We start from the raw sequence: 70,682 nt of genomic DNA, 5'->3' as shown, positions 1-70,682 counted from the left end.
CAAATGATCAGTTTTTTAATTCTTATAGAAATAAAAATTATCTTCCCATATTCATACTGAGTTTATTCCAAACATTTCTTCCACACTGACTCCTCAGAGTTCTCTTGGTGAATTTATCACTTGAATCCAGGTGTGACCTTGAACCGAGTCAGTACAGACTGTCAGGTAGTAAATCAATCCTTAGTGATTTACAAACATCTTACAAAGTCTGATTGTTAAAAGGAGAAGCTGAACTCTGTTGGATGTTTCCAAAAGATCCAGGTTCCCTCCTCCTCGCTAGCAGTAATTGAGTTGAGACTGGCATTCAATCAAGAAGAAAAGTATTTTTCAGGTTTGGAAACTAGATCTTTAGAAAAGGTTGGTTTTCATAAGCTTCAGGTGTTACACTAGAGACAACAACTCATTATGTTTCTTGATTGATGATAGTTTAGGAGCAGATTTGAAGGAATGTTTGAAGCAATTAATAAAATACTTATTTTTTACATACTTCCAACCACCAGTTTTTTAAGAAAAGAATATAAACTATAAGATATCAAATGATACAGTGATATCAGATATGTTCCAGTATATCTGGAAAGGTTGAAAAGGGGTACGTATTCTACACATAGGGATTTTTCCAGTTAAATAAAACCTAGCCTTCTGCGTCCCCGACCATCTTGTTGTTTCTGAGATGACTCGCCTGGATCCTTCATGAGGATTAAGCATCTGGAGCTGCTCTGCAGCTGGCCTCTGCTGTCAGCTGTCCCTTCAGTTGTCAGCATACTTCCTGCAGGTCCCTGTGGCCTCTTAAAATCTGTTGCTTTTTGTTCACTAGTATGGGGAACTATATACTGTGTAAAATGACTTTGCTAGAATCATTCAGGAAAGGATGTCTACTTTAAGGACAGTCTTAGTACGTTCAGCCGTGCCTTCTATCAGCATTGACCTTTGGCTGGTGGGGTCTTCATGTTTTCTTCTGGGCTCTTGATAATGTTCTAGGTGATGGAAGTTACCTCTTGAGTCAGGTCTTATCTTAATTTTAAACACTGCATGATGTTAAAGAATGTCCTTTTTCTCCCTTCCCCAAGGCTTTGATGACAGTTGGAAAAGAACCCTTTCCTACCATTTACGTAGATTCACAAAAAGAAAATGAGGTAAGGTAAACCCAAAACTTTATAGAATTTGATTTTGTGAAGAAGTTTTCGTTAGAATACAGAGGTCTGGAAAACACTACCCGTCTGTTTACCTCTCCAGAGGTGGGATGTTATTTCTAAGTCCCAGATGAAGAACATTAGGAAGCTGTGGCACAGAGAGCAGATGAAGAGTGAGTCCCGGGAGAAGAAAGAGGTGAGCAGTGAGTGCTCTGTGAACGTTTTCCAGTTTAGGACACCAGATGCCATGTTAACAGATTGCCCATTTACTAAAACTAGGCCGAAGACAATTTGCGAAGAGAGAAGAACCTGGAAGAAGCAAAGAAGATTACCATTAAAAATGACCCAAGTCTTCCAGAGCCGAAATGTGTGAGTGTGATGCAGGTTGTTTCACATGGTGGGCCCACGGGTCACGCTGTCACTTTCTGTGTCTGAGGAGCGTGCTGCCTCCTCTGGTCTTTGCACTCCTCGTCTTTTCTTTCAGAAGGGAGAGAGAGCGGGTAACGCTGGAGAGTTGTGAGTCTGGTCCTTGCGGGGCTCACTTTTTTGAGTAATCGCCGTGTTGAACACATTCTGTCCCCACTGAAAGCTGGCAGCCCTGGCATCTGGGCCTGGTGGGCTGTGGATCTCAGTCACGTGATTTTACCCTCCCTGGGGGCAGTTCCCTCACCGTAAAAGGAAGAGGTTGAAATCCATGATTCTCATGACCTCTTAAGAGAAAAAGGTTTTTGTGATTTTTTTTAAAAAATTGGATTATATCTATGTTCTTTCTAGAAGAGAATAGTTATTATTGCTGCTGAATTGTCGTGTTTTTCTTGCTTCCTTAGTGAGGGAGCTGTGTGCTTGGCCACACCCGCCAGACCCTTCCTCCCCTCCCCTCTCCCCTCCGTCCCCGGATGAAAAGCCAGCCTTGGTAGCTTCCACCTCCCAGGGTGGCAGGAGGGTCTGGGAGGTCAGGGAAGGGGCTCTGCATGGACTAGGGTTGTTGCTGCCATGAATTTTATTGATCTGTTGACTTTATATAGCAATATCTGAAGTTCTGGGTGTTTCTCACAGCCAGTTTTGCTCTAAGAGAAAGAAGACTTGGATTTTTGTTTTTAACCCCTCTGGTATGGTGAGATTTTCTGGCTCTGACCTGCAGTAGAGTGGCTATCTGCAGTTTTACTTCAGTTGTGGTTTTTTAACACCTTACTGCCACCCATCCGATATTCGTGACAAAGTTGGTATGTGATGAATGACATGCTGGGTCAAACGTTATTTACTTTAACTTGACAGGTGAAGATTCGGGAACTAGAAGGATATAGAGGCCAAAGGGTAAAGGTGTTTGGCTGGGTCCACAGGCTGCGTAGACAAGGTAACTGGCAGAGTTGTACTTTTCTCTCTCTTTAATTTTCAATATCGCTAGTACAATATTGTCAAGTAATTAGCTTCCAATTAAAATAAATAAATTTATATTTTTTAAAAAGGCACACAAAAAAGTTTAAGATTCATTCTTTTCAATATAAATATTTAGACAAATCAAGAAATAAAATGGCATGTACTATAAAAAATTTTTTTTTCAATATCCCTAGTCTTAAATGAAGAACATAAGAAAAAGCATTTACTTGAGGGTATTTTTGTTTGGGAATGCTAGCTCTTTAAAGGAAACAATGATTTATATCCTAAGGTCATTCTTTCAGTACAGCTATTGAAAGTTTAAAAATTTAAATGTTGCTTAACTGTATTGGATACAATCAGTTGTATCCTTTCATCCTGGATACAGTGATCAGGAGGTATCCAGGAAATGTTTGCTGAACTGCACTGAATTATGTAATGGAAAGCAGGGGGTGCGCTACCGAAAGTGCAGAGCCAAACTTCACTGGTGTCGGCTGCTGAGCTTAGGATTAGCATATTTGTACTTGGTCCTGATGTTTTGCTTTCTCTTTTTATTATTATTATGTTTTTGCATGTCGTTTATTGTAAGTGGTTATCAGATCCTTCATAAAAGAAGAAACGGGGCATAAAAAGCCACGAGCGATTCTGTGTGGCAGTGTGTATCACCCTCCAGGGACGCACTGTGCCGGGCGCTGCAGGGGACTCGGGGGTGAAGGAGACGCAGTCCCTCACCTCACATGTTTACGGCCTTGCTTTCCCGTGATGCTGTGGGTCAGGAGGCTTGCGTAGGGTTTGAAAATACAGAAAAGAATGTGAAATACTTTCCAGATTCTGAGTAGTGACACTACTTCAAAGGAACAGGGCCCCATAAGAGGTTTGAATTTTCCACATTTAAACTTGGCAGTTCCTTCATATATGATTAAATTATGAGAAAGTGCTTTCAGGTGCCTCAAGAACAATCTGGCTAAACGTCCTCTTTCTCATTTTTAGGAAAGAATTTAATGTTTCTGGTGTTGCGGGACGGTACGGGTTTTCTGCAGTGTGTCTTGTCAGATGATTTGGTAAACATTTTCTCATATTTACCGTGGCTGAATATTTGATTTTTTCAATAGGTTCCTTTATTATTAGTTTAGGGAATTTGGGCATCTGGAACTGTTATTGTGGGGAATTTCAAACATCTCAAAAATGGAATAGCGGGAGGAAACCTCCCAGGCTTCTCTGTCAGCCCAGTAATGTCTCAGTTGGGCTGCTGCGACTGAGTGCCGTAAACTGGGGGGCGTGGTGACAACAGAAGGTTATTTCTCACGGTTCTCCTGGTTGGAAGTCCAGATCAAGGTGCTGGCGTGGTCAGGTTCTGGTGAGGGCCCTCTTCCGGGTTGCAGACTGCCCACTTCCTGTTTTATCCACATCCTCAACTTGCAGAGAAGGGAAAGCATTAATCCCACTCATGAGGGCCCCACCCTCATGCCCTGATGTAATCCTAACTACCTCGCAAAGGCCCCACCTCCTAACAGCATCACCTGTCAGGAAAGGGTTTCAACATAGGGATTTGGGAGGGATACACATTAAATCTTTAATTTAAATCTTTTCACTAATATATTACCAATTCTGGTTTACTCTCCCCCCCCCACCCTTTTATCTCCCAGACATCATATTTCATGGAAACATACTTGCATATGCTTCCCCAGGAAGAAATATTTTTAATATAATCACACTACCATTATCACACCCCCTCCCCCCAAAAAATATCCAGTTAGAGTCATAATGTCTTTTTACAGTTGGTTACTTTGAATGAGGATCAGAAGAAGAGCTACATGTTGCCTTTAGTTGATGTCTCTGAAATCTCTCTCAATCTATAGCAGTTCTCCCCTTTCATTCTCTTTTCTCCACTGCATTCCCCCATCCAGTTATTGAAAAAAATTGGGTCATTTGTCCTGTAGGACTTGTCACATTCTGGATTTGGGCGATTGCATCATAAGGTGTAAATGTTCCTCTATCCTTTGTGTCTCTTACGAGCTGGAGGTTAGGTCTGATCACATTCAGGTCTTGATATAACTACTTCATGGACACAGCTGTCTTCTTTCAGTTACATCACATCGCAAATCACACAATTCTAGTCGTCCTTATAATTAGTGGATTCAGGTGCTGATGGCCTGATCCCTCCCTTATAAAGTTCTTCACTTTTTTAAAGAGACGTGGACTAGTGTATGTGTGCACACACGTATACACGTACACGTAGGATGTGTGCACATGTATACACGTACACGTAGGATGTGTGCACGCGTATGTGTGTGTCTGTATATAGATAAACGTTTGGTTGAATAGCCGTCCTATTTTACTAGTTTTGGACTAGATAACCTGTTTATAAATAACCCCTTTGCCTTCTGTATGGCAGAATATTTTACTGTGAATGTGAGCAGCTGAATTTGAGCTTGATCTTTTCGTAGTGTCAGTGTTACAGTGGCGCTGTCTTGTCCACTGAGAGCAGTGTCGCAGTGTATGGAGTGCTGAATCTCACCCCGAAGGGCAAGCAGGTGAGTGTGTGGGGTTTCTGGGAGAAAAGTGCTAATCTTGTTGCTTTCCAATGTCTTGTTTTTTTTGGAATTTAGCATTATAAATATAAAGATGTGATGCACTTGCTAACTTTAGAGTGCCTTTTCCTTTTCCAGTGAAATATGTGTGCTATACAGCTTGTATGATGTGACAATCTCAGTGATTTTCAGCCTAAAGAATTACTGAATAATCTTCAAGGGCGAGAATAACTTGCTGTTTATGTGTGAATAATTTTTCAGCTAGGTGAAAATAAAATTTCATCTACGGGAAGTGTTTCAGGAAAGAACAGTAATCTAAATTTGAAACTTTTAAAATAGAATTTGAAAGACTCTTAAAAAAACAAACAAATACAACTCTGACAGTCAGAGAGTTGTTTGTTCCCCAGCCAACACACGTCACCTAGTACCAGCTAAGAGCTGCTGCTGCTGCTAAGTCGCTTCAGTCGTGTCCGACTCTGTGTGACCCCATAGATGGTAGCCCACCAGGCTCCCCCGTCCCTGGGATTCTCTAGGCAAGAACACTGGAGTGGGTTGCCATTTCCTTCTCCAATGCATGAAAGTGAGAAGCGAAAGTGAAGTCGCTCAGTCGTGTCTGACTCTTAGCCACCCCATGGACTGCAGCCTACCAGGTTCCTCTGTCCATGGGATTTTCCAGGCAAGAGTACTGGAGTGGGGTGCCATTACCTTCTCCGAGTTAAGAGCTACTTGTTGGTAATTATTGTTCAAGTAACAACTGTGGTTGGATTTGTCCTTGGGAAAGAAAACAAAGATGACATATTAAGCAGCAGAGGGAGCCCATGGGGTCCTCCCGCGAGACTAGAAACACTGATAAAAGAGACTCCCAGAGTCCATGTAAAGAACCTGTTAGGAGTGAGTATCTGGCTCAGGTTCACTGGATTTTCCTTGTAAGTAATGCGATTGCACAGCGGAGTGGCTGTCTTGGTGTTTCTTGCTGCCAGTGTTGGGCACCAAGATGGCTATATATTCCATACTGTGTGGCTTCTACATACAAGGCTTTCGATGGGAGTATTAGGGAGGATTGGAATTTTTACTATCTATATGTTCCAGAGAGAAGCATCTCTTAGGAAAACCTTGGTATTTAAGGAATTTTTCAATGTGGATGTTATGTTACTTTTGAATTATTGGGCAAAGGCTGGAAAGATACACTAAAATGTTGACAGTAGTTAGTGGTTACTCCAGGTCATGGGATTATAGTTTATTTTCTAGTTTGTGCTTTTCTGTTTTGTAAAAAAAGTGTGTGTGTGTAAGTGATTTATTCTGAAAGAAATATTAAATCTGTCAATATGAAATTTAATTATTGGGTCTTTGGGTTTAGAAGGGTAGGCTGGTAAAGATAGGTTCTTAGAAATACGAGCTTACTGAAGATGTTGCCACGAGTGAGATTCCCTCACCCTGTACACTTTGTCTCCTCCCTCTCTTCCTCCCCGCCCCCGTTTAAAACTGTAGGCTCCGGGGGGCCACGAGCTGAGCTGCGACTTCTGGGAGCTGATTGGGCTGGCCCCCGCGGGAGGCGCTGACAACTTGATCAATGAGGAGTCCGACGTGGACGTCCAGCTCAACAACAGGCACATGATGATCCGGGGCGAGAACATGTCCAAAATCCTGAAGGCGCGCTCCGTGGTCACCAGGTGCTTCAGAGACCACTTCTTCGACAGGGGGTACCACGAAGTAAGTGTGCGCGGGTCGTCCCCTGCAGACGACGCCCTTTCGCGTGTTTGACCTTGAGCCCCGGTGCTCACAAAAGGCCTCTGTTTACCCCTTTCCTGTTGGCATAGATCACTCCTCCAACATTAGTGCAGACACAGGTGGAAGGCGGTGCCACACTCTTCAAGCTCAACTATTTCGGGGAAGAGGCGTATCTGACACAGTCCTCTCAGCTCTACCTGGAGACCTGCATTCCAGCTCTGGGGGACGTCTTTTGCATCGCACAGTCATACAGGGCAGAACAGTCCAGAACACGAAGGCACCTGGCTGAGTATGTGGTTGTCTTTTTGCTTTCGTTTAAAATTTTGTTTTCTGAGAAAACCTGTTCAGAGAAGCAATCTTAGTGGAGGTAAAGTATTAAGAGGTTTTATAAAGGGTACTTGAATGAGTTAATGGAAACTGTCCCAGAAGTTCTACCTCTTAGCTCACAAAGATCTGTTGCTTTGCTCTCTCTCGATCCTTTATGTGTTGTGGAATAAACAAGAAATCACTAAGAAGGGGAAAAGGAAGTTGGGTGGGCTAAAACTAGTTTGCAGAGTTGGGAGTTGGTTAGCACAGTGAGAGTTTTATTTTTCTGGACAGTTTCCCAGCGTTAAGATCCTTGCCTGAGAGAAACTTAGTGGAAAGAAGGGCAGCTCTGAGCTAGTGTCGTGTTCTTCAGATACACTCATGTGGAAGCCGAGTGTCCTTTCCTGACCTTCGAGGAACTCCTGAACCGCCTGGAGGACTTGGTGTGTGATGTGGTTGATAGAGTCCTAAAATCACCCGCAGGAAGCATAGTGCGCGACCTCAACCCGGTAGGTCTGCTGTTGTTTGGAGACATGAAATGAGGGCTCTGTTTCAGCAAGGTCCACATTCTTGATTTTTATAGATTTAGTAGCTTGGTGAGCTTTGAAATAAATGACTGGTTTTTTGAATTATAATTGATATATAACATATTACTTCTAGGTCACACCATAGTGCCATGATATATATATGTATGTATTAGAAAATGGGGCTTCCTGGTGGTCCAGTGGTTGAGGGCCCACCTGCCAGTGCCGGGGATACAGGTTCGATCCCCGGCCTGGGAGGGTTCCATATGCCTCAGGGCTACTGGGCCTGCGCACCACAGCTACTGAAGCCCATGTGTGCTAGGCCTGTGCCCCCCAACGAGAGAGGCCACCACAGTGAGAAGCCTGCACACCGCAACGTAGACCCAGCGCAGCCACAAATGAATAAGATTTTAAAAAATAGAAGATGACCTGCACGCCACACCTAGTTACAGCTTTTTTCTTGTGATGCAACCTTTCAAGAGCCTTTCCTATCAATTTTCAAATTTATAATACAGTGTTATTGATTATAGTCACCATGTCATACATTACATCCTATTGGGACTTAACCTCTTTTATACCTGGAAGTTTGTACTTTTTGATTCCCTTCACCCATTTCAAGACTGATATTTTAAAGACTAAAATTGGATACTAGTCATCGCCAACAATTTCATAGTGTTTTAACTTACATAGAAAGTTGGTATGTGTTTTCCATTTTTAGGGATGTCCAGTTTTGGGGGGGTTTTTGACTGCACTGTGTGGCTTGTGGGATCTTAGTTCCAGCTGGATGCTTGGCAGTGGAAATGCGGAGTCCTAACCACTGTACTGCCAGAGAATTCCCCGAGTTTCTTTTAAGTCTGAAAGAATTTTTTTTAATGTTTAAAAATAGCTTTTATTTCTTAAAAGTTAACATGGCATAATAGGAAACCAAAAAAACTCAGGATGCAGAAAACAAAGTCATTCATCGTCACAAGCAATTTACGTTTGACAAGCCCTTCTAGCTCTTACGTGTGTGTTTTCACAACTAAGCATCCATTTTTATATAATTAAGATCATACTGTTACGTGTCATACTGTTTCACACATCATGAATACTTACCATTTCAAAGTCCCAAAGCTATGAGTATTTTGATAAACAAGAATGCACTACACCAGCTCGATCTGGAAGGAAAAAGAATGTAATCCAGCCTTTCTTGGCGACGAGAATTTCAGAAACGGCAAAAATGGCAATGGGCCTCTAGATAAAGATTCGGCAGAGTTAGGATTAAAATTCCCTTAATGTTCAATTAAAAATGAGACCTAAATCAACAGAGTACACGAAGTATAACGCTTCTAAGAGGATTCATTATCTGATCCAAACTATTAAAAGTATTAGCAAGGAGGTATGTTTCCACTGAATTAATGACTAAATAGTGTGTTGCTGTAGTACCAAGAAATGCACACACATCAGTGGTTATGCTCAAAATACAAACATGAACACATCTTCATACACCCTTCCCTTTATGCTTCTGCTCCCCTGCTGCCAGCATCAATGAACAAGTCCTGACGTTCATGAAGTAATATCTGTTAGTAACGGTAAATAGCATCTCTTGAAGTGTTCGTGTGAATGGTTTCCTTATATACACTGTGTTTTTCCTTTCTACTGTAGAATTTTAAGCCCCCTAAGCGGCCTTTCAAACGGATGAACTATTCAGATGCTATTGTGTGGCTGAAAGAACACAACGTAAAGAAAGAAGATGGAACTTTCTATGAATTTGGAGAGGTATGGATTCCTCTGTAGTCACTGTGTCAAAGGGAGCTTTATACTTAAGTGGATTGCTATTCCGGTCACCAGCAATGTCGGAGGCATCTGCTTGTTGTTAAATACATGACAACCACAGACCCGCCTTCTGGGGCTTGTCTGAGGACCCACGGCTCAGTGGGCATAGAGTGGTCCTTGGGGCAGTGCCTTTTCTGTGGTCGTCAGTGCTTATTGGCCAGTCTGTAGCCTTCACAGCCCATCCTTTGTCTCATTCCTCTTCCGCAAGTCCTTGTTCTTACTAGTTCTAGCTGTAATTCTCTCGTCTGGCAGGACACTTCAGAGCGTTGTGCACTTTGAAGTCACGTGCAGAGTGTTGGCATGTGTGTATGCTCGTTTGGGTTTTCTGGAGAAAGTAACTGACTCTTTCAAAAAGGATAAAAAGAGAAAGTGTTAGTCACTCAGTCGTGTCTGGCTCTGTGCTTCCCCATGGACTGTAGCCCACCAGGCTCCTCTGTCCATGGGATCGCCCAGGCAAGAATACTTCCTTCCTCCAAAACAGTGAGCTAAAACTCCTTCTTATGGAGGAGGTCCAAAGAAGAAAATAGCCACTGGTTAAAGTGTAAAACCAGGAGAGAAGGCTTTGATGGGGAAGGTGGCCCAGCGCCCCAGATACAGTGAGCATGTCTGTCTTGCCTGGGAGCACCCTCCCAGCGCTGTTTGTGGGAATAGGTTATTAACACTATTCCAAACCCGCTTCCTTGTGCATTTAACCACTCCTTACATAGTAGTTGCAAATCTGTTTTACAAATGAAACGTGTGATTTTTGTTTCATTTTTAGAAAGAAATTAGGACAGGGTACTAGGCTTATATAAATTAATTGTTTCATGAATTCGGTTGACCTTGTGTAAAACCAGATTCTGTGCGGAAAACCCGAGCACTGTCACCACCTAGTACAGCAAGCTGGTGGGATTGAGTGGAAAGGACATGAGCCCCACCTCTGTCCTCGTTGCTGAGTAACAGAGGCCAGCGACCCCGCTGTCTGATTCCCCATCTCTGCCTTGGAGGCAACGTCCGCTTGTAAAGTCAGAGGACTTAGTGAGCTCAGTGCCCAGCAGGCAGTTCTCCGAGCCTGTCAGCATTTTCTCTCCCTGTCAGCGTCATCTCACACATAGGAAGGGGCTAGGGTAGAGCAGAGGTCTCCAGGTCCTGGGACAAGGAGTGAGACCCTTTTCCTGCAGTTACGTTGCACTCTCTACTCTAGTGTGTGAAGAGCTCTCCCACTCACCTCTCGTTTCCTCTCTGGACTGTAGAGGGCGCAGGGCTCCAGGGCGAGAGCTTGCAAACCACTGTGCCCGGCGATGGGGAGCCCCCGCAGTTCTTAACCTTAAATCAGTCTTGCCCCATTCTTTCCAATCAGTTTTTACCAGGATGAGTTTTTTCAGTTTGAACTTGAATTTATGTGTGGTCTACTGAAGGATGCGTGAGTGGAAAGCAGATTAACTTGATTCATCATTGTCTTACCTCTCTTGGCTAACTGCTGCAGGTGTGGTTACATTATAAATTCGACACTGGTTATTTGTCTTACAGTCGTGTCTTAGGACTGTTGAAGGCATGCAGATTTATTGTAACAGGAAAGGAGCGGAGATAACGGGAGTTTAAAGATTGGTGTTATTAATAACTTACTGTGTGTGTGTGTAGATCAATGACGTTGTGAAGCATTTGCCGATTATCTTACACCTTATGGGTCCGGGTGGACTGTGTTTGCTTCAGACCCAGATAAAACTGGCCACTGGAAAGGGACAATGGACTGCGTTTGCTTCAGACCCAGATAAAACTGGCCACTGGAAAGGGACGATGGAGCAGTCTGTCACGTGTGTGTGTGTGTGTGTGTGTGTGTGTGTGTTTTCGTTCCTCGTGCGACGTGGCGCAAGTGTAATGTAGGAAGAGGCAGCTCTGCTTGCAGAGGTGGTCGCGTGCACCGGCGTGGTCATGGGTTATGGGTGGATGTGTGTTCTGGGCTCTGTTGGGTGAGTAAGATGGCAGACTGCCGCTGAATCAGAGCTGCTTCTGCCAGGGCGCCTTTCGAGGTCTGGATGTTCATGAAGCCCCTGTCTAACCTCAGGACATCCCGGAAGCTCCAGAGAGACTGATGACGGACACCATCAACGAGCCCATCTTGCTGTGTCGCTTTCCCGTGGAGATCAAGTCTTTCTACATGCAGCGCTGTCCCGAGGACCCCCGCCTCACCGAATCTGTCAGTCTAGGATTCAGACAGTGATTTTGCTTTTGAAGGGTGGGGGGGCGGGGATGTTGCAATAAGACACAGCTCATAGCAAATATTCTATTATGAATCTTCAGCATTTCAGGAAGTGTTTTCTGCCCTCTGATGGTGTTTAACCTGCCTTGTTGAATTATGACATTTGAGTCATATTTGCGTTTGGCACGATCATCAGACGCTTTCAGTGATTTCCATTCAAACTCTAGAGCAGTGCCGTGACTGAAAGCCTGGTCGTAACTGTTTTATTTACTCATTCTGAAAGGTCGACGTGTTGATGCCCAATGTTGGTGAGATCGTGGGCGGCTCCATGCGTATCTGGGATAATGAAGAGATCCTGGCAGGTTACAAAAGAGAAGGGATCGACCCCACTCCCTATTACTGGTACACGGATCAGGTAAAGACTTTTATTAAATAAACCCTTTAACGTTTTTTCAATGTAATAGTTTTGTTTAAATTGAAATCGTCAAAAGGGAAGAATTCAGGGTGGAACCTTAGCATGTGAAGGAGCTGTATTCGGTCTCGTGGTTTTAATAATGTGGCATGTGAATATTGCGGGTTTTGTCTTTGGCCACTAATACGTTAACTTAATTTGAAAACCTGTTAACTGCTGGCCTCGCTCGTTGCTACTGAGTTTTTAAAAATGTGTCATCAGATCTTACTAATATCTAGTTGTTCCTTTTTTTCTGATACACAGACATTAGCTTAATTTGAAGTGTGAAATCTTTTCTTTCTAGGGTGTTAAATGCCTGGTTTATTTTTCATATCCAAGTATTTTTTCCCATGTGGTCCATGAAGGAGTGTAGCTTAAGGGTTGAATTCCTTGTTTATTTTTGGTTGCGCTGGCCATTGTTGCGGGGCACAGGCTTCTCACTGCGGGGGAGCACGGGGTTTAGGGTGTGCATGCCTCAGTAGCTGCGGTGCCCGGGCTTAGCTGCTTCTGAGCACATGGGATCTTCCCAGACCAGGGATTGAACCCGTGTCCCCAGCATTGGCAGGCAGATTCTCAGCCACTGGATCCCCAGGGAAGTCCAAGGGTTGATCCCTTAACCAGAAGAAGCGGAACTCATTTTACAGCAGAAAAATTTCACTATTTTAGATGAAATTGTAAACTAAGCCTTTATTCCTCTGTTTCTCTCTCTAACAGAGAAAATATGGCACGTGTCCACATGGCGGCTATGGCCTGGGCTTGGAACGATTCTTAACCTGGATTCTGGACAGATACCACATCCGAGACGTGTGCTTGTACCCTCGGTTTGTGCAGCGCTGCAAGCCGTGACCGGTCGCCCCCGCCCCCAGAGCGTCAAGGAAAGAACACGGTCCATGGAAGGAACAGACTGCCTCTTAAAAAATCCTCCCCCCGCTTTTTTTTTTTAATTCCACTGGGGTATGTCCATTTCTGTTTTCTCTTTTTTATTCCTTCTACCACAGAAAGCAGTTCAAAACATTTTTAATATCAAGTAACATTGATGTTATCATTTTAAGGAAAAAATACCCATTGAAAAGTTTGGAAGAAACTGTGGCATGTAGCTCTGCAGTTAGGAGTATGTCTCAGCGCTTTATCCCCCTTTAGGTTACAATCTTTATGTCGCATGTACCACATATATCATTAAATAATTTTAAATTATGATCTGAGACATTCCAGTGATTTAATCTCTCTGTTCTTTTAAGTGTAACTGGAATTGTTTTTATTTATATCACTTTATCGTATTAATGAGTTCAACACCTTGGGGAAAAATTGACAATGTGCTGTAAAAATCTACTAGTATTAGAACAGAGCATAAATCAGCAGATAAAGGAATGATATGACTACAGTCTTTTGCATCCATTGTTAATCTTTCCTAAATCTCATAGCTGCTTATAACTCTAAAGCATACAAATTGGTGTGGAGGAATTTGTAAAAATGGAATTGCCTTAAACAGTTCGAAGTGACAGCAGGTTTTTTGGCACATCAGTGAACAGCTTGCTTTCTCACATTAGTTTAAACTAAAGAGGCAAGGTGATCTCTCTCTCCACTGGTAGTTCCACAGTAATTCAGAACAGAGAAGTTCCCAAAGCGTTTGCAGCTGGCATCTTAAGGACAGCCCTCCGTGGTTGTTGGCGTCACCTCACATACTGTGTCTTTATATCTAATCTCTCCTACCTTATTAACTCTCAGGCTTACTGAATGGCTTCCTTTCAGGTTTGGTTAATTTCTCCCCTCAAATGCATGTCAGTGTATTCTCAATAAGCTCTGTTCCCAGCAATCAATAAATGGACACACGTAAAAACTCTTTGCCGACTTAGTTCTTTAAAGCTGAATGTCTCTGTTTCACATTAATTCGTGCCTTTTGTATTTTTAAAATACTTTCCATGATTTGTATACGTGAAATTAGATATTACTGAATTTAGTAGGTATTACTAAATACATGCTATGGAAAAGGAAGGTGTTTTTAAAATTAGATGTGGGTGCTAGTTACCTCACTTTCATAATCTTATTTTGTTTTTCTGGACACATTAAAGTGTATCTTATTTTGCAGTTAAGTGAAATGACAGATGTAAATGGGGGCGTTTGTAGTATATTTGGCCTCTATCTTTAAATAAGAAATACTGGTTAGAATGTGAATGAGCTTTAATTGGATTCAACTAGGCAATTCACTTGATCAGAATTTAGGTGAGGAGATTAGACTCATACATTTTAGTTGCATAAATTGGTCAAGCATCTTAAATGCTGACAGGAAACAGCGGGGCTAGGTGGGGATAAGGGAGTCAAGGTGACGTCAGACCAGGAGTCGAAGCAGCAAACCTTTGGCACCTGGGCTTGCGTTCCCTTCGCTCCGGTTGTCACTGAGACCCGAGCGTCACCCCCCAGCACGTCCCTGCCAAGCGTCCCCCTCTCAGACCCCCGGGCTCTGAGTTCTGCTCTGGCAGAACTCATCTCGTGGCTCTTTCCCGCCCATAACCTCTTCCTTCTGTGTGATTCTCACACCAGCAACCCCTGCACCTTGGGAACTTGTGTAGCTGACCTGTTGAAAGTCTTGGAGACAGGTGGGAGGTTAATCTTAACAGCAATTCAAATGATTTCAGTATTGGGTTGGCCAAAAAGTTTGTTCGGGTTTTTCTGCAGCATCTCGTGGAAAAACCTGAACAAACTTTTCGGCCAACCCGGTACTCACAGCTCTCTGTTTTGGTCATGTCCTGCAGCCGTTTATGGCTACCTGACTCCTCCCATCTGGCTGCCTCTAGCATTTTCTAAAAGTTTCCTGTTTTATTTACGTGGCTGTGGCAGGTGTTAGTGGCACGTGGAATCGTCAACCTTTGTTGTGGCACGCGAACTCTGTTGTGGCATGTGGGATCTGGTTCCCTGACCAGGGGTCGAGCCTGGGCCCCCTGCATTGGGAGCGGGGAGTCAGCCAGTGGACCACCAGGGACAGCCCCAAAATTTCTCATTGAGTGTAGAGTAACATGACTCAGAAGCAACCTTCCTACACATGGAGGTCACTTGGGACTGTAACCGTACTGCTGCTCAGGCCTCGTCCCAGACCAGTAGAATCTGAATTTCAGGGATGGACCCGGGATTTTTTTTTTTTTTAATATTTATTTTTATTTATTTATTTGGCTGTGCTGAGTCTTAGCTGTGGCATATGGGATGTAGTTCCCCAACCAGGAATTGAACTCAGGCCCCCTGCCTTAGGAGCATGGAGTCTTAGCCACTGGACTACCAAGAAAGTCCCAGCCTATTTTTTAAAAGCCCGCGCAGGTGAGGCTGTGGCAGAGTTAGGTTGACTCACCAAGTAGCTACCGCCACTTCTAAAGCCAACCTTAAGCCTCTCATCATCACTGTAGGTCCTCATTATTTCACATTCATCTCTTTTGAGAGTGTTCCCAGCCTCAGGGTTGAAATGGGAACACTGGGGTAAGGCTGAGACTCTTCAATATTGACCAATAGCCACAAAAACACTATACCTCTGTACTTGTTAGCTTTCAAGTCATACTGGGAAATTCGCAAAATAATGGAGTACTGCTTTGTGTCAGCCATGTACCAACACGTGCCGTGATCCCCACAATAGCCTGTGATAAGTTATAGAAATTATTTATTTATACAGTATATAAATTTTATATTTATAGTCCTCTAATAAGCAATAGCACTTATTATTCCTGAGATAATGGCTGAGAAAGCTTAAAAATCATTCCTGAAGATGCATCATTAAAAGTGACAGAATGAAGTTTAAACTTCAAAGCTTGAATGATTTTAAACTTAGGATCATATTATTTCATTCAGTCCTTCTAAGGAAAAAAGATGTTACTAGGTACAAGTGCTGTGATTCACAGTATTTGGTATGCTCTGCTCCAAGCACTCGGTCTTCTGCAATTCTTCGCGACCCCATGGACTGTAGCCTGCCAGGCTCTCCTGCCCATGGGCTTCTCCAGGGCAGAATGCTGGAGTGGGTTACTGTTTCACTCTCCGGTAGCAGTTGGTAATTGCCGGTCAATTAAATGATTCAGTTTCTTATGCTGAAAAGTTTCCTTCTACCTCCTGGATTTTTCCTAATGATTAGGTGAAAAATCTTGGTATACTCTGCAGTTCAGAGATTCTGGTTTCTGGCATCAACATTGAGTTTGTATTTAATCCAGTTTAGTACTCTGGCTCATAGAAATGGATATGTTCAAAAGTTTTAGCTTCTTCAGGCATTTACCTCCATGTTACTGAAAGAACAGGTCTATATTTTTCGGTGTTAGACATTCTCTCTTGCTCCTCTATGAAGATTTTGCTGCTTCCTTTCCCTGTCCACCGTTCATGTGCCCCCTTCTCATCTCTCTGTCCTTCCAGCTTAGCGAAATCCTTACTTTGGTTGACCATGTTGTATATTACTAATGCTTTCCTGGCCAACTTTTCCCCCGTAATGAACAGACGGGCTTTCCTGGTGGCTCAGATGGTAGAGTCTGCCTGCAGTGTGCAAGACCCGGGTTCAATCCCTGGGTTGGGAAGTTACCCCGGAGAAGGAAATGGCAACCCACTCCAGCATTCTTACCTGGAAAATCCCATGGATGGAGGAGCCTGGAGGGCTATACAGTCCATGGGGTCACAAAGAGTTGGACATGACTTTAGTGACTAACATATAATGAACGGTCATCTTACTTTTCATCATGAATTCAGTCCCCAAAGGTACCCAAGACAGGTCAGGTGCTCATTAGAAGCTTCTCTTAGAGCTTGTCTGCTGTAGTCTGAACCAGCCACCCTGGAATCTTGCAACACATTTGTCATCCTGGGATCTTCTTTCTCTGCCACCCAGAGAACCCCCATCATCTTTCTTCTCCATTGGACATCCTGTTTCCTGTGTTTCCCTGTTTCTTGGTTTTTCTTCCTTATTTTGATGGAGCACATCCTCCAGTAATTTCCTGAGAAAGGGTGCATGAAAGGTCAGTTCACTGAGAATTTGTCTATCTAAAAAAAAGTTTTTAACATCTTCACACCTAAACCATGCATGCATGCATGCTATGGGCTTCCCAGGTGGCGCTAGTGGTAAAGAATCTGCCTGCCAATGCAGGAGACAGAGACTCCAGGAGTCTGGAATAGCCTCTGTATAAAATCGTGGATCAGAAAGCATTTTTCCCTCAGGATTTTGCAGCCCTGGCTTTCAGTTTTACCATTCTAGTTTCCGGTGTTGCTGTGTAGAATTCCCAGTCATTCTCATCCTTGGTCTTCTACATAAGACCTGTCTGTTCTAAAAGTTTGTCCCCATGTTCTGAAATACGATATTTCTTGGGACTGTTCTCCCATTCTGTTGGGAAGTCGACAGGCTTTTTCGATTCAGAAAGTCATGGCTTTCCTTTGTGAAAAAGTTTCAATTGTTTTTTAGAAAGTGTTCTCTCTCGGTTTTTTTCCGTAACTGCTGTTATTCAGGTGGTAGACCTCCTTTTAAATCCTTTTATCTTTTTTTTTTCTTTTTGCTTGCTATTTTCTGAACATTAACTTTTTCTCTTCTATTGAGTTTTTCATCTCTGTTAGCATAGTAAAATATTTAAAAAAAAATTTTTTTTTTACCCTGATCTCAGCAAGTTCCATCTTTGTGGTCTTTTATCCAAGTTTTCTTCTTCCTGTATCATGCCCGTTTCCTCCATGTTTTCTTCTGTGTGTTTGGGTCTCTGTCTCTCCTCTTAGAGCAGGGGTCCCCAACCCCTGGGCTGGTACTGGTACTGGTCCGTGGCCTGATAGGAGCCGGGCCACACAGCAGGAGGTGAGTGCCAGGGGACTGAGTGACGCTTCGTCTTTATTTACAGCCGCTCCCCATCGCTGCTTTTGAATCATCCCCAAGCCATCCCCCACGCCCCACCCCAGGTCCGTGGAAAAATTGTTTTCCTCAAAACCAGTTCCTGCTGCCAAAAATGTTGTTTTCCTGGAGACTTTTCTCAGATGTCAAATGATACTTGTTTTTCTACTGCAAATTCCAAATAGGAGGTAAAATGCTTTTAAAGTGTGTTGGGAAAGATTTGAGCCCACCCGTAGGGTGAGCCGCCTCAGCTGTTGGGTGTGAGTCCTTGATGTCAACATTCTTGGATCCCTCCTCTTGTGCTGGTTGGATTGCAGACTCTTCTCATCTCCTGTGGAAGGAAAGGGGTGGAGGGTGAAGAGTCTAGTTCCCTGAGTCTATCTCAGTCTAGCATCTCTCTCTTTCATCCCCATGTCCAGGGGCACCTGCTGCTGCCAACCTGGAACCTCCTAGGGATTCTGCCAGGTATATCTGGATGGCTCTTGTCGTAGGTTGGCCATCTTTAGACTCAGTTTTTTTGAGTTTGCTAAATCATTAACCATTTATCCATCAGCCTTCCAGCTCCCCAAATTTATTGCTGTGGTTCCTTTTTCTTTTCTCCCCAGCCTTTTAGATTTATGCTTGGAAGCAAACAAAAACACACCATCACTACTACCACCAACAGCAAAACCTCCCAACATCTTAGTGGGGTTTTAGGGAAGGAGTGAAATTACATCCATATGTTCCAGCCCCCATCTTTATACCCAGAGGGTTTCACTCTGAAGTTGAAGACAACTCAAAAGGGCATAGGCGAAAGTGAAGAAACTCAATTAATAGCTATTAGGAGATCAGCAAGGAGAGTGACGAATTCACTGTAAATTGTTCGGAAAGAAGAATGAATGGTCAGTTTCAATCCTTTTCTCCATGTGGATGCCCACTGCGACTTTCTGCTGGATGGCTGTACCTGTTTGTCCTTCCTGCAATGTAGAACATACTCAGGCACAGACAGACAATATGAAAAAAACAACAGTAAGAAAGTGTGCTCATCTTTGCCTCAAACCAGCTCCAAAGTGTTTCTCTTTTTCTGCCTCACTGCTGCTGATGCCCTTGAACTACCTGACTCTGCCCTCCCTCTGGTCTCCAGTGCACCATCGATGGCTGTCCTTCTCTGCCCCCGGCCACGCCACTCAGGACGGCTCTTGGAAACCATAGCCGCTGGCTCCTGTTGGCTCTCCCTGCCTCTCTTCTCTTCTCGCCTGGACCCTGCTTGCTCCGTCCTCTTCCTCACAGCACCACGCTGAACAGGCTCCTCTTCTCTGTGACTGTCCTGTCCACCCATGAGCCCGTTCGCCTACCAACAAAGATCCAAGTTCTCACATTCAGACTCAGTCCTCAGCCATCTCTCCCACCCTTATCTGAGTCCTTCCCAGACCCTGTGCAGTGGCCAAGTGAATGCCTTGCCCTTAGTTATCATGTGCCCTGCCTCCAGGGTGTCTCCCCACATTCAGTGTATAACCAGCATAGTCTTCTTGTAAGCTCTGTATCACCTTGATGAAAAAGCACTCTTGTATCCTCATCACTCACTATTTTTCCCTAAATAATTATGTATTTATTTTTGGCTGTGCTGGGTCTTTGTTGCTGTGCGTGGGCTTTAGTTGCGGAGAGCGTGGGCTGCTCTCTATAGAGCAGGACGAGGGCGACGGCTTCTCGTTGCGGAGCACGGACTCGAGGGTGCTCGGGCTTCAGTGGTTGCAGCTCACAGGCTCAGTAGTTGGGGCGTGTGGGTTTAGTTGTCCCATGACATAACGGGATCTTCCTGGACCAGGGATCAAACCAGTGTCCCCTGCATTGCAAGATGGATTCTTAACCACTGGACTACCAGAGAAACCCTCATTATTCACTTTCATCAGGGAAACTTCTACTCGCTTCTTCCTCCCCACTGTAAACAGGTAATTTACTGGATAAATATATTAATTCCACACACACTCTCCTCTTAGCTGAGTGAAAGGAACACCTCTAGGCATCGAACTGGGGAGGAAGGAATTGAGAGGGTCTCTAAGCCAGAGCTGTTGGGTTAGGTATGGGAGTTAGAGGGAGAATTGAACCCAGAAAAAGGCACTTGGGGTCTTTTTTAAAGTTGTAGTAAAATATACCAAAAAAGGGCTTTCCTGGCAGCTCAGCAGGTAAAGAACCTGCTCCTGGATTAGGAAGATCCGTTGGAGAAGGGATAGACTACCCACTCCAGTATTCTTGGGCTTCCCTTGTGGCTCACCTGGTAAAGAATCCATCTGCAATGCGGGAGACCAGGGTTCAATCCCTGGGTTGGGACAATCCCCTGGAGAAGGGAAAAGCTCCCCACTCCAGTATTCTGGCCTGGAGAATTCCATGGACTGTCTAGTCCTTGAGGTTGCAAAGAGTCAGACACAACTGAGCGACTTTCACTTCACTAAAATATACAAAAAAAGAGCACACATATAAGTGTGTAATACCATGAATTTTCACAAAGTGAACACATCATATACGCATCTCTGGAATGCCCAGGCCACACCTAGACAGGACGGTGGAGGAAGGGCTAGACCCACCCCTCCATGAAGGGGGCCCTTGGAAGGCTGGCCTTTCTGTGAAATCTAGAAAACTGGCTCCATACAGCACAGAAAGACAAGGAAGACCACCCAGGGCTCTGACAGGGAATGAGAGCTTGCCGGAAAAAGTCAGCTTCCTTGGTTTGAATGTACCTACAAGGAGCAGGACTGCCAAGCCAAGAAATAAACACAAACCGCATCTAAGACCGGTGGGACCCTGAGCTCCTGGCAGAGGCAGGCCAGAAGGGGTGGAGGGACCCTCCCACCACCCCAGGGGCAATGATCTCTCTGGAGAAAAACACTCTTGCCCAATATGATCTCAAATAAATAAATAAACAAAAATTAGAACCCCATGGAGGAAATGAACTTATTTAGTCATCCGATGCATGCCTTAAACCTGACGTAAGAGCCCTGCGTCTCTCTCTGCACTGCAGACAAAGTGAATGTTTTGGACTCAAAGCATGGATCACTCTGTTAGAGGGAGATCTGTTCAAAAGACGAAGTCTCTCATCTCCTCCGTTCAGTTCAGTCGCTCAGTCGTGTCCAACTCTGCGACCCGTGGAATCGCAGCACGCCAGGCCTCCCTGTCCATCACCAACTCCTGGAGTCCACCCACCCATGTCCATTGAGTCGGTGATGCCATCCAGAGATCTCATCCTCTGCTGTCCCCTTCTCCTCCCACCTTCTATCTTTCCCAGCATCAGGGTCTTTTCAAATGAGTCAGCTCTTCACATCAGGTGGCCAAAGTATTGGAGTTTCAGCTTCACCATCAGTCTAATCAGCCAAAATTCCTTGCCCTCTACCCCACAAACTCTGCTCAAGACATGCAGTTTCCTTTACTGTCCCTCAAGGCCTTCTTATGGGGTGAGCTGTGTCCCCTGCCTCCCAAAAATTACCCCCTTCCCCTGTATATTAAAATCCTCCCCTCTGGTACTTGGAAATGTGACCTTACTTAACAAGAGGTTCTTTGCAAGTGTAGCCAAATTCAGATGAGGTCAATCGGGTGGGCTCTTTATCCAATATGGTGGTGGTGTTTAGTCACTCAGTCCTGACTTTTTGCAACACTGTGGACTGTAGCCCGCCAGGTTCCTCTGTGCATGGGATTTTCCAGCAAGAATACTGGACTGGGTTATACGAGTGGTGTCCTTCTAGAGGGAAGATGGTTATGGGAAAAGAGAGACACTGAGAAAAGACCTTGTGAGATCTGAGCGAGGCAGCCGCAAGGCCAGGAGCGTCAAGGGCTGCCAGAAGCTGGGAAGAGGCAGGAAAGGGTTCTCCCCTACAGACTGCAGAGGAAGCATGGCCCTGTTGACCTGGACTTGAACTTCTAGCCCCAGACTAGAATGCAGTACATTTCTGTGGTCCTGAGCCCCCTGCTCTGTGGTATTCTGTTCCAGCAGCCCCATGGAACTAACACAAGCCTCAACGTATCCCAGCACTTTCTGATTCTCTGCTCGCAAAGCCCTTCCACAGACAGCATCCCTCACTCCCTACAGGCTCCCCTCAACCGCCACCTTTGCAGAGAAGCCATGTCCCACAGCAGCCCCGGAAATAACAGTTCCTGCCACCCTCCATTCCTTCGCCCCCTTTATTATTTTTCCTCACGGTTCCTAGTCATTGCTGACATTGTGGCATGTATCTTTTCTTTATTGTCTGCCTTGCCTTCTAGAATGGATATTGCGTGAAAGTAGAGATAGTCCAGTTCATTGCTGTGCCCACTGTGTGCTTGACATAGGCAGTGGGCCCTCTATACATATTTCTTTCATAAATGAATAAGCTACTTGGGAGTACGGTTTACTTTTTTAAATTTATTTTTTAAATTGGAGTATAATTGCTTTACAATGGTGTGTTACCTTCTGTTATACAACGTGAATCAGCTATATGTAATATACATATCTGGGTTTCCCAGGTGGTGCTAGTGATAAAGAACCCCCGTCTGCCAGTTCAGGAGACATAAAAGACCTGGGCTCCATCCCTGGGTCGGGAAGATCCCCTGGAGGAGGGCATGGCAACCCACTCCAGTGTTCTTGCCTGAAGAATCCCATGAACAGAGAAGCCTGGTGGGCTACAGTCCATGGGGTCGCAAAGAGTCAGACACAACTGAAGCAACTTAGCACTGCCACACACGTGTATAAGCATATGCATCCTCTCGCTTGAGCCTCCCGCCCACCCTGCCGCCAGCTACAGCCCTCCAGGTCATCACAGAGCACCGAGCTGAGCACCCTGTGCTACACAGCAGCCCCCCACCAGCTGTCCACCCCACCCATGTTAGTGTATATGTCAACGCCAAGGGTACAGCTTACTTTCTGTCCTTCACAGCATCTGATACAATGCTTGGCTCATAGTAGACGCTCCATCAAAATGTGCAGATGAACTAATAAACCCATCATCACTAGTGGGCTTAATACTGAGGCTCTGTGTGGTTCAGGGGCAGTTAGAATGCACATTCCATTGGCCTAGACTTTGGTGGCCTCTTTGGTGGAAAAGAGTCGTGGGGACCATTGATCAGATTTCCCTGAGTAATTATTAGAGCTCACCATTTGTCTGCCTCACAAAGCCACTCTTTCTCCCTACACTCAACAGCATCCCTCCCTCACCCTGTTGTTTTTCTGATTAAGGAGACAGAATTGAGTAGTCTAAATTTAGTCTGTGCAGCCTGGAGGTGCCAATCATGGCAAATAATGAATTAGGGGATCTCCTCCCGCCTCCTTCTGCGTTGAAGCATTGAGCTGAAACCAACAAATTCATTTTATTTAGGACCACAGGCTGAACTCTGAGTGTTGGCTGTGACAAGAGAATGCTTTCTTCACTAATTAAGTCACCCGAGCTCAGACAAGCCCTCTCTCCTTGTGATGGGGGTGCTGCTTATCTGAGCTGGCCCAGAGACTGCACCTTCTGTTTGTTAAGGAAACTGGTTATTATTTTGCTACAGATATTTAAACCAGAAAAATCCATTTATATATACATACATACATGTATATATACATAGAAATATATACATAATATATAAAAATCTCATATAGTTTTATAGTTCATTTAGCCTTTCACAGATTTTCTGGATTTCTTAGTAAACCCATATTTAGAATTCAGTTTCTGATGTAAAGGTTGTATTTTCCAATCAGTTTTGAAAAGGACACATAAAAAGCATATTTATCTGCTTTCATTTCAAAAGAACATAAAAATTTACTCACTGAAAAGCTGTTTTATTTGATGTTTGTAAGAAATAAGCCATAGATTAGAAATAACAAATGTTATGAAGCTCTCTTTGGGGAAAAATAATAAAGTTCTGTGTCCATTTGTAACCTATGAGTCTTAATATGTGTATTGGGGGGTTTTATACATGAACATAATTTTGAATGAGTTTTTTTTTAAGTCAGTAAAAATGAAAATACAAGATGTGAGAAAAATGTATGAAATAGTGCTAATTCATTTTTTAAAATGTTATGTTGATTCACTTAATAAAGCGTGTTTTGCTAGCTCCTTCCTTGCTTCTTGGAGAAGGAAACGGCACCCACTCCAGTACCCTTGCCTGGAAAATCTGATGGACGGAGAAGCCTGGTAGGCTACAGTCCATGGGGTCGCAAAGAGTTGGACATGACTGAGAGACTTCACTTCACTTCACTTCACTTCTTGTTTCTGGCCAGATACAAATTTAACTCTCCCCAGTGTTGATTATGTGAGATTTGGCACCTTTATGCCTTGTCACTAATCATGGGCATTTCCCTGGGAGGGGCCAGAAGACCCTCCTTATCTTCACTGAGCAGGTGGGGCCCAGCACCAGAGATGGAGAGGTGACTTATCCAGAGCCTCCCAGAAGTAGCCGAGAAGAGGCCACATCGCTCAGCTGTTAAAAACCCTTGAACTTTTCTAGCTCTCTGGCCTTGTCCACACTTTCTCCAGCACAGCATTTCAAAATGTAGAGACTTTTTGTGTAGTTGATTTAAAAGCAATAGGCTTAGACTTTAGGTAGAAGAGCATATTATCTACAAACACCACCTTTCAATGTTTAAAAATATCTTTAAAAATATTTACTTATTTATTAATACTTGGCTGTGCTGGGTCTTAGTTGTAGAATGCAATCAGTCTTCACTGGAGCATGTGGGATCTTTAGTTGAAGCATGTGGGATCTAATTCTTTGACCAGGGGTCAAACTCAGGCCCCCTGCATTGGGAAAGTGGAGTCTTAGCCACAGGACCACCAAGGAAGTCCAAGATCACCTCTTTAAAGGGCAAACCAAAGTGTGTTAGTCATTCAGTAATGTCTGACTCTTTGCGATCCCACGGACTGTAGCCCTCCAGACTCCTCTGTCCATGAAATTCTCCAGGCAAGAATACTGCAGTGAGTTGTCATTTCCTTCTCCAAAAGGGCAAACTAAACTCATGTAATTTTTGTCCTAAGAATGGAAAGTTAGCCAAACATATAGGAAAGCAGTGTCCACTTCTCAGTGAACATTTCCTGCTTGATTCAAAGATTATATACATAGTATGAAAGGCAATCGACTTAATTTGACATTTTACATTGAGCTTGAAACCATAAAGAGGACTATCTTTAATTCAGTTCCGTTCAGTCGCTCAGTCGTGTCCGATTCTTTGTGACCCCATGAATCGCAGCACGCCAGGCCTCCCTGTCTATCACCATCTCCCGGAGTTCACTCAGACTCACGTCCATCGAGTCCGTGATGCCATCCAGCCATCTCATCCTCTGTCATCCCCTTCTCCTCCTGCCCCCAATCCCTCTCAGCATCAGAGTCTCTTCCAATGAGTCAACTCTTCGCATGAGGTGGCCAAAGTACTGGAGCTTCAGCTTTAGCATCATTCCTTCCAAAGAAATCCCAGGGCTGACCTCCTTCAGAATGGACTGGTTGGATCTCCTTGCAGTCCAAGGGACTCTCAAGAGTCTTCTCCAACACCACAGTTCAAAAGCATCCATTCTTCGGTGCTCAGCTTTCCTCACTGTCCAACTCTCACATCCATACATGACCACTGGAAAAACCATAGCCTTGATTAGACGGACCTTAGTCGGCAAAGTAATGTCTCTGCTTTTGAATATACTATCTAGGTTGGTCATAACTTTTATTCCAAGGAGTAAGCGTCTTTTTATTTCATGGCTGCAATCACTATCTGCAGTGATTTTGGAGCCCCAGAAAATAAAGTCTGACACTGTTTCCACTGTTTCCCCATCTATTTCCCATGAAGTGATGGGACCAGATGCCATGATCTTCATTTTCTGAATGTTGAGTTTTAAGCCAACTTTTTCGCTTTCCTCTTTCACTTTCATCAAGAGGCTTTTTAGTTCTTCTTCACTTTCTGCCATAAGGGTGGTGTCATCTGCATATCTGAGGTGATTGATATTTCTCCCGGCAATCTTGATTCCAGCTTGTGTTTCTTCTAGTCCAGCATTTCTCATGATGTACTCTGCATAGAAGTTAAATAAGCAGGGTGACAATATACAGCCTTGACGTACTCCTTTTCCTATTTGGAACCAGTCTGTTGTTCCATGTCCAGTTCTAACTGTTGCTTCCTAACCTGCATATAGGTTTCTCAAGAGGCAGGTCAGGTGGTCTGGTATTCCCATCTCTCTCATAACTTTCCACAGTTTATTGTGATCCACACAAACACTTTGGCATAGTCAATAAAGCAGAAATAGATGTTTTTCTGGAACTTTCTTGCTTTTTCCATGATCCAGTGGATGTCGGTAATTTGACCTCTGGTTCCTCTGCCTTTTCTAAAACCAGCTTGAACATCAGGGAGTTCACGGTTCACGTATTGCTGAAGCCTGGCTTGGAGAATTTTGAGCATGACTTTACTAGCATGTGAGATGAGTGCAACTGTGTGGTAGTCTGAGTATTCTTTGGCATTGCCTTTCTTTGGAATTGGAATGAAAACTGACCTTTTCCAGTCCTGTGGCCACTGCTGAGTTTTCCAAATTTGCTGGCATACTGAGTGCAGCACTTTCACAGCATCATCTTTCAGGATTTGAAATAGCTCAACTGGAATGCCATCACCTCCACTAGCTTTGTTTGTAGTGATGCTTTCTAAGGCCCACTTGACTTCACATTCCAAGATGTCTGGCTCTAGATTAGTGATCACATCATCAAGATTATCTGGGTCATGAAGATCTTTTTTGTACAGTTCTTCTGTGTATTCTTGCCACCTCTTCTTAATATCTTCTGCTTCTGTTAGGTCCATACCATTTCTGTCCTTTATCGAGCTCATCTTTGCATGAAATGTTCCCTTGGTATCTCTAATTTTCTTGAAGAGCTCTCTAGTCTTTCCCATTCTGTTGTTTTCCTCTACTTCTTTGCACTGATTGCTGAGGAAGGCTTTCTTATCTCTTCTTGCTATTCTTTGGAACTCTGCATTCAGATGCTTATATCTTTCCTTTTCTCCTTTGCTTTTCACCTCTCTTCTTTTCACAGCTATTTGTAAGGCCTCCCCAGACAGCCATTTTGCTTTTTTGCATTTCTTTTCCATGGGGATGGTCTTGATCCCTGTCTCCTGTACAATGTCACGAACCTCATTCCATAGTTCATCAGGCACTCTATCAGATCTAGGCCCTTAAATCTATCTCACTTCCACTGTATAATCATAAGGGATTTGATTTAGGTCATACCTGAATGGTCTAGCGGTTTTCCCTATTTTCTTCAATTTAAGTCTGAATTTGGTAATAAGGAGTTCATGATCTGAGCCACAGTCAGCTCCTGGTCTTGTTTTTGTTGACTGTATAGAGCTTCTCCATCTTTGGCTGTAAAGAATATAATCAATCTGATTTCGGTGTTGACCATCTGGTGATGTCCATGTGTAGAGTCTTCTCTTGTGTTGTTGGAAGAGGGTGTTTGCTATGACCAGTGCGTTCTCTTGGCAAAACTCTATTAGTCTTTGCCCTGCTTCATTCCACATTCCAAGGTCAAATTTGCCTGTTACTCCAGGTGTTTCTTGACTTCCTACTTTTGCATTCCAGTCCCCTATAATGAAAAGGACATCTTTTTTGGGTGTTAGTTCTAAAAGGTCTTGTAGGTCTTCATAAAACCATTCAACTTCAGCTTTAATAATAAACTAATTCAATCAAAAGCATACGTTTTAGCTACAGAAAACTGGTTTTCCACTCAATCTAGACTCCATCTTTCTGGAATGTTCCACATGGCTTGCCCCTTTACTTCTTTAGGTCTCTGCCTAAGTGTCAGTGAGGACTTCTCTGACCTGTCTGTTTCAATCACCCCATCTCCCTTCATTCTTTCTAACGCTCATAATTACCCCCAATACTACATATAGTGATTGTTTTCTGTCTCTCCCCCAAATCCCCATGTAAGACCCTTGTCTGTTCTCTTCATGGCTGTTTCCCCGTTGCACACAGTAGGTGCTCAATATTTGTTCAGTGAATGAAAAAATGGTATGTGACACCTTTCTGTTCCAAAGGTTGATCTTGTACTTGGAGATGTACTGAAGGTAAGAACTGGAAGGGTGGGCAGAGGTGTGAGAATGAGGAAGGGCTAGAAATGAGGAGGGCACCTGTTTCGTGGGCAGGTTTGGGGCCTGGCAGTCACCTTGCAAAGGTGAGCTGACATGATACTGATGAACCTCCCCGTCCCAGCCCTCCAAAAAATGCAGTTGCCGGACTGGACCTCACTTTTCCTAATGCTCGTACGTTAGCAGCGTAAGGTTTAACGCTTTCTGGTTCCCAGCTGTCAAACTCTGCTGCAAAGAGATACTGCAAAGGAACTTAATAATTATGTCATAAGTGTCTGACATAAAATAATTTTTCTCAAAGCAAAATAAAACAGGGTCTGCACAGTTGTGCTGCAACTAGGCAACAAAACTGGAGCATTGAGGCAAAAGCATTGTCCTATGTAACTAATAGAAATGTCAAGAAAGTTCTTTCCTGCAGTTCCTGCCTTGGTTAGGTAGGTGCTTGCAACCAGGGCCATTCTTTCAGGGTGACTGGAACAGCATTTTGGTGGTTGGGGTGGAAGATGCCAATAGCATAGTCCTGGGCCCTTTCACACACACCGCCCCCCCCACCCCCAAAAAAAAAAAAACCCGTTCGCAATGCAGGGGAGGTAAGAGAAATGGGTTCGATCCCTGGGTCAGGAAGATCCCCTGGAGGAGGACATAGCAACCCACTCCAGTATTCTTGCCTGGAGAATCCTATGGACAGAGGAGCCTGGTAGGCTACGGTCCATGGGGTCAGAAAAGGTCGGACACCACTAAAGCTCAGAACGCACCATTTAGAATTCAGCAGGCAGGGGCCGTTGCTTTGGGAACCGCCGGACAGAGGGGCGTGTCTCCGCCTGAGCCCGCCCTCCGGCCACGCCCACCCTCCCGCCAATGAGAGGGCGCGCAGCCGGGAGCGGGGCGTTGCCGCACGGTGGGATGGCGTGGCTGGTTGGTGCTGGGCTCCGCCGCTAGGCGGTTGGCGGGGCGGGTTCTTGGTTGTGCTGCCGCCGGAGGAACCCAGGTCCCCGGCCGAGCCCGCCCCGGGAGCGCGTTCAGTCGGCACAAACATGGCTGCGGCCCTGCGATCTGCGGGCGTCCTGCTCCGCGATCGGCGTAAGTGGGGCCGTGGCAGCCGCCGCCGCCGCCGAGGCGGGGACAGCGGGCAGCGGACGCCGAGGCCCCGGAGCCTGGGGAACGTCCTGGACCGGCGGCGGGCGGCGCAGAGGGGCGGAGAAGGGATTCGGAAAGGGGGCCTCCCCTGGGAGGAGCGAGAGGGGGGCTAACGTGGGTCACCCGGGGATCCTGAGCGGCCGCGGGGAGGGGTTCCGGAGCCCCGTGGGTCAGGTGGGTGGCCGTGAGCAGGGGCTGAAATTTCTCAGCCTTGGATCTCATCTGTAAAATACGACTAATGAGAGCCGCAGGATGGTTGTGATCACGGGAGGCAGAGTGCGTTAAGGGCCCGCCACAGAGACAGTAACGTTGGCATCGTTGTCAGGAGCATCAGCAGAGGTCTCCTCCCTGGGCTTCCCTCCCTGGTGGCGGAGATTACACTTTGCCCACTGCTGCCCTGCCCTGGCCGCTGGCAGCACCCCGCTGCTCACTCGTCCTTAGCAGCAGGACCCACTCCAGGGCTAGAAAATACTAGCCCAGAATTAGATATTTGGAGAATAGTTTTATAGCCCAAATTAGACATTTGGAGAATAAATAATCCAGGGCAACCTGGGCTAGTATTTCCTAGAGATATTTGGAAAATAAATAAGACCCACTGAGAACACCACAGGTTTCTGATACAGAGGTGAACGTAGGATGAGTCCAAAAGATGAGCGGATTGGACCCTGGTTCAGACACACCTAGGTGGGACACTAGCGAGCTCTGCAGCGTCCCTGCGATTTCTACCCAGCCCCGCACCCCACCTCCCGCCTCCCCCCTTCCTCCATTCCGGAATGAGGCATTCACCCCAGCGTGAAATTTGCCAGACACAGAGAAGGTAATACCTCATAGGCTTGCCATGAAGATTAGCTGGTTACAGGTAAAGGCTGTAGCCCAGGGCCTGGCACACAGTAGATACATAGATACCCTCAAAATGTTACTGTTACATAAAAGGCTGTCTGCTAAGATGCTTGATTAGTGCATTTGAATGGTAATTGGACCCAGACCTGATTTATTAATTTTTTTTAAAAGAAGTTCCCTAATTTGTCAATCTGGCACCTACTGAGAAGGAGTGGAGAGAGTCCATTCTGAGCTCCAAATGTTATTACAGGTGCCTTTGTTAGGACCCAGTGTCCAATGACAGTCAGGTCAGTAAGGGCAGTGGGAGATGAAAGACATTATCTTTTAAGAAAAGGGAGCCCAGTGCCAGTAACAGGGCTGAAAGAAGTGTCAAATTAGTCTTTTCTTTAATTGACCTTTTCCAGTGGCAAAGAAAGTCTGACAGGCTCCAGAGTTGAGGTCATAGAACAATTTGAGGATCTTTAAATGCTTTGCTGTTCAGGTGATAAGTAACTAACTGGAAGGATTCAGAAGCCACAGCAGAAATAGATTTGAAGTTCAGTTGAATTACAGACTGATTTTCCCCGGTGGCTCATATGGTAAGGAATCTGCTGCAATACAGGATACCTGGGTTCAATCCCTAGGTCGGGAAGATGCCCTGGAGAAGGGATTGCCAACCCACTCCAGTATTCTTGCCTGGAGAGTCCCATGGACAGAGGAGCCTGGTGGGCTATATAGTCCATGGGGTCTCAAAAGAGTCTACTGAGTAACATTTTCACTTTCACTTTCATACTACTGTATCTTGTTTTATATGAACGGATTAACACATGGGATAGGAAAAATTGAATAGTATTTCTCAAAATGAATTCTCAAAGTAGCAAAGCAAAATGTTATATTCTGTTTTTAGCATATTACAGAATTAATTAGAAGCTCCCTGGTATATATGTATATTTTAGAAAGTTGATAGAATAATTATTGTTTCTCTGTGCCTTTTCCTTTCCAGATATTCTATGTTAGGCATATATGTCTTTTGTAATTAGAAAAAAAAAATCTAAATAATAAAAAAATATATACATATCATTGTTTAAATTAATACATTAGAACATTTTGGCTCCATATCAGATAGATAACAATTCTTTTCTTAAAGCCTCTCTCCCCAAGTGCTTATTAATAGTTACAGCATAGAACCTTATTTCTGTTAATTTTTAAAATGGTACACATATTTATAACGACCTTTTAAAATAATCCTCATCTCTTCTGTGGCAGAAAAGAGCAGTGTTAGGTCCTTGTGTACCTTGCTTTCTGCTCTCCTGTGTACCAGCCCCAGGCAGCCAAAATATTAAATAATTTGGTTTGGGGGGACCAGTTAATACTCATGAACATCTTAAGTCACAGGTATACTTTTGAACGATTCATGTATTTGGTGTGTCCAGGAATTGATGAAGTTTTGTTTTCTTACACCATCTTCTCTTCTGCGTGTCCCTTGGTTTTATAGCGTTTATTGTCTGCAGGCCTTCCAAAGGTAGACCGGTTGTCCATGCCAAGAGTAGGGTTAGACTTACCTGGTCTTAGTTTATGGGTGGGCCAGTCTTTACTATTGAGTGTTCTTTCTTGCTTAATTACCAGCATTGTGCCAGGCACTGTTCTTGGGGCTGGATATAGGTTTCTAAAAGCTTTCCTAATCATTACAAGAGCGCTGAAAATTTGGCCTCGTCACTGTTTTAGAGATGAGGAAAAGTGAGGCTTGGAGTAGCTCAGCGAGTTGCCCAAGTACTGCCACATAACTTCGTTTGATCCTGTCTGGAATTTTCAGTTGGATCTCTCTAGCTCAGAACACTCTCTACACCGGACGATGCTGCCTGTGCCTCTGAGTTTCTCTCAAGCAGTTAGCTGAGTATTTTCAGAAGTCCCATCGTGTTCTTTGAATAATTAGACTCCTTTAGATGGATTAATACTAATCATTAGGCAGGAGACACACTTGGAGAAGGCGATGGCACCCCACTCCAGTACTCTTGCCTGGAAAGTCCCAGGGACGGCGGAGCCTGGTGGGCTGCCGTCTATGAGGTCGCACAGAGTTGGACACGACTGAAGCGACCTAGCAGCAGCAGCAGCAGCAGGAGGAGACCCACTGCTTCTCTAGAGTCTTCAGATCACTGGGGCGAGGAGTGTTGTATTTATTTGTTTTTAAATTATTGATGGTTGATGCTTGGCTCTGCTGTATGCTCACTGCTGTGTGTAGGCTTTCTCTAGTTGTGAGTGGGGGCTACTCTCTAGCCGTGGTGCACAGGCTGAGTTGCCCCGAGGCGTGTGGGATCTTCCGGAACCAGGGATGGAACCTGTGTCCCCTGGGTTGCCAGGGCAATTCTTTACCACCGGACCACTAGGAAGGAGTGTTTTAGAGAAGTCCTTGAGAAGTGGGTGTGTGTTAACCCTATATCCTGAGCAGAAAGGATCCGTTTTTTTTTTTTTGTTTGTTTGTTTGTTTTAGCAGCATCCCCCTTCTTTGAGAATGTGTTTCACCTCAGAGAAGAGAATTTTGTAAGTTAAGGGCATGGCAATAGGGTAGCAGCTCAAAAAGCTGCCAGCTCCCGAATCGTTCTAAGAAATACTAATGTACTGGTTGGAGACTCTCACCCCTTTTTGCCCACCCCTACCCCATCCCCTTTTAAAGTTTGCAGGAGGAAATCTTATTATAGTACCAAAAGTCAAATTGTGTAATGCCAAATTTCCATTCTGATACCCCATAGAATCTGATATAACCCCATTCGTATAAGGAACTGGGGACATGGTGGCTTGATTGAGAGCCTGCTTAGGTCTCATCATGCAGATCAGAATTGGGCTTGTCTAAAACAAGGAGAAGGGAGTTGGTTTGAGACTTCATTTGAGTGGGGTTGCACTTCTGCATTTCCGTCTTTGCATTTCTGCTTTGAGTTAAGGATTGTTTGGCTCAAGCTCATGTTATTAGCGCTGCTGAGCGTGTGCACAATCTGCATAGCTGGAAATCTAACTGGCCGGGAAATACCATTCTCCTATGTTTTATAGACATGGCAGGTGATTAAAATTTAAAAAAAAAAAAAAAAAAAAAGGAGCAGGTGTAGCCCCGATGCTCTAGACACAAAAGAAAATGATACGGGCATATGTATGTATGCATGCTCAGTCGTGTCTGACTCTTTTGACCCCCTGGACTGTAGCCTACTAGGCTCCTCTGCCCGTGGGGTTTTTCAGGCAAGAATCCTGGAGTGGGGTGACATTCCCTTCTCCCGGGGATCTTCCCAACCCAGGGATCGAACCCAGATGTCTTTGAGGCTCCTGCATTGGCAGGCAGATTCTTCGCCGCTAGCGCCACCTGCAGGCGTTGTGCAAAATACTCCACTGGTCTTACCTGCTGTAATGTTTACCAGGAGGCTTTGGATAGCAGGGTGTCATCATTTTTCGGTGGGAAAGTAAGGGTCAGAAAGGTTACAAGCCAGTCCCAGTTCTGTTACTAGTCAGTGGCAGAACTGTCGAGAGTTCCACCTGGTGGTCCACAGCCCGAGTCCCTCACCAGAACGCCTTTGACTCGTAAGTGGGAGGAGGGTAGAAGATTGCTCTCATGTTGGTTTGAGACCTGCTGGTCTGAGAACGGGGTGGGGAAGTCATGTGTATGCTCTGGGGCACAGGAGTAACCACTGTCCCGCACTGCCAGCTTCAGTACCTACTGTGTGGCTTCCATTTCACTTCACTCCGTGTTGTTTAAGGATGAATGCTCTCCATGCTGTAATGGGGTATGGCCCGTGCCCTCCTCCACTCCTCCACTCTCCAGGCCCACGACTAAGTCTTAAGGTGCTTGGGACAAGACCCGTATATAGCCAGCTGGCAGACTGTTTTATGTTCTGTTCTGCTATGCTGACAATAGACCTTGCTAATGGCTGGAAGGGTGAACTCTTGAACTCTTCACAGTTGCCGTGTAAATGCCAGGGCCTTGAGCAAGTTGCCTCTGGTGGGCAGACCTGCCTGCTTCTCTCTTCATGCCCGGCCTGCCGGCATGATGAAGAGTCTTGTGCCTACTCCAGTGTTCAAGTTCCACTCTTGACCCCATGAGCAGCCACCCACTGGCCACCCTTCAGGTCAAGAATGACTAATACTGATGGTACAGCCCACCCTCAGGAGGATGGATGCCGCAAAGAGGCCTGCAGACCCTGGAAGTGAGGCTTTGGAGTCAGGGAATTTGGGGTCCTGGGCACTGGGAGCCTGGTCAGAAATGGTGGGGGGCTCTGGAAGTCCACGAGTCCTTGGTGGTACAGATGGCATACCCCGTGGAGTGGAGTGGAGAAGGAGGAGGGCCAGCACTGGCCCATGGAAACAGGGATTCTCCCAGCTTGTCAGAGTCCAGGCTCGATCCTGGGGTTCTCAGGTCCAGTGTCGTATTGGAGAAGGCTCGTGGGTAGATATGAGATCTATGCCAGTGCGGAAAACTGGCCCAGCTTTCCAGGTGGTGCTAATTGCAAAGAACCTGCCTGCTAGTGCAGGAGACATAAGAGACGTGAGTTCGACCCCTGGGTCGGGAAGATCCCCCAGAGGAGGGCACAGCAACCCACTCTGGTGTTCTTGCCTGGAGATTCCCATGGACAGAGGAGCCTGGCAGGCTGCAGTCCATGGAGTCGCAAAGAACTGGATGCGACTGAAGCAACTTAGCACGCATGCACGCCACTCCTTTAATCAGTGGTCTGAACCTTTTCTGCCGGCTCCTCACCTTCATGAGTAGCATGCTACCATCATAACATGCAGTGGTGGTCTTGAAGGGTCATATGAAAACCGGCAGCCAAAGCAGGGAGAGGAGGCTTCCAAGAAGGTTCCGTGCAGGCGGCTGCGAGACGCCATCCCAGGGGACACCACCCCATCCCCTCAGACGAGGCTTGAGGGCCTGCACCCACCTGCAGAGAAACACTAGGGAAATCGCCTCTGCTGCAGCATCCCTTTAAATTTTAAATCCAGGAATTATGCTCTGAGGGCCTCTTCAAAAGAGATTACTTTCCAGCTAGATTTCATGCTGCCCCTTTAATTTTGTCACAGTGCTGTGTGGCGGCTCAAGGGCCTGTCAGCCGTGGAGGTGCCAGTCGGGTGCGGCCACAGCAGCAGCCGCCACGGAAACCGCCCAGCGCGCCAGAAGCCCCAAGCCTCAGGCTCAGCCGGGGAACAGGTATGAGTCCGACTTTACATACTAATAAGGATTTCCTTTTTTTCTGACATAAACACCAGTGGATACCAGCTACCTAGGAGGAGAGGTGTTGGGAAAACCCAGTATGTAAGAAGCAGTATGTTATTTTCTTGGCCTCCTTTCAAAAGCTGTTAAACTGTAGATTTCACCTCCAATTAAGGCTTTACACGTTGTTTTGAATTTTGATAGATTTTTCCACTTTTTTTTAATTAAAATTTTTTTGCCCAGCTTGTTTGAGATCTGCTTGACAAATAAAAATCCCACAGGGCTTTTGTTAAACGACACAGAGTTGTGTGCAGTCGGCAAATCAGGTGGGAACTTAGTTCTGGAACATGTCATGTAACAGAAATTATGTATATACTGGAAATGTGTTTATGAACCTAACATAATTATACTTATGAAATACATGTCCTGTGCAGGAAAAAGAATAATCTACCATGAATTTCTGCAGTTAACTGTTAAACCCATTGAACAAAATTATAAACAACATAATAGGACTTACCGTTTATCAAAGAACAAAGCACGTCCCTCCCTCACCTCTACTGTCTACAGGTTGGACGTCAGCAGGCCTGGCGTTGCTGCCGAGTGTCCTTTTCAATATCCGAAGCCTCAGCTGTTTTCAAGTCTCCCTCTGGTACAGACGCATTAGAAGACTGTGACGGGCACTTTTAGACGAGTACACAGATGGGAGGGGCGCACTTGAACACTGGGCGAGAGAGAAAGAAAGTAGCTGTGAGCCATTAACTCCCTGACCTTTCTGCTAGACCAGTTGTTCTGCCAGAGTTCTACAGCTTTGAAAATAAAATGGTCTTACTTTGTGTTTGTTACTTTTTGTCACGTGTGACCCTGGGCATGATGATTGAGCATCTGCAGGGAACTGAGGTTTGTTGGGGATCGGGCACCAGGGTGGGGCCCCAAGTCAACTCCTTTTGACTCTTGGGCTCCTAAAAGAGCACTCGAGGGGAGGAAGACTGGAAGCACAGACGCTGTCTGTGTCCTGGGGGTGGGCCCAGCAGGAAGCCATTCCTCTGCCCACCCTGCCCCTCTTTGCTCACCCCAGCCATAGTACAGAGTGCTTTAAATATTTAGGGTTTGGTGTAACCTGAAGAACTGATTGGATGTGGAACCCTGGGAGAAAAATTATTTTTTTACTATGTTATCCTAGTGGCCAAAGTCAACAACGTAAATAGCCTTAAGATTAAATGATTAAAATTAAATTTAAAAAATCTAAAAAAACTCCCAACTCTAGTAACTTTATGTCATATTTATAGAAAAGAAATCAGTTCATTTTAGAAAGTACAGACAAGAGAAAAAAAAATCTGATAATCTCACCACCCAGTATTTTGTCTCTATACTTGTATCTATTAATATTTACTCATATACCTATTAATATTTACTCAGTATATATTTATCAAAATGTGATAATGCTGCATAAATTATTTTTATAGCTTCCTGTTTTTGTTTAGTAATATGACTGTCACGTAACTATAAAAAGTTTACATTATTTTAATAGCCTAAGAGTATTTCCTGGTGGCTCAGCTGGTAAAGAAACTGCTTGCAATGCAGGACACCTTGGTTTGATTCGTGGGTTGGGACAATCCTCTGGAGAAGGGAACGGCTACCCACTCCAGCATTCTTGGGCTTGCCTGGTGGCTCAGCTGGTAAAGAATCCGCCTGCAATGTGGGAGACCTGGGTTCAATCCCTGGGTCGGGAAGATCCCCTGGAAAAGGGAATGGCTACCCACTCCAGTATTCTGGCCTGGAGAATTCCATGGACAGTGGAGCCTGACAGGCTACAATCCATGGGGTTGCCAAGAGTCGGACATGACTGAGCGACTTTCACTCACTCAAGAGTATTCTCTTAAATCATGATTTGTTTATCCATGTTATAGAGCACAGTGGTTATCTCTGGCATTTGGATACAGGAGATGATGGAATTCCCCTGGTGCTCCAGTAGTTAAGAATCCACCTGATAACGCAGGGGACACGGGTTCAGTCCCTGGTCCGGGAAGATTTCACATGCTGAGGAGCAACTAAGCCCATGTGCCGCAGCCGCGGAGCCCGTGCACAGCAGCTAATGAGGCCCGTGCGCCTTGAGCCTGTCCTCTGCAACAAGAGAGGTCACCGCGGTGAGAAACCTGTGCAGCCCAACTGGAGAGCAGCTGCCACCCTCAGCAACTAGAGAAAGACTGTGCTCAGCAACAAAGACCTAGTACAGCCAAAAATAAATTAATTTTTTAAAGTCACCGTTTAAAAAAAGAGAAATAATGAAGTGAGTGCTGCCATGAAATTAAGAGACACTTGCTCCTTAGAAGGAAAACTGTGACCAACCTAGATGGCATATTAAGAAGCAGAGACATCACTTTGCTGACAAAGGTCCATATAGTCAAAGCTATGGGTTTTCAAGTAATCCTGTACGGATATGAGAGTTGGACCATAAAGAAGGCTGAGTACTGAAGAATTGATGCTTTCTAATTGTGTTGGAGAAGACTCTTGAGACTCCCTTGGACTTCAAGGAGATCAAACCAGTCAATCCTAAAGGAAATCAACCCTGAATATTCATTGGAAGAATTGATGCTGAAGCTGAAGCTCCAATACTTTGGCCACTTGATGTAAACAGACGACTCACTGGAAAAGACCCTGATGCTGGGAAAGATTGAAAGCAGGAGGAAGGGGTGGCAAAGGATGAGATGGTTGGATGGCATCACTGATTCAATGAACATGAATTTGAGCAAACCCCAGGAGCTAGTGAAGGACAAGGAAGCCTGGAATGCTGTAGTCCATGGTGTCTCAAAGAGTCAGACATGACTTAGCAACTGAACAACGACAATGAAGTGGTGTCTTTGTGAGTCATTCTGATGCCAGATATGATGAAGGCCTTGTGTTGCTTAGTGCTCAGACTGCACTGGACGATACTATAGGACGAATTTGTCTGCAAAGCCCTGAGCGATTTTTCAGGCTTCATGGGCCACTTGGTCTTGTTTACTGCTATTCACCTTTCCCATTGCAATGTGAGAGCAGCCGCTGGTGATATGTAAACTAATGAATGGAACTCTATTCCAATAAAACTGTATTTACAAAAGCAGTCAGGGAGCATGGGGTCAAATTTGGCCGATGGACTGGAGTTTGCCAAACCCTGTTCTAGAGGCCACATAGATCCCCTGGCCAATTACATCTAGGGGATTTAATGAAGAGCTGGGATTTGTATTTTTTTTAATTTATCTTGATACTGATTATATACAACAGAGTATAATTATTTTGTTCCTTTATTAATTGATGAGCTTCAGTTTTGGTTTTATCCAATTAACAGTTCAAAGGAAAAACCTTCTATTTTGAGAAGTCAAGAATATAAATGGCAGAATGTAGTAAACTTTTCAAATGAGGAAACTTTGCATATGTTTGCCGGGATCACTCTTCCATTCAAATAAAGGGAACTTGGCCAATCAGACCTTGGTCTCAGATGTGCTGTGTCTGGAGGGGAGAGGAGATGTTGACCCTTGACTAAAGCTTTGCTCTTCACGTTCGGGAATAAAGGGTGTCAGACTAGGGCTTCCTAATGCTCCATTCATCATGCACAGCACAGTTTTGAATTAAGTGCAAGTGTATTTAGGTATTTTCACATCGTGTGTTTTTTTCATGTATAAGATCAACATGGTTTGCAAAAACATGGGTTTGCAGGACAGAGTAACATCCCATTTAAAACCACTCTTGTTCTGAGCTCAGGTGTTATAGATGAAAAACAGTTCTAAATCCCGTTTGCACATTGATACCCTCTGTGGCTTAGGTAAGTCTCTTAACCAGTAATCTGTTAACTGGCAGCAATCCATGGAAAAATGCACTTAATTTATTGTGAGTCACAGCTTTTTGAGGGTGAAAGATGGAATCCCAGGAGAACACCAGTGGCCTAAGTGGAAAGATTAAGGGAATATTACAGTTTCACAATATAATGAATCTGGAATTTTCAGATATCAAGAAAAGAAAACTAAACACAGGTTTGTTAATTCATTGATAATGACTTCTGGTCAGAGGGTGTGGAAAAGTTATGGAACAGTAACTTCAAAGTAGTTGTTTGGTTTGGTAAAAGGAGATTAAACCCATTTCTCTAACATAGTGATTCTGAACAGAGGGTGGGGAGTGGATATTTTTGTCCCCTGGGACATATTTGGCAATAGCTGGAAATGTTTTTGATTGTCACAGCTGGGGTGCGGCGTGTGCTGTTACCATCTAGTAACTGGAGGCCAAGGTAGCCACTCGGCCTCCTACAATGCACAAGTCAGCCCCATAACAAAGGATTACCCACCTACCAGCGCTAGCAGGGCCAAGGTCAAGAAACCCTGGCCTAAGAAAATGGTGGGAAAAGTGACCTTGGTTAGTCTATACAGTGGGGTCTAAATGAGAAAATCCTTGACTTTGTTGTAATGCAGCTCTTCCCTTTCCCCAGGAATTGGTTCTTATTTTGAAAATTTAGGCCAAGAATTCAGATATCTACTTCATCCATCTAAAGTGTGTTCAATCAAGAAAACAGTTTCCACTTGTATAAATTTGACCCACTCTATTGCCTAAAATGATTGCCAAACATGACTGACACTTTTTTAAAAATTGCAATTAAACTGTCATCACATCATTAGCTTTAGAACCCTTTATGAGCAATCTTCCAAACGAGAGCCATCTCAGCAGGATTGCTCCAGTCACTGCTATAACTGGAGGTGGTTTTGGCCTAGGAGACAGAGAAAGTAGACCCCTCAGCATTTGTAATAATGGCGTTTTAAATAAATGTGAGGCTGCTTATTTCTCATTTTATCAAGAGTGAGTGGAGAGGATATCCATATGATGGAATATTATTCGGCCACAAAAAGGAAAGAAGTACTGATTCGTGCTATAACGTGAATGAACCTTGCACATTTTATGCTGGGTGAAAAAGCAGACACAGAAAACCGCATATGATATTATTTAGGCCAATAGGCCAGAAATGATTCTCTTCTATGAATAGGCAAATCTGTAAGAAGATTAGAGGTTGCCAGGGGTGAGGGCCAGGGGGATGGGGAATATTGGTGACGGGTGTGAGAGTTTTTTGAGGGCGACGAAAATGTTTAGGAATTAGAACCCTGTAACGGTTGCCTAGCATTGTGCATATATTGCATTTTTGCACAGTCCTTTTTTAAAAAAGGTCCCAGAAGCTCCTTGACTTTCTTTTTTGTTTCTCTTTGCTCATTCAGTAATGGTTGATTCTTTAGCTCAGAACCAACTTGAGTAACTTAGACCGGTGTTTCGTAGGAGTTGCTCAGGTAGTTGGGTTTTAGGTGAAGGGTGGAAAGGTGAGGGGAAAGTGAGAAATGTAATTCATCACAGCAGGAGACCCTGAAAAGGCGGTCAGGCAGGCTCTGGAGGAGGAAGTGGAGTAGCAGGGAATAACTTAAGTCAGTAATAATATAATAATTAACCAAAGAGAAGGAAATAAATAAGGACGTATTTATTTAGAGAGAGAGCTGGGCTAGTAGTTCACTGCGGAGGTTTAAAGTTATAGGGCCGCCCACGGCTCCGCTGTGCAGAATGGAACCTACCGAACGTGCCGGGTCGTGCTAAATGACAAGCATGTTATCCACTTAATCCTCCAAGGAACCTCCTGAGGTAATTGGTGAACCCTCTGTTTTGCAGACAAGGAGACTTAAGCCTGGAGAGATCAGGTAACCTGTGTAGTCATGAGGCAATCTTGTGAACAGGAGTTTCCGCCTCAGGACAATTTTACGTTTATACTTTGACACTCAGTCCCCAAAAAACAGGGTCTTTGTTCAGAGCTGGCAATATAATAGAGAAACACTGGGCGCCCAGGGCCGTCCAGCGGCCGGGGTGGAGCTAGGAGGTGGGGGTCAGCGTCTGAGCCGGGTCTGGGACTGAGCGGACCTGGCCCCTTGCGTTCACGGCGACGGCCGTGTCGAGACGTGCCAGCCGCCGTTTCCGTCTTTGCATTGGACAGACGAGGTGAGCCTCTGCCGGCTGAACCAAGAGTCTACCTTAGAGCAAAACGAGAAGTTCTTCAAACCCACTGTTACCTTTGGTTTTACGCAGGAAGCCGAAGACTGGAATACTGATGCTGAACATGGGAGGCCCCGAAACCGTCGAAGAAGTTCAGGACTTCCTTCAGAGGCTCTTCTTGGATCAAGACCTCATGACACTCCCTGTCCAAAAGTAAGATGCGTGTGGGCGCCTGTCCTTCATCCATTCCCTGTGTGGTACATTCTGCCCTCCCTGGATCTCATTTCTGTAGTTTCCAAAAGAAAAAAAAATTGTTTTAGTGCATATTGGTTAGGACTGGAGCAGCACTCTTATTTTTCTGTTGGCTATGAAAAAGCTATGATATCAGAAGAATTGCAGGGGAGAGAGAAAGCCAGTCAGTAAGGAGCCCCCCTGAGCCCTTTCCTCCCCAGAGCTCTGGGAATCACGGTGGTCTGGGCACACTGCGGAAGGACCTTTAAAGATCTTTGGAGATACATTTGTGCCTGGTACTTGACGACTGGCTGACACTCAGAGAAGCAATGAGTATGATTCGTTTGCGATGTGAAGGTGGATTCGTGGTGTCCTTCCCTTCCTTTCATTCTTTCTTCCCTTCTTCCTTCTCTCCTTTGTCTTTATCTTTTAAGAATAATTTTATTTCTGGCTGTGCTGGGTCTCTGTTGCTGCACAGGCCTTTCTGTAGTTGCAGCAAGCGTTTCCAGTTGTGGCAGGCAAGCTTCTCATTGCGGTGGCTTCTCTTGTTGCAGAACACGGGCTCCAGGGTCCTTGGGCTTCAGGAGTTGCGGAATGTGGGCTCAGGAGTTGCGGCTCCCGGGCTCTAGGGCACAGGCTCAGTAGTTGTGGCGCACAGGCTTAGTTGCTCTGTGGCAAGTGGGATCTTCCTGGCCTGGGGATTAAACCCATGTCTCCTGCACTGGCAATGGGATTTACCACTAAACCATCAGGGCAGCCCTTTCCTTTTTCTTTAAAATAGAGTTTTTAAATAAAAAAAATTATGCATGCCTATGATAAAAATGCAAACAATTAAAAAGTATTTACAGTAGAAAGTGGGTATCTCTTTCCCCTTGGACTCTAGCCTTCCACTAACCCACCCCAGAGATAAATGCTATTAGGTCCAGAAGTAGTCCATGGACATCCAAGTATATACACACACCTACACAATCCCCCCCTTTTACACAGATGTGAATGGGTTCATGTATGTTATTTGTCACTTTGCTACTTTTTCTTTGAAACTTAATAATGTTTCTTGGAGATTATTCCATAACAGATGGTATAGATCTGGCTCATTCTGTTTTCATGACTGTGTAGAACTGCATGGTATGGTCATACCTTCATTTATTTAACCAGTGCCTCACTGATGGACACTTGGATTGTGTTCAGTGTTCAATGAACATGTTTGCCTGTACATCTTTGCTCAGGTGGGCAAGTATCTTATGGGATTAATATGCATTTTCTTGAATTAAGAGGACTGTGCACTGCCAAATGTCTAGTTTGTCCCAGTTCCTGTAGGTGCAGGATCAAGAGGGGTTAAGTTAGTGGCTGGCACACAGCCACAGGCTCTGCACGGGTGGTAGGGCTCCTGCTGCCGGAGCCGCTTGTGGGGCAGAGGAGGGCGCTCCTCGGGGACCGTCAGGTTCTCTCCCTAATCTGGGTCGAAAGAGCTGGCTGGTGTCAGTGACCTTGAGCTTCTGTTTCTAAAGGCTTGATTTTATTAGGCTCTTCTTAAATTTTGCTGTTTTTTGTTTTGTTTTAAATCGAATAGAAAATGTTTCTGAGGTTGCTTAAGCTGGAATAAAATGATTTCGATGTTCAATGATTTAGTAAGCTGGGACCATTCATCGCCAAACGCCGAACCCCCAAAATTCAGGAGCAGTACCGCAGGATCGGAGGCGGATCGCCCATCAAGATGTGGACCTCCAAGCAGGGGGAAGGCATGGTGAAGCTACTGGACGAGCTGTCCCCGCACACAGGTAGGGCATTTCTCAACTCATGTCCCACTAGTGTTGTTCTTTCAAGGGGTAGTTATGAAATTCACAACATTATTGGATGCCAAGTGCAGTTCTGGGAACTAGCAGCTCTCGATTTGCGGGGGTTCCTACCTGATGGCCCGGCCACCGACCTCAGTTCTTTGGCGTTATCATTATCCTCTGTCCTCAGCTGTATAGCCTTTTCCACTACTTCCTTATGTAACAAATGGAAAACTAAGGTTTTGGAACATTAGCCTCAAAAGGAAGTTGGAGGTGTGTGCTGAGCTGGATTATAAGGAAGAGGCTACCAACCGTGAAAAAAAAAGAAGCACAGATCATTGTCCCAGGGAAGAAAGAAATCTTTGGGAAATCAGTTGAGGCTGCTGCTTCCCAGATGGCGCTAGTGGTAAAGAACCTGCCTGCCAATGCAGGAGATGTAAGAGATGGGGGTTTGATCCCTGGGTTGGGAAGATTCCCCGGAGGAGGGCATGGCAACCCACTCCAATATCCTTGCCTGGAGAATCCCATGGATAGAGGAGCCTGGTGGGCTATAGTCCCAGAGGGTCACAAAGAGTCATACACAACTGAGTGACTTAGTGAATTAGTTCTGTGTGGATGGCTAATTAGATCAGCCTTTAGAGCAGAATCAGCAGCTGTCACTGCAGCCATGAGTCTCGATGCAACTTTCAGCAACCGCTTTCAGCTCTTGGCAACACCCTTGTTGTGAGTCATTTAAGGCCTCGTCGGGCATGGCACTGAAGAGGGTTGCATCCATCTGGTGGCTGTTCTCTGAGAACCTCTAACACAAATTATAATGTACACAATGAAACGTTAACTGCACAAAGGAACTCGAAGTGCCGTATTTAACTGCGTTCAAGACATCATTGATTGCAGGACGCACCACTGTTTTTGCATAATGTGCATGCGTGCTAAGTCGCTTCAGTCACGTCCAACTCTTTTCGCCGCTATGGACTGTAGCCTGCCAGGCTCCTCCGTCCAAGGGATTCACGAAGACTAGACCTCTGCCAGTTAATTTTAAGACAGCATCTGCTGTAGACCAATGCAAGGTGTTAAAAAAATGTGCATCTTAGGACACATGAAATGTGTTCATTGCTGGCAGTTTAGGGTTCAGGATCAGGACAGGAGTGAGACATAGTGGGGACTGTCAAGGAGAGAGTCCTGCTAGGCAGAACCGAAAGCATCTCATCGAGTATTGACTCTAGTTGCTCTTGGAACCCGCGGGTTTGCATCACACGTGGGACAATGGGCTCTGGCCCTTGGCGGGGATTCTCACTTGGAAAATTGTTCAGTTGCGCCTTTGACTATCTGCTTTGCTCTCTCCCTTCGCTTGTGGCTGCAGGGCGCTGCTGACACGGTTCAGCCACAAGTGACACAGTGTGTCTTTTAAATTGTCCGGTGAGGGAAACGTGACTGACCTCGCCTCACACCTACCTGATAGAGAACACTCTCTCTAGTCATTAACAGTTTATCACAATAAAAGGCTCAGCCTGAACCAGATCTGCAGGTGCTGTGCTGCCCTCAGTGGACAAAGGTGCTGGGAAGACACCATTTTTCCTGCACCCGTCACCATAAAGGCCCTAGTGGAGTTGCTGGCCTTAGAAAAGGAATACACACACATCTTTCCTTGTCCCCTCTCTCTGGTGAGGCTGCTGGCTTGTCCAGGCCAGGCAGGCCAGCTGTGGCCTCCATCTCCCTGGGCGGCCTGGAAAGAGCCCCATAGAATGACCTGAATTTACCCCAGGGTCCCATTCCCTGATCATCAGTGTCCCAGACCCTGTTGCGGGGAAAGATTGAAGGCAAAGAGAGAAGGTGGCAGAGGATGACATGGTTAGACAGCATCACCGACGCAATGGACATGATTTGAGCAAACTCTGGGAGACGGTGGAGGACAGAGGAGCCTGGCGAGCTGCCATCCATTGGTTCGCAAGGAGTCAGACATGGCTTAGCAACTGAACAGCAATAGTCCGCTCACTGTCAGACACCTGGTGTTGACCCTAGGGCATGCCACCAGCCTCTGCGGCCCATACATGGGACTCTCTGAGGCAGACGAGCTCAATTCTGCCTTTTTCCTGCGTGGTAGATGACCATTTCGTCATTCAAGCTGGCCTGCTCTGGGGGCGGTGGGGGTGTTTAAGGAGGCACACGACCACCCACACATGCATTCATCAGTGGCCCAGACAGTGCCCTTCCCTGGCTGATGCTGCTACTCAAAGTTGAAACACATGGCTTCTACTCACCAGAAGCTTCTAGTCTTGTGGGGCCTTGCTGCTACAGGCCAGTCTGCTCCAGGGGCCGAGAGGAAAATCTGTTGAAGGCTTACTGGAGCGATTCTCTACAAAACCAGTATGGCGGCTGATGAGGATGTTGCAAACAGCCTCAAGGTTTGGTAGCTTCTTTGGAGGAACTTTGCATGAAAGACTAATAAGGTGATTACCAGGTGTGGCTCCGTGGCTCCCTCAGGGGCTCGCCCAGGTTACCTGGAAGTTTTTCGTCCTGCTGGTCACGCTTCGCCGGGCGTGTGGGGGGGGTGGGGGGGACCCGAGGCCCACAGCGGGCCCCCAGCCGCCTCGGGGTCTAGCACGGGTTCCCTCCTGGCTGCTTTTCCTTTCTGCTTCCTGCTTCCCTGTCTCGGCATCTCTTTCTCATTCCTCCTCCCGTCTTATAGTTTTTAGCCTGTAAAATTATAAAGTTTATTTCTGAACTGTGTCTATTTCTTTATGTATATTTGGAAAAGTTCTCTTTAGGCAAACAAGCAAACAAAAAATGTGATGATTACAACTAGATAAGAATATTTCATATTCCCATTTGGGGAGCAAACAGTTGTTGCCCAGTAGCCAGGATAGACAGTTTGAGACTTGCACAGGCTCTGCACAGAACTGAGTATTGACTAAATACAGTGTGCTCCACGAGGGATTATAACTTGGGATCAGGTTCACAGAGTTAGACTGCACCATAGTCATTTAAGGAAGACAGAAAGAATACAGATGAGAGGTCTAGTCTTTACAGTTCATGAAAAGCCTAAATCTAAGATACATTTTTAGGGCTTCCCTGGTGGTCTAGTGGTTAGAGATCTGCCTGCCAGTGCAGAGGACACGGGTTCTGTTCCTGGTCCGGGACGGTTCCACCTGCCTCGGAGCCCACAGCTTCTGAAGCCTGTGCACTTAGAGCCTGGGCTCCGCAACAAGAGAAGCAGCCGCAGTGAGACGCTCACACAGGGCAGCTGGAGAGCAGCCTCTGCTCACGGCAGGCAGAGGAAGCCCCTGTGCCGCAGCAAAGACCCAGCATGGCCAAAAATGAGTGATCATACAGGACCCCTTTTTCTAAAAACGAATACAGTAAGATATATCTTACAAACGATATCTAGTTACATGCGCTGTGTCCGCTTTCAGTGAAGCTCTTGAGTAAGTGCTACTCAGTAAAAGACTTTTATTCTTTATTGGATGCAAAATGGGGTCATTTCAGGTGCAGCTGGCTTCCCCATTCCTGGTTGTGTGAGATCAGGCAGATGACCCAACTCACTGAACCCCATCTGGAAAATGGGGATGATAACACACTCCCACTCCTAGGGTCACTGTGAACATTAAAATCAGATAATCCTAAGAGGCATTAGCATGGTTACATGATAGAAATTCAGAAGATTTGAGCTTTTCTTATTCACCATGATCGGCTACACATTAAAAAGCATCATAATAACTTCACGCGCTTCTCTCAAAGAGTCATGGACGAATCAGACGTTTGAACTATCGCCCATGATAGTTGAACTGTCGCCCATCGCTTAATGAATGGAGAGGAGGTTAATGAAGTTTTACTGTTTAAAAAAATGGTTTTTCTGTTTGTTCCTTTTTCTTTTTTTTGTACTTCTCTATAGTTCTCACCAAAGGATGCTCACTGGGCGTCTGGTCTGAGGCTGGACGAGGCAGTGTCCGCAAGTCGTGTGTTGCGGGCTCGCTCTGGGTGGACGTGGTGCCCCAGTCGGGGGTCTGCTGGTTGACACCCTGGAGCCTCCTTCCTCTCTCCTCGGGAGCTGGGAGCCTCGGTGAAGGCTTGTTAGTTCCTCAGGAGAGGCCCAGCACCTTGTCGCTTTTGCTGAAACATGTTTTTGCAGGCCGTCTTGAACTGGACTGTTTAGAAAGCATTATCTGTTCTTTCCAGAGTATTTTTCTCTGTCTCACCTCCAGATATGGTCACTGCCCCACCTTTATCTGTGAGGGAGGCCTCTAACATCTGAGAAACTCCCAGGCCCCGGGCGTTTAGGCTGTGGCTTTCAACTCCCGGCAGTGGAAAGAAAACGCCAGAAGCCGGTTGACCCACAGCATTTGGGGGATCTTGGTCTGTCAGTCTGATCGTTGTATTGTCTCAGAATAGATCAGAAAGCAAATTCCACTTCAGCCCAGCTCAGAGCACCAAGAGCTCCTGAAAAATGGGCCTGATGATACTGTGATCGTGGACAGCTTTAGCGCGAACCATGTAATCTTTGAACAATCCGTCCAGCAGTTTGCTTACCAGGTTCTGTCCTCTGGGGGGTTTTAGCGGCAGGCCACCATGCTTTATGCAAGAGACCAGAAAATCGGAGGCCTCGAAGGGACAGGCAGTCGAGAAAGGTTTCATTTGTGCCCCCTCCTTCCTCTTTTTGTGGTCGCCACTGGAGATCATTGAATCAGACCATCCTTCCCACGCACAGACGTGGCTCTCCCTCCTGTCGACATTCTGCCTCTGTTCTTGGCAGCACGGTCCACTGATTCAGTCCCCTGGACAAGTTACTGAGGGATGCTTTATATATCTACATCCACCACACACATATACACACATACACAATACACACACATAATATATAATGCACATATGCACATATATAATACACATCTATACATATACATAGGACCCTGGTGGCTCAGAGGTTAAAGCGTCTGCCTGCAATGGGGGAGACCCAGGGTTCGATCCCTGGATCGGGAAGATCCCCTGGAGAAGGAAATGGCAACCCACTCCAGTATTCTTGCCTGGAGAATCCCATGGACGGAGAAGCCTGGTAGGCTACAGTCCGTGGGGTCACAAAGAGCCGGACACAACTGAGCGACTTCACTTTCACTTTCATACATATACGTAACACACACATATACATATATAATACACATATATGCATATATAATATACATATATGCACACATATAATACCCATATATACATATATATAAAATACACATTATAGTATGTACACAGAGAGACACACAATTGATGTATTATCTTTTCTTCTCTTTAACTTAAATGTTTCTTGTGGCAATTTAGCATCATATTCTTAGCTGCAGCCCTGGCTGAGGCCTGGACAGTAAGATGACCTTGGTTTTACTAGACTTAATGTTTATGTCGTGTATTTTTGATTTCATCCCTGAGTATAAACTGAGTATAATCCTGTGAAAAGACAAGTAAACAAGATGCGTGGGTGCTCAGTTGTGCCTGGCTCCTTGCAACCCCATGGACTGCAGCCCACCAGGCTCCTCCGTCCATGAGGTTTCCCAGGCAAGAGTACTGGAGGGAGTTGCGGTTTCCTTCTTCAGGGGATCTTCCCGATTCAGGGATAGGACTGGAGTCTTCTGCTTGGTGGGTGGATTCTTTACCACTGAGCCACCTGGGAAGCCCTGGGTAACTTTAGAAAGCTTCCAGTTTTATGATTTTATAAATGCCTAAAAAAATTGGTTGAGGAGCTTTTAAAATAATAAAGGAGGAGATAGAATTGGTGAAGTGATGGAAGAGGGAACACAAAGACAGCCCCTGACTTGGGACATTTAGGAGCTAGAAGAATGATTTTATTATTAAGTTTTGTCCACTGCACTCAGCATGTGCGGTCTTAGTTCCCTGACCAGGGATCGAACCCACGCTCCCCACATTGGAAGCAGAGTGTTAATCACTGGATCACCACAGCAGTCCCAGAAGAATGATTTTAAATCCCACTTAGTGCCTCCAACTTAAGCATTGTTGTTGGGTTTGGCCTTGTTTTTCATGTAAATGAGAAGAATCACTTCAATCATTTGTTATCAATGAACTTTTATCGAGTATCCCAGAGCTTTCATGTTGACTAGGTGGCCTGGGGTTTCGGGCGATGAGAAGGCTGGGGTGAAGTGGTGGGCGTGGACGGAGCATAGGCTCTGGGGTGAAGAGGCCACAGTGAATCTCATCTGGACCGTCTGCTAGGTGTGCCTTTGGGTGGGTTCATTAACCTTTGAGAGTCTGTTTTCTTATCTGAAAAACGGGGTTCAGATAAGAAGAAAAAGCGTCCCTACTGCTGCTGCTGCTAAGTCGCCTCAGTCGTGTCCGACTCTGTGCGACCCCATAGACGGCAGCTCGCCAGGCTCCGCCGTCCCTGGGATTCTCCAGGCAAGAACACTGGAGTGGGTTGCCATTTCCTTCTCCAATGCAGGAAAGTGAAAGTGAAGTTGCTCAGTCGTGTCCGACTCTTTGTGACCCCATGGACTGCAGCCTACCAGGCTCCTCCGTCCGTGGGATTTTCCAGGCAAGAGTACTGGAGTGGGTGCCATTGTCCATAGAGGAGGTTGTATTTAAGAATGCATGCTAGTTCTTGACTCCTTGCTCTCGAGTCTCTCTTGTCTTGGCCAAGAGCAGAGAACAAGACACAGAAGCTTGAGTTTTAAAAACCACGCACTCCATGAAAATATGTGTGTGTTGGGGGAGGTTGATCGCAGAAAAGAGTGGTGAAAAATGCACCTACCAGTGAAAGGCTGGAGAAGATCCAAGGAATATTCTAACCTTGCCCACATTATCAGCCTCATAGGAAATCAGGTTAACTGTCCTTTGTTCTGGGCACTGCATTATGTTCGGAATCTATATCAAGATGAATACTTTCTCTTTCCACACATGCTGCCTAACAGCCCCGCACAAATACTATATTGGATTCCGGTACGTCCACCCATTAACAGAGGAAGCAATTGAAGAGATGGAGAGGGACGGCCTGGAGAGGGCGGTTGCTTTCACACAGTACCCCCAGTACAGCTGCTCCACCACAGGTAAGCCTGCCCGCTGCTGGCAGAGGGTGGCTCCAGCCCGGTGAGAAGAACCAGGAGGCCAGAGGGCAGGAGAGGATGGATCTCTTTCGATTTGAATGGCAAATCCAGCCTGTCTGTGTTAAACGCGAGAGTTCAGGTCAGTCTATTTGAAATCACATGGTTCATCTGTCCCTTGAGTTATTAGCCAGTGGAGTGAGAATTACAAATGGTGGGTGAAAGGCAGAGGCTTCCAGTGTCCAGTGCTTTAATGCATGTAGAATGGATCTGTAATGCACCTTAAGTCACTTTCTGTGTTTGTGTAATAAACCTTTATTTTTATGGCTACGCCAGTATTCTTATTAATGCAGCAAAGGGGATAGATGTTTCCATTTTGCAAGCAGAGGTGTCCGTATAACATTGGAAATATGGATATGTATTTTGGTTCCGGGTTGGTTCCTGGTCAAACCAAAGCCCAGTTTAGGGTTTCCTTTGCTAACTTCTCTCAGTGTTCTAGATTTGGGGAAATATTACTAGGTGTTGTTTCCTAGATATTTAATTGGAGCTGGAGTGTAATGTTTTGCCAATCTCTGTATTATTTAGGTATAGGTAAATCGTCTAATGTCACTCATAATTACGTTTGTTTGCATTCTTTTTCAAGGCTCTGGGGTCAGCACATTTTTGCTTCTAAGTTGCTTTTGGACATTAGTGCATATTATTTCTATAACAGGAAGGAGAAAACAAAAGGCTACTGAAAGAAATCTTGGAAGCCTGCTGTGTGCCTTAAATATTTATTCAGAGCCCCTGTGAAAGTGCCCAAGTTCTCAGACACCCTCAAGAGTTTGAATTGTGGTTTCTTTTGGATATGTGTCTTTAAAATGTCTGGTAACATGTCTAACATGTTATTGGAGAAAAATTTTATGACCTTTCTAAGCTATACTTTTTGCCTGGCTTTAAAAAATATACCTCACCATGTAAATGTCTGCTCTCAAAATTAAGCAAGAAGATGGTTATGTGACAAAGGATTACTACTGTTGCATCTCACAGCTGGCTCTGCCTGTGTGTTTAAAACGTCAAGGTCTGTGCAGGTTTTCCCTGGGATATAAGGAAAGGCGCAGCTTCACTGCAGAGATGTGAAGGCATGCTCATTCTTGGAGGTCACTAAAGTGCCATTTGTCTATTGCTTTATTTAGACACATGTGGCAGTGCCAGTATAATGTATCAATCACTTTTTAATCAGGCAATTTTTTTCTTTTTTTTAGTTATGCTCTCCCCTTAATTACTACTTTAGGCAGTTCAGCGAATGTTTCTGAGTGATCCAGAAGACCTCCTGTGGCTTCTGGAAGTCCTTTTGTATTGGCTTGACCACAAAGTTCCTTCAGGCACGCTCTTACAGAAAAATCCGAACGAACTTTCTGGCCAACCCAATCCATCTGACAATGAAGATTCCCCTGTGAAATGTGGCTTGCAACATGCAGATGGCGGTGACTGCTTCATGATTTCTGGAGAGACAGGTTTTGAACCTGGGATGGACTCCATTTGAATTTATCTGACTTGTATTCTGCTCAGAAAAATGGAACTCGATGTATTTATTTTTTTTTAAAATTGAGTCTTAGCCTGAGAGTACATGTGATGTCAGTAGGGCTTTGTGCTGGCAAGTGTTTTTTATCTGGAGACCTGACTGATGAATAGTTCTAGGAGAGAAACTACTGGTGTCAGGAAGCATGGCCGTGTTTTGGAGCATTTGCCCCACGTGAAGATTGACGAGGAGGCCCCATGTTAGGGTTGGTTTCATAGGATTAGGGGTTGGCCCCAGTGCCAAATCCTCTAGGCCAGGAAGAAAATTGCCCTGGGTTGGCACCATCTGCTTTCCTTTCTGTAGTCTTTGAATTTTCATGTTCACTATCTCTTGCTTAGAAATACGAGTTTTGATAGATTACCTACAAGGATTTGGTACCCATTTAACTTATTCTAGGGAGTGAGGATAATTTAATAAAGTAGATAAAAATAGAGGATGAGCTTAGAAGCCTTAATAAGCTGTTTTTCTTGTCAATGGGCCATTAAAAAGGATGGTTATAAAGCTTTTATTATAATGTGGAAAATATTCATCTCACGATGCTAAGTAAAAATGCCCTAAATATTCAGGATACAAAAGTGCCCATATACTGAAATTAATTTGTGAAACATCACAGCTATAAAGAAAAATCACTGGAAAGCTCCAGTTAGAATGAAACAATGATTGTGGTAGCATGCTGGGGTCATGCCTCATTTCTTTTTCCTTTCTTTCCCACCCACTATGTTTCCTGTAAATGGGGCTGATTCCCTCTATAACGGGGGAAAAAAATGTAACATGCTTTCCATTGTAAGACTTGGTCCTTGCAAATAACGACCGCTTATATTTCATAAATCCACCGCCCCCGTGCTTCTCTAGAGAAGTGGCCTCACTAATCTTTGAAAGGTCGTTGAAATTGATTGCTTTTTAGTGATCTTCATTTGCAGCGTAGTTAGATCTATATGCATTTTAGAGTATTGAAATGATTGTAATTAGACTGACTCAGTGCAGAAATTACCTGCTTTGAACTTATAATTACTGCCTTTACTAGTCTGTTTTTTTATTTTCACCATAATCCACATGCATGTACTAAGTGGCCCCTGTATATTTCAGGCAGCAGCTTAAATGCCATTTACAGATACTATAATGAAGTGGGCAAGAAGCCCACGATGAAGTGGAGCACGATTGACAGGTGGCCGACGCACCCCCTCCTCATTCAGGTAAGCCGACCACTACCAGCTGCCCGGCGCCCCAGCTTCTGGTGTGGGCCAGGCTGTTGTGCAAGCCTGGCTTGTGGGTGTCCTTCCGAGCCTACTGTCCTCTTCCTTAAAGTATTTGAGTCTTGATTTATTATGCCAGGAGAAAAAAAATGTAAAGGTTAAAGGTTTAACTCTTCCCTTTCTTCAGATTAATAGTATTAGTTACAAACTACAGCAGAATTATGTTTTGAATTTTGTATTTCACAGTGACCAAAAGAACGTGAAGGAATATGCAAGGGAAAAGAATTATGCAGGGTGTTTATCTAATCTCCATTCATAGATTGAATAACCAACTAATAGATTTTCTATTTTCTAAATCTGTTAAAATATCAAGACCTAAAGATTTTAAAGGGAATATATCTACGTGCTCTGAGACATAGAATAAATTTAACACTTCAATTGAGAAAGTGTCTATATTAGAAGTTTCCTATTTCCCCTATGCAGTTTATATACGTAATGTTTATAGTAACAGATGCTTGGTTTTAGGAGAATCAGTTAAAACTGCAGTTCCAAAGCTCTGAGATGGCGTTGTTATATTCTTCACCCTTTGACTATGGGAGTGCCACTGGGTATAGACCTTCATCATACACACACTGCTTGGTCCCGCTGGTGGAAGTTTTCTACCTTTGAGTCAGTTTAGGTAGAAGAAATACTAAGTGACGCGGAGCTCATCTAGTTTATGTTTCATTCCTCGGACAAATACCTGCTTAAACCCTTTTTCTGAAGCCTGGCGTCACTTACACCTGTCCCCGCTAGATGGTGGTAGACCTCGCGGAACTGGCCGGCTCGCCCCTGAGCAGTCCGTGTCTTCCTCGGGCGCGTAGGCGCCGTCAAGGGTTAACGCAGAGGCTGAAATTCAGTTTTAAGCGAGAAGTGGGAAGAAGGCGCCTTCTCTCAGGGGCGGGTGTCGTTTTGGCCCGGGTGTGGTGTCCCCACCGAGTTCGCTCTTCCCGGGGAGGCGGTTCCCGTCCAGCCTGCCTGCAGCCCCAGCCTGGCCTGCCTGTTCCGCCCCGGAGGCCCGGGGTTGGAAACGAGGGGTGCCTCGGGTCAGCACTGCCATGTGGCAGCGGAGAAGCGGGGATCTGTGCAGCATCTGCCTGCCCTGATCAGGCAGTAATTAGATTTGCATTAAAATTCAGTCCTTTGAAAAGGGGGGAAGCAGAAAGATGGAAAGGTCTCTTAACTGAGGAAGTCTCCCTTCATAAAATGAAAGGGAATTTTAGAGGCATTTATCCGCCCTCCTCGACGGTGTGATTGAAGGCTCTGAGAGCCGCCTGCCGCTTTCATTCTGCAGAGGGGCTGCGCCTGGAAAATACCGCAGATGGGTTTTAGATGATTTCAGCTTGCCCACGGCTCCTCAGTGCTGATGACGGCTTAGAGTCTGCAGTAAGCCGTAACAAATTGTGTCTCTACTTGCATGCAAGATGATAAAAGGAGAAATCCTACTAAAATCTTGAGGAAACAAAAATTTAGAGTTTATTAGTATTATGTGGATTACACAAGAAGGAGATTTGGTATCTAGTGGAAATGGGGGAAAAAAAACTAAACAGAAAACAAAAGCTGGAACTAAAAATCTTGTGTTTAATCTATATTTCTACTTATGATAAGTAGTAATTACTGAAAATAGTCATTTTGCTTCTGTTATCTAACTGCTGGAATATTTAGAGTAAATGTATGTTGCAGCCTCTCTTTAAACTTTGCACTGGGCCTCCTTGTCTGGGCTTTACAAATATAATCTTTTCTGAGCACCCTTAGTCTACTAACACTGCAAAGACCACCAGAAAATATTGTTTATGTTGGTGTTTAATCCTATCACATTGACTCTGTAGGTAAATTATAAATTTTGAAAAGGAAGCAAACTCTCTAGGCACCATTTTGTGCCTTTGAGCATTAATTTATCAAAATTTGAGCGTTCTGAGAAAACTAATATTATTCCAATATTTGTTATGGAGTAATTGCTCTTCCTGTCATATTAACCACTGATGTATCAAAAATGCCAACAAGTGCAAATTTACATGGTTTTGGTAAACTGTCCTTTATAATTTTTTTAATATTATGTTTAAAAACATTTTTATTTGGAAATAATTTCAAGCATACATGAAAGTTACCAGAATAGTATATAAGGAACCCTCATCTCTTTATTTAGATTCCTGTGTTAACATTTATCCCACTTTATCATTTGCATACCCTTTATGTGTGTGTGCATATGTGTGTCTATGTATACATAATTTTTTTCCTGAACCTTTTGAGAATAAGATGTATATACATACACACACACACACAGATGTATAAACCCACTCTTGACACCTAAACAGTATATTCTTTTCCATAGCAATGATACAATATTCAACTTCAGCAAGCTTCATATTGACACTGAAATCTATCCAACCTACGTTCATACTCCAGTTTTGTCGGTTGACCTGTTCATGTCTTTGGTAGCCATTTGCTTTATAAATTGAATGACAGCATGATTAAAGAGTGAGATGAAAGGAGGCCTCCTCAGATCTGGTATTTCAGCACCTACTGATGTGACTCTGGACGTGCTGGCCACGGAAGGGGCTTGGCTGGTCTGGTGGACAGAGACGTGGAGGAGCGGGAGCTGCCTTCTGGCCCAGGCTCCGCAGATGGGACCCGACGGGCCCCTCGTCGGCCGCGTCTCCCCTCTCTGTGAATTGAACGAGAGCTGTGCAACCTTCTCATCTGCTGTTAGGAAGGTCGTTATGAAGACTGACTCAGGGAGGCCAAGGTCATGAAAAAGGAACCATATTTTCTTATCCCTCGGTTATTTCTGTCTAATGTATTTTAATGTGATATGCCTGAAAGCCAAACTAAGGGAGATTCAGAAAGACCCTGTAAGCGGTTTTCCTGCTAACGGAGCGAGTGAGAGGTCTTAAAACAACTCCTCCTTTCCATCTGCGTCTCCTTTCCATCTGGAAGTGAGCCCTGTTCCTCCCACGGGGAAGCAGGTCCAGAGCGTTCATTTTCAGTGAGCCATTAGCAAGCTTCAGAAGTTTCCCATCAGATTCCCCAGGCCCCTGGAACCGTTATGAGCCATTCTGATGATGAACCAAGCTAGAGAGACTGTACAGTTTGCAGGTTTTTTTTTTTTCTTAACAGAGGCAGTTCCCGTGTTTGAGGTTTTCGCTGAGATTTGTGGTGTTGCCCTTATTTACAGAATGTTCTCTTCTCCCGTGTCTTTCTTCCCGCCCCCTCTGTATCCCCCCCTTTCTTGGTGTTCCCGCAGTGCTTTGCTGACCATATTCTGAAAGAGCTGGATCACTTTCCTCCTGAGAAGAGACGCGAGGTGGTCATTCTTTTTTCTGCTCACTCCCTGCCAATGTCTGTAAGTAAGAACATTTTGTTGCATGACTCAGCGGTAGAGGGTTCAAAAGGTATAACGTGGGTCCAGTTTCCATTCAGCCTAAGCCCTGGGCAAGGAGGGACTCTAAAATCTCAAACTGAGCTTGGTGCTAATTTCAGCTCAGTTCAGTCGCTCAGTCATGTCTGACTCTTTGTGACCCCATGAATTGCAGCACGCCAGGCCTCCCCGTCCATCACCAACTCCCGGAGTTCACCCAAATCCACGACCATCGAGTCAGTGATGCCATCCAGCCATCTCATCCTCTGTCGACCCCTTCTCCTCCTGCCCCCAGTCCCTCCCAGCATCAGTCTTTTCCAATGAGTCAACCCCTCTAGACTCATTTCTTGAGACCTCAAAGTGAAAGTCGCTCAGTTGTGTCCAGCTCTCTGCAACCCCATGGACGTGTGGTCCATGGAATTCTCCAGCCCAGAAGGCTGGAGTGGGTGACCCTTTCCTTTTCCAGGGCATCTTCCCAACCCAGAGATTGAACCCAGGTCTCCTGCATCGCAGGTGCATTCTTTACCAGCTGAGCCACCAGGGAGGCTCTTGAAACCTAATAACAATTAATTCAGACTATGATATTGTGAGTAGATATTATCTTCCTAAGTTCCTTTAAAATAAGTTGAAGATCCATTCCTATGTGAGAATTTTATTAAATGGGACAGTTAAAGAAGGCTGTTTTCGCCTGCCCTATTCAAGGAACTTGGATGGTTCCTTGAATATGGGCTTCCATATTCAGACTGAGCGCTCTCAACTCCATTCTTTTTGTCCTCAAGACTTGGCAGAAGTTGTTTGAATTCCAGGAAGTGACTCGTTTTTCATTCGCCAAGGGGAGCACATTTTGGCGAGTCCATGTAAAGTGTATCCAGTTATGATCTGGTTGCTCCTTAGTTTCTCATATTACCCCGGGTGTTTGCTAAAATAGCGCCTCTGTGCCATGACTATCGCGTTTTTGGAGACAAGGGTGATGGAGCTGGTATATGTATGATGTACAGAAACGCTTGGGGTGAGCAGCCCATTTCATCAGCTCGCAGCTAGCATTGTGTCCTGAAAACATCGCTGTCAAAGCTGGAGGGGCGGAGAATTACTGCCGTAAGCATCATTAAGGTTTTCGCTGCAGGGTTAATGAGTTAACCCAGGGTCCTCTCTGAGGCCCCCCTTCTGACTGGCCTGTGGCGCCACCTGGCGGTCGCCAGGAGCGAGCCCTTCGCAGCCTGTGTCTTCCTCTCGCCCGGGGGCACGATCCGGCAGTAGGCAGCTCCAGAGAGAAGCTGCTCTTCGGGAAGCCTGCCTGTCCTCCTTTCTGGTACCGCGAGCAGCCTCTTCACACGTCCGTCCTCCTGCTCGGCCCTCATCCTTTTTTTATACCCGCCCGTGTGTAATGAGGCAGCGGCTGAAGGGCCAGAGGGAAGCGGGAGAGGAGGAAACACGTGTTCATGCGTGAACGGTTCCAGGTGCTGTCTTCTCTCTGCTTTTCTCTCCCTCACTTCCCTTTCTCCCCCTCAGGGACTGAGCACGCGGCTTCCAGGTTTTGTGTGTGTGTGTGTGTGTGTGTGTGTGTTTCCTGCCCAGGGTCTTGGGTAGAACTGAAGCACACCATGAAGTCAGGAGGGTCAGGATGGGGTTTGGAAGGCAGAGGGATTGTTGAGCAGGAGAACTGTTCTTGCAAGCCCTGTTCTTCTGCGTTTGCTCCTAATGACTTCTCCCCTTGCGTGCTAAGCGCTTCGGTTGTGTTCAACCCTGCGACCCCATGGACTGTAGCCCACCAGGCTCCTCTGTCCATGGGGTTCTGCAGGTAAGAGTACTGGAATGGATTGCAATTTCCTCCTCCAGGGGATCTTCCCAACCCAGGGATCGAACCCCTGTCACTTATGTCTCCTTCACTGACAGGTGGGTTCTTTACCAGTAGCACCACCTGGGAAGCCCCTTTCCCCCTTAAGAACTTAAATATATATATAATGTATGTTGAAGTCATTTTAGACTTACAGAAAAGTTACAGAATAGTACAGAGTTCCTTAGCTTCTCCTAACGTTGACATCTCACATAACCGGAAGTCCAGCGATGGAAACAGAACTGAGCCGAGGTGCAGAGCTGTTACCTGAGGACTTCACTCACTCTTCACCAGCTCTAGCTCAGGCGTTGCTTTCCCCTCCCAGGATTTCCCAGGGCAGTCACCTGTCCCGGCTCCCTAGGCTCCTCCAGTCTGGGACAGTTCCTCCTACTGTCTTTGTCTTGGCTGAACTTGATGTTTTTGAAGCATGATTTTGTAGCAACCCTGGTGGCCCAGATGGTGAAGGATCTGCCTGCAGTGCAGGAGATCCGGGTTCGCTCCCTGGGTCGGGAAGATCCCCTGGAGAAGGACATGGCAACCCACTCTGGTATTCTTGCCTGGAGAATCCCATGGACAAAGGAGCCTGGCGGGCTACATGAACAAAACAGACCCCAGTCCATGGGGTCGAAAAGAGTTGGACACGAGTGAGCAACTACCGTGCGCACGCACACACACACACACACACACACACACACACAGAGTTATTCTGCAGCATGCTCCTCCCTTTGGATGTGTTGGGTGTTTTCTCATGCGTAGACTGAGGTTGCTTATTATCAGGAAGAATAACCCCTTCTCCCCCTGCCGGTGGCCTGTGCTTCTGAGTGCATCATGTTGGGAGTGCACTCTGTCAATTAATCTCACTACTCCTGACGCGATCGTGGTCATTTGCTTAAGGTGGAGTCTTCTGGATTTGCCCATTATAAAGTCACTGTTGTCTCTTTGTGATTAAAAATATCTTTAAGTGAGCTACTTGGAGTTTGTGCAAATATCTTACTGTTTTTCAGACTTTTGCTCACTGATTTTTAGCTTCAAGTGGATATTTCTGTGTTGATCTAACGGTGACTTTATATTTCTCTCATTCATTCTGCCTTCATGTTTCGAATGGCAAACTCACTTTTAGCCATATCATAGAATAGCTCATCATTTCATCTCAACAGTGTTCATTGAACACTTGCGTTATTCCAGGCACTGTTCCATCCTCTATCGCAAAATAGGGGAATGAACAAAACAGACCCAAAAAATCTTTGCATTCAGGGAATGAAGGGGAGGAGGAAGATAATAAGCATAATAGATAAGAAAGTAGTATGAAACATTAGAAGGTAATAAGTGTTGTGGGAAGAAATAAAGCAGGATCGGGGGGGGCGGGGTTAGAAAGTTGGTACACAACTAAATTGGCTTCCCAGGTAGCTGAATGGTAAAGAATCCACCTGCTAATGCAGGAGACGTGGGTTCGATCCCTGGGTCTGGAAGATCCCCTGGAGGAGGAAATGGCAATCCACTCAAGTATTCTTGCCTGGGAAATCTCATGGACAGAGGAGCCTGGTGGGCTATGTTCCATGGAGTCTCAAAAGAACTGGACACGACTTAGCAACTAAAGAGCAACGATACAGCTAAATATTAAAGCAGTAAAAAGAAAATGTTTGTTGCACACTTTCAAAGGTGTTCACTTTCAACGGTGAGGAGCGCTTGCAGACACTGTGCTCAAAGCGTGGCCATGGTCCGCTGCTGTGGGAGGAGTGGGGAGAAGGAACTAGAAGGAGCTCAGAGGCACAGCCCGTGTTCTCAAGGAGCCTGGAATCCGAACCACGTGCTGTTTCTTTCTCTTACTCCACTAGTGTTCACCCCTTTTGTCCCCATGAACTCAGTAGTTCTATACACTGTCCGTACAGCACTCTTTCAGTTCCATTTCTAGAATCAGGGAGTTCCCTGGGCATTCCAGTGGTTAAGATCCCGGGCTTTCACTGCCGTGGCCCAGGTTCAGTCCCTGTTCGGGGAACTGAGTCCCTGCAAGCTGCAGAGCACCGTCAAAAATTAAAATAAAATCAGCCCTTCAGGCAACTACCAGAAGTGAAGGCCCATCCCTTGCCAGCGTCTCTGTGTGGTCATTCCTGTTCCAGCCGGGGGATTGGAGAAATCCATCCTCCAGAGGTGTTGCCAGTCTCCTCTGGGTGATGTGGATGTAGAATCTGATGCATTCCTAGGAACCCGAGAGCTGATTTGGTACCCTGTGCGCCTTTGGCTGATGAAATCCATCCAAGTGAGCTGGGCCCTGAGCTCAGCTGGCGAGGGCATTAGTGCGGAGGACGAGGGGCCGCCTCCAGCCCAGGGCCCAGGCTGCCTCCCCGCCCAGCCCTAGGCTCTCAGAACCCTGCACTGTGTTGGAGACTGAACTCCTGTGTCTCTGCTGCAGGTGGTCAACAGAGGGGACCCCTATCCTCAGGAGGTGGGTGCCACTGTCCAGAGAGTTATGGACAAGCTGGGTTACTCCAACCCCTACCGGCTGGTTTGGCAGTCCAAGGTAGGTGGCTTCCACGTGTTTGCAGGTGTTCAGCTCTTTGGAGGATGTCTATTTTAGGACTTAGTTATAAAACGATCAGATTTGGCCTTTTCATGCCCACAGAATGTTCTGCAATAACCTGACTGCTCATATGAGCAGGAGGAATTCTGCAAGCAAATATGATGGAGAGGAAAACAGGTGATGAGCAGAATTCCATTGATTCCATTCAAGCAATAGACTATTTTCAGTTGAAATCACAGAAATTCTTCTTTATATTCAAGCCTAATAAAGAAATACCAAAACCTATTAGCGAGGTGTAAAGCGTGGCCCTCACTCTTACAGGGAGGCTGCGTGTGTGCGTGTGCGCAGGTGTGTGCATGTGAGTGTGTCCCGGGCAGTGGCTGTGGTGAGACACGGTCCCTGTGTGCGCTCCTGCCTTCTCATAGGTTGGCCCGATGCCCTGGCTGGGTCCTCAGACAGACGAGGCCATCAAAGGGCTTTGTAAGAGGGGAAGGAAGAACATCCTTTTGGTTCCAATAGCGTTTACCAGCGATCACATCGAAACGCTCTATGAGCTGGACATCGAGTACTCTCAAGTTCTAGCCAATGAGGTAAGTGTGTTTTATTAATCCCATTTTGATTTTATTTTGTTTTGTTTTGTTTTTGAAATGTGATTTGTTTTAAAAGGTAACTCACTCTGCAGTAATCTAATTGAATCATTCAGAAATATTGCTTGGTGTATGTGTTTGCATGTCCTGTGGCCTCATTGTTCCAGATAATACTTCATCCGAGTTCTGATCTGAGCAAATCGACTTCATTTCCACGTTTGCAGGGGGAAAGCACTTTCGTGCCTTTGCAAAACGGGTGACCCGGGCATCACTGCAGGCAACCTCATTGTGTTTAGTTTGAGTTACTGTACCCATTGAAGGTAGTAAGAACCACACTTCCTTGAGAAAAAAATTAGTGTACTTCTCACCAGTTTGGAAAAAATGAATTTTATTGTTCTCTATATAATTCCTTTCTTCGCCTAATAGTGCCCTTTGCTCAGGCTGTGACGCTGCTTCTGGTGGGTTTTGAGGCACTAGAATCCTCCTCATTTAAGAAAGACCATGGGATGAACTCTGGAGCAGTTATGTGTTGTAATTTCCCTGACCTCTTTTATGCACTCACTTAATTAGCTGTTTGCTACTATGCTGTGATCAATCTGATTATTGAAATAACAAATACCAACCGTCCTGAGTGTCTTGTAACGGAAGATGGATGTGATTGTCATCCACATGGAGGAAAACCACTGTTGACCCATCTCAGGGCTTCTGAGGGCTGGCCTGAACCTGCGCCCCCTTTCCTAGCGTTGTTTCTGTGGGGACTGTGGAACCCTGGGGACCCAAAAAGACCTCCCCGCTCATCCTGCATCCCAGCTCCCGGCGCTGGTCATCCCGCGTGTGCTGGGTGGGAGCCTGGCCACGAAGAATACGTCTCCCTCTCTGGGACCTGGTGGCAGGGTGGAGAGTGGGTTGGGTGGAGCTTCAGCAGCAACTCCTGCCGCCCCCTGCCCCCGCCCCATTTTTGTGTGTGCCTGCTGGTCGTGAAGGTAGAGGGCTCCTAAGGTGCTTGTCAGCAGTTCTGATAAGGAATTTATGGGAAAGTTGTAATTGGCTAAAATGAGATTGTAGGGTTGTCTATGGACTTCATTTAGTGAAGCTTTCTAGGGACCTCCCTTGTGGTCCAGTGATTAAAACTGCATGCTTCCACTGCATGGGATGAGGGTTCCATCCCTGGTCAGGGAACTAAACCTGCTTGCTGTGTGGTGTGGCCAAAACAAAAACAGTGGTTGAGGACAGTGACCAACAGCAGGATAGCCAGCTTACCTCTCTATGAAGTTTTAGAATATGATCAATCTGTTGAGAACTGTGTTTGCTGAATCTCACCATTTTCCTGTTTCTAGTCTTCTAACTTAAAGCAACCGAAAAGCCATCAGCATTTCAGAAAGGGAAAGAGAAGATCCTAGTTACCTGAGTGAATAATAGTTAGATATTTCTCAATTATTTGTGGGATAATTAGCTGGAATTAACAGGATATTTCTGGAGAGGGGAGTAAGGATGGTTGTGAAATAATCCTTAGTTTTTTAACTTAAATTTTTCTAGGTAAGAATATAGTTAAAATCCCGACTCTGCAAATTAGATCCAATCTAGTTTCAATACACATTAATTTACCTCTTTTGGCACTTGGAATCAAAGCATGCATAAAAATTTAAGTCTCTAAAGCAACATTCTGCTTAGGTAGAGTCTATAAGTAGGCATTAGAAAGGTGAACTAAAAAAGAATGGTAAGCAGATTTAGTATTCTATCCGATAGAACCTCAAAAATGGTTTGGAAACAAAGCACCCATTGGAAGGTCATGGGCTTGGGGGTGGGAATAGAAATTGATGAGCAGTTTGATAATAGAGAGGTGAAAATCAATGTCTGTGCCTGGTCTCAGGACTGTTTTTCATTTCTGGGTGGTCTGCAAATACTTGGGTACCAAGACTTTGAGTTGTGTGTGTATCTGTATGTGTACTTATTTTTTTGTAGCAGTTTCTTTAAAAAAAAAAAAGGAAAATAAAATGTGTATGTGTTTTTCCTCCCTTTTCTCATTTGATTCAGTGTGGACTTGAAAACATCAGAAGAGCGGAGTCTCTTAATGGAAACCCACTGTTCTCAAAGGTATCTCTAATGTTACAACCATTTTAGCAGAACATGTCGGAGAGCAGTCCTCTGAGAAACTCTTACAGAATATTGGTTTTCTCACATATTAGAACATTTTGAGTTCCAATTAATTAGAAAAATAAAATCGAATCCCTTATACTCCGGCTCTCTCCTCCTTCAGAGTCCCTGTTTTCTTATTTCTACCCACCCATCACGACGTCTAATTTAAAATCTGCCTTCCAGAAACAAGGTGCGGCAGGTGGGGTGTGGGGATTTCGTTTTCTAAAACCTGAATTTTCGCCTTTTCTCTAAGCTGAGAATTCTTAGCAAAGGAAGACGGTATAGAATTGGGTTCAAAGGATGCAAATCAATAATTCAGGTGAAGAGAAGCCCCACGCCCTAGCGCTCCTCTGGGCAGACGGGGGCGCGGAGGCGGCGTGGGGAGCAGTGGTGTCTGCGCTTCTGACTGACTGTCCTTCCCGTCTGTCCTGCAGGCCCTGGCCGACCTGGTCCACTCACACCTCCAGTCCAAGGAGCGCTGCTCCACGCAGCTGACCCTGAGCTGTCCACTCTGCGTGAACCCCACCTGCAGGGAGACCAAATCCTTCTTCACCAGCCAGCAGCTGTGACCCCGGCGGCTCGCCGCTGGGAGGTGCAGGTGCCCGGCCTCCTGACGCCTCCGAGGCGGAGGAGGGCGCATCCAGCCATTAGGGAGGATGTTACATCCGTGCGGGCACAGCCTCTGGCCACAAACTGTGTGCTTTCTCCAGGAAGGGACGCTGAAGTCCTTCTTGAGGGCTTTCTATTTTTATAGACCAACACAGTAAGCATTTATGGTCCCTCCTCCCTGGGTTAAGTTACTCGTTTGGAATGTCCACTAGACCATTTTTTTAAATGAGTTTTAAAAATTTATCTTCTGAGATGCACACACATTCTCAGTACCAATTTTGGTTTTGTAGCAACCCCCACCCCTAAAAAAACACCCAACCCTGCAAGGGTGTGAAGAGTTTGCTTTGTGGGCTGTCAGCGTGCATGGTGGGGGTGGGGGTTTAGTCGCTCAGTCACGTCTGGCTCTTTGCGACCCACGGACTGTAGCCCCCAGGCTCCTCCATCCATGGGATTCTCCAGGTAAGGATGCTGGAGTGGGCTGCCATTTCCTTCTCCAGGCAGTGTGCGTGAGGTCTGTTTAAAGTCTTGCACTTGTGTTTTGAGTGAACATAGCTGAGTAAAGGAGATATAATTTTAGAAAAGAAAGGCGCCTGCTCTTTCCCTCAGCCAGTGGGTTACGGAATGCCTGTCTGATGGTGTGGTTCCCACAGTGACTGCTCCTGGGACATGACTTAATCGGTCATTTTGGTCTTTGTGTGTGATCCTCACGATCCTTACCATCAAACCTAATCACGTGTAGGTTCCGCAAGTGCCTTGAGACCCCCAGGCACACAGGGCGGATAAGTGTGTAGCAGCTGCGATTTGTCCTCCCCACCTTGGTGGGAATCCTGGTGGCGGGAGAGGGGGCTCCTGATTGCTGTCTCCAGGGGCAATGCAGCTGGAAATGAAGGGCTGCCTGCCCACAGCTCCTCCCGGACCTCTCCACCCAGCATCTTCTTCATCTTGGTTGAATGTCCCTTTTCCTGCCTTATTTGTTTGAAGATTTTTGAAAAGCCAACTATGTTTTATAACCTCAAATTCTTTATTAATTTATAGTTTTTATTATAAAAATTATGTAACCATGCTATAGGAGATTTGGAGAAAAGGAAAAGAACCACTCTAATGTGACAAATATTATTATATTTCATGTTAAGTCATTTTCAGTGGATATTTAAGATGCCGTTGTACAACTTTGTTCTGCAAAAAAGCATTTATTTGATTTTTTTTTAAGCCAGTGAAAGTGTTCATGGAGCCATAGATCTTCTATATTCAGGGTTTACTATATTAATAAATATGATATTATTCACATTTTAACCAGTGTGATTCATTGTCTCTGTTAAATCAAAAGTAATTCAGGGACTTTGGGAGTCCAGTGGCTAAGACTCCGTGCTCCCAATGCAGGTGGTCGGGGTTTGATCCCCGATCAGGAGCCAGACCCCATGTGCCACAACTAAAAATCCCGCGTGAGCCACACTAAGACTCCAGCACACCAAGTAAATAAAAATATATTGTTTTTAAAGCAATCCAAATTTGTCACTAATCAAAATTATTAAGAGGACCTTACTTTGTAATGCAAGAAACATGCCATTCACTTTCGTTAATAATTTCCCCCACTGATAACAGCTCTGATATTTGAGTAGCATCTACATTTTTTACTTTTTTCCAGACTGTCTTTCCTATCAGTGGATTGTGTTTCCAGAAGAGGGTATATGGCATAGACAGCTGTTTAGAGTTGTCCCCATCTGTTTCTGCCCACTTTGGGGGAACTGGGTTCAAGGTGGACTTTGAAGGACTGTCCTGCAGTGAAGTGAGTTCTGTGGGTTGGCGCTGGAAGACTGGTCCTACCTGCAGCCCTTCTCCCTCCTCCAGGAAATTCGCTGCGGGCCTGCTCACCTTCACTGCTGTAGAGCTGAATGTATGTTATTTTAGAGATGCTGCGGGGAAACTCTAACCAACAGCTCTGGCTACGGTGTCTGAAGACCCTTATTGCTAAGGAAACTTCCAAAGCAACAGTGCCTCGGCTGTCAGGAAAAGCATCCTTGACTCTAAGGTGGGTCAGCCTGGCCTTTGTAGTGAGAGGCAAAGTGAAAGTGTTAGTGGCTCAGTTGTGTCTGACTCTGCGGCACCATGGGCTATATTATGTAGCCCGCCAGGCTCTTCTGCCCATGGAATTCTCCAGGAAAGGATCCTGGAGTGGGTAGCCATTCCCTTCTCTGGGTGATCTTCCTGACCCAGGGATCGAACCTGGGTCTCCTGCCTTGCAGGCAGATTCTTTACCATCTGGGCCACCAGGGAAGCCCAGTGAGAGGCAAAGGGGGATTTAATTATGAGGATCACTGCCCAGGCATTTGTTGGTCTAAGAAGTGTTGCTTTCAACTGTTACTAACTAAAGATGGGTAGGGGCCCATGCCTGAAGGCAGAGCATTTGGTGGGATGGAATCAACAGTCGCTCTTTTTAGAACTAATGGTCTGTGGGAATTATTATCCTATTTGTCAACTTTGAAATACAAATGTTTGCCCTGGTAATTAGCAGTGTACTGCTGGCACTTTCTTTAAGCTGAACTTGTGTCCAGACCTGGCTTTAAGTGATGAATCACCTTATACAGCAAACTTGCAGAAGCTGTGATGATGAGGCAGTTTAGCTTGCCAGGGTTATTATAAGGCTCAGAACCCTGTCTATTTAGCACAGGAGGAAGGAACTCTTCTATAGAATATGCATTCTGGAACAACTGACCTTTTAAAGGTTAAAGGAAATTGTTGCACCCAAAGAAAATTTGTTTTGTATCAGGAGAAATGGAGCTCATTATTAAAAGCCCTTTAAATGCATATCCGTGGCTAGTAAAATGCTGACTGGTAAAAACCCATGACTTTCCCTGGTAGTACCTCAGAGTACACATCCCTGCTCAAGTAATCCCCTAAGCAGAATGTGACATTTCTCCAGGGTTCTGTCACATTTTTCTTTATGGCTGAAATTATTTAGACAATGATGATTATGTAGCTATATGAAGAGTCAGTGGATTTTCTGCTGCAAATTGTCCAAAATGGCCTGTCAGAAGGTACATTATATTAACAATCCTAAATTTATGTCAGGACATTTACATAATAACAGATATTTCGTTTTCTTCATTTCTCTCAGGGGAAGATACACTGAGTTGGTGGGGTGAGTCTCCTAGTAGACTCATTGCATTTTTTTCCCCCCCTTGGCTAATCTGTTCTCATAAATTGGGTATTTAATTCAAGGAACCTTAAGGTATGCAGGAAGAGAGGTCGTTTGCTCAGTCTCACACCACTGTGTTTATCCAAATTATGTCTTGCACCGAGGGTGGGTCCACGCCGCTGAGCAGGCACAGCAGTGGGACATGCCCCCCCCCCCAGAATGTACCTCGGGGCTGTGATCCTAGGGCTCTGCTGCGCTCTTCCCTCCACTCTCGGGTTGGGGCCTGTGGGAGGGGTGGGAGGAGAGGGGATGGGCAAGGAGCCCACTTCTCTGTTAGCCAGAGGGCAGAGCTTAAAGCTGGCAGCTGCAAGCAGGAACTCACACCTGTGTGCCTCTAGGCGTGTGCTGGTGTGTAAGCTTAGAGCCCTTGCCTGCCTCCTCTGTATTGCATCTCTAAGCTCTTAAATCGGCCCGCGAAACCCCTGCTGTCAGGATCCTGAAGATGGCCCACGAACATGCTTCCCCACATTGGGTGGAAATGGGAAATTCACTGAGATGTTACGAGCTGGAAAAAGAAACTTCTGAGTTGACCCTAAAACAAGCGTCCTAAGTTAGGATCCTGCAGTTTCTGTCTTAATATGGGAGTCCTCAGAGGAAGACAAAAGCTAACCATTTCTTCTATTATTTCTAAAAACTATACAATTAAAATCCCTTCATCAAGGTTGTGCCCTGGACTTTGTAAATATCATTCCTAGGAATTTTGTTCTAATCGCCAAAGACTGAGATTCCATTGTAAGAAGCCCCATTAGTAACTTCTCCCAGTTCAGGTGGCTTTCTGCCACACTCAAATTTCTTTTTATATTAGTAGAAGTTGGCATCATAAGGTTTCAGGAAACATACATCAAATGAATTAAATCTGAACATCAGATGGCTCAAGAAACCTGAATTCTGCTTCAATCATTGCCAGCTGAAATATTTAATTATGTCACAATGGACATGAGTTTGAGCAAACTCTGAGAGACAGTGAAGGACAGGGAAGCCTGGTGTGCTGCAGTCCCTGGGGTCGCAGCGTTGGACACAACTTAATGACAGAACAACAGTGATATTGAAGTGTGCGCTTACTTTCTCACATTCCTGGTTCATTCAAACAGCGGCACCTGAAAGCTTGATTTTTTTTTTTTTTTGGCTAAATTTGTCCTGGTTGTACAGTTGTGTGTTATGACTAATATCAGATCTTTGCCTTGAAAGCATGCGTCTTTTTACAGTGTCTTCAGGAAAGTGTAAAGTGTGCCAAGCTGTGAGGCACTGAGCTGAGTGGTGGGCACCGGTGGGCACTGGTGGGCACTCCAAGAGGAGGAAGCTGATGCTGTCAACGTTTGCTGAAAAGCAGTCATGACAAGCAACAGCAGTGGGCACTCTTCAGCGGAACCGCAGCTCCCAGCGTGAGACGAGCCTTAGGAGGGCTCTGGGGAGTTGCTGCCTCCAGAGACCACATTCACAGTCTCGGCTCTCAGAAGGGGAAGAAGCGGGTTTGCATTTGCTGAGGGAATCTTATTAAGCCTTTCTACAGGCAAGTGGAAAACAAAGGCACCCGTGATAATGTTTCTTACAATATACTGTTGGTACCGGCTTAGTTACTTTTTGCTGAAATCATTGGCTTCCATTTTTAACATAACGCTTGGCTAAATTAGTCTACAGTAAGCCATTAGGAGGGATATTGGAATTAAAAACAGTTTTGGAAAAAAGCCTGGCTTGAGCCTTGGTGATAAGCTTTCCGGCAGGAGTGGCCAGCTTCCATTTCGGGTGGTTGGACAGCTGTCCTTCTGATGTTCCGGGAGCCCCCTCAGTAGCCTGTTCCCGAAAGGAAAGCACCTAGGCTGGCGTCGCTCCTTCCACTCAGCCCGATGGGCTGAAGCTTTGTCTTCCTGGTATTTTAAGAAATAATCATTTCACCCTGAGAATACAGGCGGTATTCTATATTTTTACCTTTTTCCTTGTTAAAAAATTATATATATACAGGCTTTCCAGGTGGCGCTAATGGTAAAGAACCTACGCGCCAATGCAGGAGAGAAGATACAGGTTCACTCCCTGTGTCGAAAAGATCCCCTGGAGGAGGCTCGGCAACCCATCCAGTATCCTTGCTGAAGAATCCCATGGACAGAGGAGCCTGGTGGCTACAGTCCCTGGGGTCACAAGAGAGTCAGACATGACTGAAGTGATTTAGCACTGCACAGCAAGTATATATATATATATATAACTTAAGGGATGGGATTAACTGCACAGGCATACAAGCAGGGGTGTGCTGGCCAGTTGCTTAAGATTTCAGGTTGTTACAGAGCAATCATGAAAAATGTTACATCTTGGGCTTCCCTGGTGGCTCAGTGGTGAAGAATCTGGCTGCCAGTGCTAGAGAGACAGATTGGATCTCTGATCCGGGAAGATCCCAAGGGCTGAGGAGGAACTAAGCCCATGCAGCAGAAGTACTGAGCCTCTACCCTGGAGCCCAGAACCCCACTACTGAGCCTGCGCCCAGAGCCTGTCCTCCCCAGCAAGAGAAGCCTCCGGAAGGAGAAGCCTGCTCACTGCAGCTAGGGAGTAGCCCCCGCTGTCCACAACTAGAGAGAAGCCGGCTCAGCAGCGAAGACCCGGCACAGCCAAAAGTAGTATAAATTTATTTAAAAACATGTTAATATCTTACAGTAAAATTATATTAAAAAAATAAGACACTCAATAATCATTTCCCAATGACCTTACTATATTTTATCATCATTTTTCTAGACGTTGTTTGTGTTTATGACACCTACGTGGTGAAACTACTGTATAATGATGAGCTACTGTACCATTCTTTCCAGCTTTGTTCGGTGACCCTGTGGGTAGCTTGAAATTGACTACAAGAGGGCTGTTTACCCTGGAAATCAGCACCTACAGCAACTCAGGGCTTGCTTGTTTTGTTGCTCTAGACTTAGAGTGATGGAAGTGTCCGTGTGTTTTAAAAGGTGTCACGTCTGTAGCCATTACAGTCATTGCGAAAAGCACAAAACTCTGTGGAAATATCCTATTATGTGGAAAGTAGGATCTGATGTCTCCAAGTGAAGTTATATCACACTTGTATTACTCATTAATGTAAATAAAATCATCAGCGTTCATGTCAGAACTGTCTAGGTTGGCTACAGGTAGACATTGTTGTTGCCGTTTAGTTGTGAAGTTACATCCGCCTCTTTGGGACCCCATGGACTGTAGTCCACCAGGCTCCTTTGTCCGTGGGATTTCCCAGGCAAGGATACTGGAGTGGGGTGCTGTTCCCTTCTTCAGGGGACCTTCCCAACCCAGAGACGGAGCCTGTGTCTCTTGCTTTGGACGGTGGATTCTTTACCACTGACCCACCAGGGAAGCATGTATGCAAGAGCTTGATAAAAACCAACAAAAGCATTCTTTGAGAATTTATTGACTACATGGAATTTATTGGAAAGAGTACTATGTATTTTGTTATTGGCTGTAAATTGTGCATCCTATGGCTTTTCTACTGGTGAAAGTTATTAATATAATAAATATCCACACATTTACATAGACCTTTTTTTTTTCAAATACCTGGTGGGTGACCATTTACCAAAACACTATTACCTGAAAGGGAACTTTTCAGGATGATGGAGATGGTCTATGTGGGT

At 45.4% G+C, this 70,682-nt stretch overlaps 2 protein-coding genes across 3 annotated transcripts in view; both read left to right on the top strand.

The window, feature by feature from the left end:
• Positions 1-13,872, top strand: part of NARS1 (asparaginyl-tRNA synthetase 1) — a 15,554-nt gene extending 1,682 nt beyond the window's left edge. For both annotated transcript variants that reach the window (XM_052660320.1, XM_052660321.1), the window contains exons 3-15: positions 1,068-1,133; positions 1,234-1,326; positions 1,410-1,499; positions 2,406-2,484; positions 3,495-3,565; positions 4,952-5,038; positions 6,524-6,745; positions 6,853-7,052; positions 7,443-7,578; positions 9,238-9,351; positions 11,453-11,584; positions 11,871-12,002; positions 12,753-13,872. In XM_052660320.1, coding sequence (XP_052516280.1) covers positions 1,068-1,133; positions 1,234-1,326; positions 1,410-1,499; positions 2,406-2,484; positions 3,495-3,565; positions 4,952-5,038; positions 6,524-6,745; positions 6,853-7,052; positions 7,443-7,578; positions 9,238-9,351; positions 11,453-11,584; positions 11,871-12,002; positions 12,753-12,884 — 1,554 coding nt within the window. In that variant the 3' untranslated portion in view covers positions 12,885-13,872. The remainder of the gene's footprint in view (positions 1-1,067; positions 1,134-1,233; positions 1,327-1,409; positions 1,500-2,405; positions 2,485-3,494; positions 3,566-4,951; positions 5,039-6,523; positions 6,746-6,852; positions 7,053-7,442; positions 7,579-9,237; positions 9,352-11,452; positions 11,585-11,870; positions 12,003-12,752) is intronic.
• A 14,959-nt stretch (positions 13,873-28,831) lies between these two features.
• Positions 28,832-65,174, top strand: FECH (ferrochelatase). The gene is made up of 11 exons (XM_052660324.1): positions 28,832-28,963; positions 34,892-35,018; positions 41,103-41,222; positions 42,870-43,018; positions 49,918-50,052; positions 52,694-52,800; positions 56,084-56,182; positions 60,442-60,549; positions 60,975-61,139; positions 63,171-63,230; positions 63,707-65,174. Exons 1-11 carry the CDS (start codon positions 28,918-28,920, stop codon positions 63,839-63,841), a joined length of 1,251 nt encoding a protein of 416 aa, XP_052516284.1. The 5' UTR covers positions 28,832-28,917; the 3' UTR covers positions 63,842-65,174.
• Positions 65,175-70,682: the final 5,508 nt, after the last annotated feature.

This window comes from Budorcas taxicolor, chromosome 22 (assembly GCF_023091745.1).
Source record: "Budorcas taxicolor isolate Tak-1 chromosome 22, Takin1.1, whole genome shotgun sequence".
NCBI lineage: Eukaryota > Metazoa > Chordata > Mammalia > Artiodactyla > Bovidae > Budorcas > Budorcas taxicolor.
The sequence above is the reverse complement of the archived record's forward strand: the minus strand, read 5'-3'. Positions and strand labels throughout refer to the sequence as shown.

Excerpts from the sequence above, each read along its gene's own strand:
- FECH (XM_052660324.1), top strand. The coding sequence starts at position 28,918 with ATGGCTGCGGCCCTGCGATCTGCGGGCGTCCTGCTCCGCGATCGGC. Across the intron at positions 50,053-52,693 it reads GTACAGCTGCTCCACCACAG|GCAGCAGCTTAAATGCCATT; the intron begins GTAAGCCTGCCC and ends TGTATATTTCAG. Across the intron at positions 60,550-60,974 it reads GGCTGGTTTGGCAGTCCAAG|GTTGGCCCGATGCCCTGGCT; the intron begins GTAGGTGGCTTC and ends GCCTTCTCATAG.